The 66620-nt window shown below is 42.1% G+C and overlaps 2 protein-coding genes across 4 annotated transcripts; both read right to left on the reverse strand.

Moving 5' to 3' along the window:
- Window positions 1-12847: 12847 nt before the first annotated feature.
- Window positions 12848-54693, reverse strand: LOC138633524 (protein diaphanous homolog 1). Its single transcript, XM_069719797.1, has 18 exons — window positions 53556-54693; window positions 33420-33446; window positions 31724-31888; window positions 31012-31113; window positions 30118-30248; window positions 28813-28890; window positions 28643-28706; window positions 27753-27892; window positions 27320-27425; window positions 26987-27097; window positions 26618-26736; window positions 24194-24310; window positions 21854-21969; window positions 19168-19232; window positions 17478-17657; window positions 14776-15300; window positions 13077-13191; window positions 12848-12938 (listed from the first exon to the last, which is right to left on the reverse strand). Exons 1-18 carry the CDS (start codon window positions 53652-53654, stop codon window positions 12901-12903), a joined length of 2298 nt encoding a protein of 765 aa, XP_069575898.1. The 5' UTR covers window positions 53655-54693; the 3' UTR covers window positions 12848-12900.
- Window positions 54694-56372: 1679 nt separating this feature from the next.
- On the reverse strand, window positions 56373-59525 carry LOC138633535 (small integral membrane protein 32). Of its 3 annotated transcripts, none has more exons than XM_069719816.1 (2): window positions 59364-59525; window positions 56373-58940 (listed from the first exon to the last, which is right to left on the reverse strand). In XM_069719816.1, the coding sequence occupies exon 2, from the start codon at window positions 58907-58909 to the stop codon at window positions 58568-58570; it is 342 nt and encodes a 113-aa protein (XP_069575917.1). In that variant the 5' UTR covers window positions 58910-58940; window positions 59364-59525; the 3' UTR covers window positions 56373-58567. The 3 variants fall into 3 exon arrangements, with proteins under 3 accessions (XP_069575917.1, XP_069575916.1, XP_069575915.1); XM_069719815.1 differs by having other exon boundaries at window positions 59294-59525; XM_069719814.1 differs by having other exon boundaries at window positions 56373-58943; window positions 59294-59525.
- Between the last annotated feature and the right edge of the window lie 7095 nt (window positions 59526-66620).

Genomic DNA, 66620 nt, shown 5'->3' on the forward strand with positions numbered 1-66620 from the left:
ATAAACTGAAGCGTTATCGCTCAGTTTCAAACTGTCCAGGAACTTTTGTCCACCTCCCTCTCCCCAAACTGTCCTCCACTTCTAGCTTTCAACACTTCTATTAAAAAGAAAAACACATCTTCATTATCTCAGTGAGATAAGATCTTGTGATCTTGTGTGACAGAAAAAGTGGAAGGGTAAGAAAACTAAAGTTGTGGAAAAGAAATCCACACTAGTGGACATGTTTTGTTTTTTTCCCACCTACATATTTGAATGTTTTGGTCTACTGCAGTTATTTGATAATGTTGAGGATCTAAACACAAGCCTGTACCAACATGGAACAACACTTTTCTGTAACATACAATGACCCACTTTTGAAGCATTAGCCTGCTGTAAACAGGCTACTATAATGGTCGGACCATTTGACGTAACTGTAAGTGTGTTATTCATAATTCAAGAGTCGGCTGTTCAGGTCACCTTTATAAAGTTTTTACAATAGAGGAGGTAATTATGAGATGAGATGAGATGAGATGAGAACGACAACTGTTAAACGCCCAGCTGTTAAATATATTAACTTAAATTGATAATTCTTCCCTCCCCCAAAGGTTAGCATTTGCTTTTATCTTCATGCCGTCACTGATGAAATCTTATGATGCAATAAATCAAGAGAAGTAAAATTGAGTACGCGCTGTACATATGTGTAATAATTAATAGACAAGATGATTTGGGCTAAAAGTTAAAAAGAAATAATAATAATTAAATTGGGATCATGGTATAAATCAATGTTTTTTGTGTGCTACTGTGTGTACAGTGTTGTGTTCTCTGTGCTCATTAAACCATACTTGTTACAGAGAGGATTTGCAGGGGGCAGAAAGTGGAAGTAGTTGGATGGATGGATGGATGGATGGATGGATGGATGGATGGATGGATGGATGGATGGGGGGAGGGGGGGTTCACACAGAGGGATAGATTGAGTGCGTTGGGGGGGAATTAGCATGCTTTCGTGCGTTCTACGGCTCAGTAGAGCACCACGGGGCTTGTTGATGCCTCTAAGTGCTATGCAGTATTAAGCAGACAATCTCGAAGGAGACCCCGTGGCATATTGTGTATGTGTGTGTGTGCGATGTATGCTGACTGACCGCTAACTGTGTACAGTTAAGTACAGAGCCCTGAATAACCTATTTGGAAAGAGGGAAGGGAAGCGGAGGGATTCAGCGGAGAGCCAAACACTGTTAGAGGCATTAAAATGCTTGCAGTGACGTCTTTAACCCCACAGAGAGAAACAGAAGAGACAAAGAAAACACGCAGAGTAGCAGAGAAAGATTAAAAGGCAGAGAAAGGTCTCCGTCCATCCCGTCTGTTCTCTCGCACACTGCATACCGACCGAGGAAAAGGGCATGTAGGGCACACATGTTGATCCAGTCACATTTTGTTAAGAGCACCGGTGTCAACTTTCCCGCGGAGAACTCGGAGCAACAATCAACCGGTACATGAGCCAGCAGTAAATATGGCATCAGTGCGGCCGGCCTGAACACCTGGACTCCGGCGCTCTCGTTTCATCTTTTCACTCTCTCAACTCAAACTTAACTCCGTTTCCTCACTTTACCTCATCCTCAATATCCATCTCCTCAATCACTGGAGTCGCTTCATGTCTCTTTGCCTTTTGATCATTTGTCATTCCTTCATTCCCTCCCTCAGTGCTCTCTTCCATCGTATACAGATCACTTCTGCCTCAATTCGTCTTTCTCCGAGGTTCATTCATTCTGCGACTCTCTCCTTCACTCTAGCCTCAATAACGGCATCCGTCTTCTCATCTACCGAGCCAAGATTAGTCTCCATCAATCTGTATTTTGGACAATAATCTCTCCTGCTCGTTTCCAAATAGCACCTGCGCGTTTCAGATGTCACGTCTATCTATTGCAGAATACATTTAAGTAATTTGACTAATAAATATGGCCTAATATTAAACCTTACTATAACAACAAATACTCATTCATTGACTTCTCATAGGAGCCTTGAGTTTAAAATTGCAGGTGTGTACGCGTTCAGTTTTTTCTGGCAAACAAGGCCGTAGCCTTCATGTTTGTTTCCTTCAACCAGCTTCAGTCAAGCAGCATACTTGCCACCATCAATCCAGCTCCCAAAATGTTGCACTTTCACATAGCAGCGGTGAGCTTTTATCTTTCTTAGGTTAGCCAACTACCTCATGAGCCAAAAACCAATGTTTTTACTAAGTTTGAGTCTTGAAAGCTGAAGTGTTGCATCAAGTGCAACCCACGTTTTTCAGAGTCTGGACGAAAGGGAAAACAGGATGTTTGTAGCTGTACAAAGAAAGCTGCGAAGCAATGAACACCCTTAAAACTAAACTTCCAATAGCAGCATTTAATTTCCGATTATTATTTTAAAAATTGTTTGAAAAAAGACACAGTCTTTATACACAGCCAATTATTTTCAAGATCAGTCAATAATTGCGCTTTGTAGTTTGTTGTCCTAATATTATAATTATTTGTTATGTATTTATGGTCTGTTGCTCTTGCAGTGTTACACTATCTTCTTTTATGCTAAAAGCAACACAACAAAAAAAAAAAACATTGAGAAGGGAAAACTTCAGAGCAAAAATCAACATGAAAGTTTGAAAGCACAAATTCTCTGGGTTGTTCAAAAACTTTCAAGAATAGACTTAAAAAAAAACCTTCTTGGAGAGATCGTTAGAAGTCTCTGGCGTACCACTACATTCACCCAAACAGACAGGAGGTGCTGCTGATGCCATGTGCATGCACAACAAGTCCTGCATCGTTCACTATGCTCACTATGTACAATAGAACATTTCTAGCAGTCAAAGCACTTCTAAGTACATACATTGAAAACAAGAGACCGAGACGGAGCCCGTGTAAAATATGTGACCTACATTAGTTATAGGTACTGTATGTGTCGTGCACCGTGGCTCGTTATGGAAGGTGTCATTTTATCTCAACTGAAATGTCATTACTTTTTGCCATGACTGCACATCAAGGCAGGACCTTATCCTCATTGATATTTCATATTCATGCCCCCAAAAAACAGGGACATGCAGATTTTGGGGGTTAGGCAGGGATGGTTTTGTCTCTAAAAATGAAAACAGGCCGAGAAGTGATTGGAGATTTCAAAGGGGTTTCAGGCACTCCACGGACTTTGTTCAAGCGAAGTTAGCATTTCGGGCATTTCAGTTGGAGTCCAACTCCAATTTTGAGGCCCAGTCGAGCTCGAGAGCTCCTCTGAAATGGTACTACTTCAAAGCCCACTCGCTCCGATCAATATTTTAAGTAGTAACTCCATTCGCACAATGACAAATTACTCGACTGCTTTCTTTCTCTCTCTCTGTTTTACTGTTAGTCCCCAATGCCCTGCTACTATCACCCTGATTTGCCAGTCTCAGTTTCACCCTGCAGTTAATCTGCTGGGTGGAGTGATGAGTGCTTGGGGAACTAACGAGAGGAAGATGAAGGAGATGAAGGAAAAGGGGAATGAGAGTAGGGGGGGTTGGAGATGGTTGGAGGGGGAAGGGGGGCATGGAGAGTGAGAGATGGCCATGCATTATTGAGCATACAGAGTGGAGTTTTTAGGGGATAAATGTGAAAGCGTGTTTAGGGACAACCTTTTCCCTTCTCCCTCCTCCGCCTTCTCCCTTCCTTCAATCTTTGCCCTCCCTCCAACTTCCCCTTCCCCACGAGGATCGCCGCATGTCTTATTCAGTGGGGAGGTTAAAAATTCAAAGCTAGGAAGGAGGTGGTGGAGGAGAGAAGGAAAGAGAGTACCTGAAAATGGTCAAAATGAAGGAATGTCTTTAGGGAGTTTTCTCAAGTGCTAATCTAGAGAGCTCCTTGCTTTGATTAGCCGTGCACATGTGTGGCGAGGGGAGGGTGGGTGGGGGTGCCGGTTGTGTTGAGGAGGAGGGTGGAGGGGCGGAAGAAGACGGGGGAGGTAGATGAATAGTGAGGGAGAGGAAGAGGAAGAGGGAGCAGGAGAGGGTGTAGACGTACACTTTCATGCAGTACCTTGTAGTGCAGCACACAGCATGGTAAAAAATTAAGGTACCTCCCGGGCAAAGCAGAACCCACATCTCAGAGAACATGACACATGCAGATACTGAGTAACGGAGCAGGGGCCTTCAGCATGCAAAAACATACACAAACAGGCGGCTACAACACACAGACATAGGAGCATACCAACCGCAACGGACAACAGCATACGCACAACATAACTACATGCACAGAAAGTACGCATGCAAGACAAAGTTCATGGCCCAAACATCTGTGAACAAATACATTTTTGGTCACACACACACACACACATACACAGTCACCTGCTTACTGGTAGCAGATTAAGGTCAGAAAGCGGAGCGTGGCCTATCCCACCGAGCATTGTAAATACCATTGGTGTCTGGTGTAAATGCCACTGGGTTATCCATATTACACACAGCCTCCACAGCGAGAGACCAGGGGCCACGCTGCACCAACAAATGTGGCAATAAAAGCTCACAACACATCCACGGCTTCGCATACAGCCTGGCCAGAATCACAGCACGTGCGCGCGCGCGCACACACACACACACACACACACACACACACACACACATTTGGAAATAGACAGGACAATGTGTACCTAAAGAGAGCCCGTACAAAGTTTGGGTGAAATTGATAGTTTTAATATGTGTGGTTGTGCGAGAGCCCAGAGGATATGGTCTGAGCCATTAACACGATGGTCTAATAGCCGAATAGCACTCTAATTACTCACAAGCTAGCTAACACAGAATCAGTTGCAGCTTAAAGCTACTGTTAAATAATTCTACTGAGATAGGAGATCTGGACTTTTAAGGACACTTTCAAATGCCTTCATTGCTGCCATCTATCTTCCCTTTTTCTCATTTTACAACGTGGTTTATCTTCGCCGCCAAACACGCTTCCATCATTTTCTTGGTCCCGTCCCTCATTCATTGTCTCGTTTCATAAGAGCCCCTTTATCGGGCAGAAATACGACAAGAGAAATGAGGAAATCAGGAGAGAGAAGAGGAAGAGGAGAAGGAGAGGGGAGATGGAGGCTAATGCTTCTATCTTGTCAACTACATCTTTGAAGTTGTTGCTCTTTATCGCTTCGTTTTTTTTTTTGTTTTTTTTATGTATGCTATCAGTGACATCAAAGTGGGCTAAGTCTCCTGTGTGTCTGTGTGTGTGTGTGTGTGTGTGTGTGTGTGTGTGTGTGTGCGTGCGTCACTGCCCTCAGGAATAGGTAGCTAATATTGAAAAAATAAATAAACAGAAAGGGAGTCGCTGCCGTTCAGCAGAGGGGGAAACCACGATCTGTACTTTGACTCTTTTTCGTCTCCTCTCTTTATCGCTCCCTTTTCCGCGTGATGAACACGCTTTCTAATCATGGACCGAGCCGCAGCATGACTTTTCTTCCTCACCAACCCATCAGTACCAAAATTAAAGCACCTCTACCTTCACGTTGACACTTCAGAGGTGCAGGCACGCACACACACACACACACACACACACACACACACACACACACACACACACACACACACACACACACACACACACACACACACACAATGTGTACATATATAAGAAACACGGATGGGGAAGAGGAGGCTGTGACCAAGAGGAGCACAACAGCAGAGGAGGGTAGGCGGAAGGATTGTAGGTGTGCATACATGTACGCCTTCATCCTCACATCTCTGTTCATGTTTTTTTTTTTCCCTCTTGGCCTCGGTGAAAAGAGACAGAACAACAAACACTGAGCATACTTAGCATCTGTAACAAGCTTTCAAGTTTATCAGACAATCCCTCAATTAAACACACACGCTGAAAGATCACAAATGTACTACAAGCGCACGCGCGCACACGCGCACACACGCACACACGCGCACACACACACACACACACACACACACACACACACACACACACACACACACACACACACACACACACACACACACACACACACACACACACACACACACACACACTTTCTCTCAGCCACTGCTCAGCTGTCATATCACTGGGAACATTTAAATGGTAGCAGTAGTGGGATGAGAGACGGGGATGCTGGCAGGCTGGCTAACTGGCCGACTGGCTGGCTGGCTGGGAGAGGGAGCTGAGTGAATCATAGAAGGCCTATTCCGTCTAAAAACAGCATAATCTCCAGAAAAGAGAAAAGGCAGCAAGGAGATTAGGCACACACAGCGGTAATGCTCCGGCATGAGTACACTTAGCTCATTTGCATGTAAAACAGTGGAGAGAGAGAGAGAGAGAGAGATGTAACGAGGGAGGGATGGAGGTAGAAATGGAATGAAGAGAATGAGTGGGACAAAAGCGTGAAAGTGTGTGTGTGCGTGTGTGTGAGCATGCTTACATGTGTATGGATAAGTGTATGCTTCGGTTTGTGCATATACGTGAGCTCTTGCAGTTGGCAGGGAGAGCCAATGTGAGCACGCACAGATGTGTTTGAACCTGATAAGGCCCGATGAATAAGCGGCGTTTTGCGGCTGTTCCGTAACCATAAAGAGATGGTGAATGAGGGAACGCTCGCTATTGCCGAACTGAGAATGCACATGAGGCTTAGAAAGCAACAAAGCCAACCTAATGCACCGCGAGTGTTGAGGGGCTTAAGAGGTATCGTTTGGATTTAAACTTAAGCGCTGGTAAACATAAACACTTAAAATGTACACACAAATACACGACCTATAAACAACAAATCTTCCATTTGCAGGTCATACCTGCCTATTGAAGAGCTATGTTTAATCTACATTTGGATGTTGGTGCTGTTTAGATAATTCCGTCTGAATTTCACACTGAAGCAAGGGGGAGTGTCTGTTGTGGGCACTTCAGGATTGCTTTTCTGCCCTTTGCAGACGACGTTCTGTTCTTTTCATCACATCATGACCTTCAGCATTCACTTAGCGGTTTGCAAAGAGCGAGGCAATTCGGATCCGAGTCAAAACCATCTCAGGCCGTGGTTCCCTGCCAGCAAATGGCAGATTGCTCTCTCCAGGTTGGGAGTGCCCCAACAAAAGTTGTTCCAAATATATTGGAATTTTGTTAATACGTGACGGTAAAATGGTGTGTGAGATCTACAGGAAGATTGCTTCCAAGTCAGTAGTAATGCCGACACTGTACCAGACCACTGTGGTAAAGTGGGAGCCAAGCCAGAAGGAAAAGGTTCCAACCAGTCAATCTAAGTTCCAAGACTCAACTATTGAAGAGTTAGATTGCAAATACACCCTTTGCAGAGATGCTTTGCTTTTCAAGTCAAAGGAAGCCAGTTCAAGTGGGTCAGGATGCCTCCCACCGGATATAAAACTGATACCAGATCCGGGGGTAGACCCAGAACACGCCAGGGAGATGAACATCTAGACCATCCTGCTTAGCTCCATGCCACTTGGACCAGCCTCCTGAGAGGCTGCAGAAACGGGTTGGATGGAGCCGTTTCAATTTATGAGTCTCACAGGCACCACTGTACACAGACCTACAGTTATCCAGTCATGTGACAAATGGTGGCGAAAAGGTAGAGAGAAATTAAGGAACAGAGATATATGTAGACAAAGGGCTACATACAGAAATGGAGTACGAGAGAACAGAAAGATCGTGGAATATTTTTCCCCAGCTCTTCATACAGCATTAGTGACCCTTGCATTAACCTCCTTCTCTCTCTGCAGCCGCAGCCTGAACACTGCATGATTTATTAACAAGGCCGACTACTGTGGGCTACACAAGTACAAACATACACACATAGATATACACATATCCTCATGGAAGCTACAACACATTATTACACACAAGATTTTCAAAGCCAATACTAATTTAGCACAATTGCACAGGCGCGCACAAACACTTATGGCTTAATATAGTGTGCCCATTTCTCATTTAGTCTTCTATTAGTACATATTTTAAACAATCCCAGGAGACTGCAGCTCTGAGTCTACACATCCCTACACATGCTATCTCAAAGTCTCTATAATAATACACAATTATATACAGAAATTAACACACCCTCTGCGAAACACACGCACACACACACACACACACACACACACACACACACACACACACATTTCTTGGCTTTGACCTAGAGATGAACCGACAGAGGGAAAAACAAACAATTAGATGTGAGCTGTGGTTGTTTTGTCAAACTGGAATGGAGGAAAAGAAGATGATGGGAGGTAAAATATAGAGGTATCTGACCACCGGACGTGAGAGCACAATCATCTACCCTCTCACCTGGGGTCATTTTCAACACGAACTCAAATGTCAAATCTGGAGCAGTTACGATGTGGCCATTAGGTACAGAATGAGAAGAGACACTAAACTGCAGTATTGTTTCACATGATATATCGTCTATGAACTGTGCCCTGTGAGTGACCAAATGGTAAATTTACAATGACAATATATCACACTCACACGGCTGACATTTTTGTACCAGCCCAGCAACGAGCCTGTGAAACTATGGTACTAAAATGGCAGGAGTGTGCTCAAGTTATTTCATTGGCATGGAAATTTTTCTTCGGCTCACAATGACCTTGAGCCAGAATACTGGAAGAAAAACAAGTAGCAAATGTTGTGAACTCCGGTTCGCAGAAGACGTAATGATCTAATCAACACTGCACCATAACTCTCCTTGCCTCTTGGTATTTTATTGCTAATATATTACATCTCTCATCTCTTTAAATGATCGGTCTACAACCCTGTTGAGGCCTCAGGCAAGCATGCGCGCAAACACACATACATGGCAGGTATTTCCTTGCTGATTGGTAGCTCATTAGGGTGAAAAGTGAATGGAGTAGACCTAAGAGAAAACTCCAGAAAGACGTACGTGAGCTCACACACACACACACACACACACACACACACACACACACACACACACACACACACACACACACACACACACAGAGAGAGAGAGAGAGAGAGAGAGAGAGAGAGAGAGGGGGAAATTGATTTCTTTAGAACACAAGGAGATCAAAAGCCTTATTATAATTGGTCTGTAAACGTGGCTGAGCTCACCCACCCACTCTCTTGAGCACATGCACCAGCATACAGGCAACCTTGCCCTGACAAAAATGCATTCATCCTCAATTAACGTGTGTGCAATTCATAGGAAGCGGATGCCATACAGGAAGGTACTGTTAGACAAGTGTAGGTGTGCTATGCCGTGATGCACTGTGGATGGCTTCACAAAGGGCCTTCATAGGGTAGGAGGATCTACACTGAAAAAAATGAAATGAGGACACCAGCAGAGCACAGAAACACAGCAACAGCAACTGAGACACACAGAAGAGAGCCCGGTGTAAAGGCTGGAGAATTGGGATATGAAAATTATCCTCCCATTATGAGGATTAATAACTATATATGCTCCTGGCCCTTTTCTCTCCCGAATCAAATTAATCACCACCGCTCCCCCTAGCCCAGCCTTTCCCTCTGCACACTCTTCTTTTATTTCACCCACCTCCTCCTTCCTCTGTCTCTCGCTCTTTCTCTCATTCTTTTGCTAATTGGGCTATCTGAGGTGCCGACTTCAAAAGACACCTGCTATCAAACACCGAGTCGGCAAAAGTGAAAAAAAAAAGGACACTTCCGGAGATATATACCCATGAACATTAAATGAATTCTGGCGTCGTCACTGTCCTCCTACGCTTCCCAAAAAAACTGTGCATGAAATCGACCTCTGTTTGAATTCAGATCATTCGATATTATTCATAATTATTACAAGAATGAGAAAATAAAACAAACACTAAAAAGTAAAAAACAAACATAAGCACTTCAAAGTGAGAAATAAAGAACCAGTCACTTAAGGCAGAACGTGGCGATGAGCTTGCTGCCCAAAAACTTTTACTCTCCATATAGCTCGTATAAAGGAGCAGGCTGTACACTAATAGCCATATTTGATGTCTGTATAAGCCGTTTCAAAACACAACAATGGTCAACAAAATGATGTCTTCTTACACATATTGCTGTGGAATTTGGCAAGTTACATCCTTACACATTTTAGTTTAAAAGACAATCAAATCTTATATTAAGCTATATAGCTGTACCGTGCAATATAACAGCTAGCTATTACTGGAGGTCGGACTCGGTTCAAACACAATCAAAGCCTCAGTTATACAACAAACAGCAGCATGCGGTCGTCACGTATTTCCTTTACAAAAGGCAGTGCTTCAGTAAAACAAAGACACCCCAACACCTACAGTAAAATGTACCTTCATCCACAATATGGTTTATCAACATCACTCATATCGATTCCAGCAGGGAGAATTGCAGGCAAGTCTGAAATAATAGGTCCAAACAACTCTCAGAGGTGGTGCCACATCTAAAAGTCTTGGACTCAATTTATCGACTGACTATAAAATGTATATTTCTCATTTTCCATGTTGTCAGCTTAGTTTTGTATTTCCATCCTGCTAAATAAGATATTCAGCAGCGCATTACTACCGACGGTGGGCTCAGGTGCAATGGCTGTTCGCAGAGCAAGCAAAGTGGTTTGAGATGTGAAAAGTTTTGAGATGAGGAAGGCTAGACAGGAATAAAATCAAGTAAAGTGAAGCTTTTCTCCAATAGTAGTCTGAACATGTTGTATTCTTGATCAGTTAGAAGAAGAAGGTCTTTGTGAGTGTGTCAAGTTAAAAGCAGCTAAAGGAGATCAGATGCTTTCCTACATTTCAAAAAGAAACATGAAACCACTTTTAGGATATGCTCCATAGTACATTTGCAACAGATTAATAATAGATTCACTAATACAAATTGTAGATAATTGATGCCGTAGGAAAAAAAAAAAAATATCCATCTTAACATGACAAAAGTTGTTATCACTTCACCTAATGCAGACAATAAATGTTTCAATTACAATCAGTGAAATTTGTCCGGGAGTGCGAGACCGATTTTTTTAAATTAAAATCTGACATATTCAATAGTTGGAGAGACGGGAGCGAGCTGATCGACGCTGATCTACTGAACGTCACCCTCAAAGAACAAATAGAGATACACACAAACTACAGACTGAAAATGGAAACATTTATATGTAGAAAAAAAACAAAACTAAAATAGATGTTCACATACTGTGTGAGTAAGTGTGTGTGTGTGTGTGTGTGTGTGTGTGTGTGTGTGTGTGTGTGTGTGTGTGTGTGTGCGTGCAAAAGTGTTAAAATGTGTCCACGAGAGCTGTGTGCAGCCAGAGGACGCGTCTCCCACCATCAGCTCTCTGCTCTTGGACCGCGCAGCAGAGGTCACCACCCCTGACCTCGCCCTGAGCACACTACCGGCCTGCACATTTGTTGTCCGTGTGGGTGTGTGTGTGTGTGCGTGTGTGCTTGCAAATGCAGCTGCTGGGGGCTGACGAAGAGGAGGAGGAGGAGGAAGGGTCAGGTTGGGTCAGCGGTTGCTTGGTGTGGTGTCGGTCTGCTTTTGGTGGGTAACAAGGATTGGGCGGCACAGGAGGAGGAAGAATAGGCGACCGAGGAAGAGTGCAGTTCAGCTCCCAGAAGTGAGAAGTGGGGGGAAAAAAAGAAAAAAAAGACAGAGCGGTCAGGAGGAATGTATTCGGCCTTGAGCGGCTTGTTTAAGAGAGAGAAGGAAGGACAAGGGGCGGAGGTTGAATCTGCCAGACCGGAGCTGGTTGCTTATTAGGCATGTGTGCATGTTCTGAGATAGAAACACAAACATGTATCCACAAAACAGAGAGTGTAGATTAATCCGCATGTGCGCACAAAGTATTTGACTGTTTACACAACAGTTCGATAATTTCCAAATTCAACTCCAAAGGATGTTTTATTTCTAACTATTAAATTTCAACAGATTAAATCCCCCCCCCCACACACACACACACACCCCCTTTCATCCACACAGGCAGACCCACAGACAGGTGTGGGGCTATGAAAAGGCCACAGTGTTTTTATACAGAGCACTCGGAAAAGGTTATTAGACATCATCCAGAACAGGCGGCTGTCTCAGCCAATAAAAAGAGAAGGCATGGGTGCACGGGCCAAAGGGAGTGTGTGTGTGTGTGTGTGTGTGTGTGTGTGTGTGTGTGTGTGTGTGTGTGTGTGTGTGTGTGTGTGTGTGTGTGGGGGGGGGGGATGTCAAATTATGAAGTGACAGGCGGACGTCAGGACTTGCCATACAGGTGAATGCAGATGGGACAGCTGCCAACCCTGACATTTAACTGACATCAACAGCTAGCATCAGTCACGTGTGCATGTGCACTCCTGTTTATGTATATGATATGAGTGTGTGTGTATATGTGATGCGTATCGAGACTGAATCTGAAGGTCAGATGGAATTATATACACACCCACACACACTGTCTGTGTGTTCCTGGTGTCCTGGTTATAATTTGAATATGGAGGAGTTAGAGCAGAAGGCTCAGTGACACTGGGACAAGGTGATAGGAGTGGACAGGTGTGCGTGCGTGAGAGTAGACCTGTGTGTCAGCGCTTTGTGCCAGGACAGCAGGTGGCTAGTCAAAGGACATCAGTGACCTTCTCCTTATCCCTCCCTCTACCCACCTCCCTTTGTCAGTCTCCCCCTCTGTCCCCAAGTCCCAATTCATCTCACCCAGTAGTGAGTGCTGAGGCTCGGCACAAGTCATGGGCACATTGAGAAGATGAACACACACACACACACACACACACACACACACACACACACACACACACACACACACACACACACACACACACACACACACACACACACACACACACACACACACACACACACACACACACACACACACACACACACACAGGTGTGGGTGGTTTATTCATGAACTAGTGGGAGATGCTGTTTTGACACAGGGTTTCTGAATAATGTAAATGTGCCGCGTGTCCTCCAAGGAGAGGAAGAGCAGGGTGAGAAAGGCTCGACAAGATATGTGAGAAAAGAACTAAATGGAAGAGTGTGCGAGATTCTTACCTTTAGTGGCTGATGGAAGCAGAACAGGAGGAATAGACATGGAGTGCAGGAGAGAGGGGAGAGGAGTTAAAGAAAAACAATCTTCATTACTGTGAAACACAACATGATAACTGCAGGCAGAAAATAATACACAAGTCGCACACTCACTCTTGGTCTGTGAGGAGAAGGTTAAGGTGAGTTTGGCAAAGAGTTCATTGTTTTCAAATTGCTCCTCTTTTGACTTGATCCAGAAACTGTTCTCAGAGAGGTCCTCGGGTCCAATCTAAGACAGGGAAACATGTCAATATGGACATTAGAGTGAAGACGGGGGAGGAGGGGGGCAAAAAAAGAGAAAGATGAACGGTATCTGTCAGATAGCAGTATCATCAAATTGATTTAATTTCTCAAAAATATCCATCTATGCACCTGGCAAACAATGAGATGAGCAGATAAAGAAGTAAAAAGAACAAAAGGAGGAGGGTGTGATAGTAGAGGCAGAGGAGGAGGATGAAGGAAAAAAGGCACGAGGAGGGAAGCGAGTGGACCAAACAAATACATCTCCTCTAATCGCCGCACACTATCTGTGCCACAAAGAGTCATCAGCTTCAAACACAGAAATATGAAGAAATACAGACGGTTCCCCTCGTTTCCCCCCCCCACTCCTTTTTTCTCCCCCCTTCACCCTTACTCGGGTGCTCTCTCACAAGTCACAATTAACTTTGCGTGTTTTTTTTTTTGGGGGGGGGGGTTCTTCACTTTGTGAATGTTCTTATCAAGGGAGAAGAGAAAGAGAGCGAGTGAGAAAGCAGTGGTGGTAAATTTACAGATATCACGCCTTTCATTATGGACAAAGCCTCAGGGATGGGTGGAAGACAGAAAAGACAGAGAGTAAGGAAAGAAATGTGATACGGGGATGAGCTGAAAGAGCAAGAAAGAAAGCAAGAGAGCATGCAATGAAGGAGGATGAGACCAAGCCAGGAAAAAAAAAGTTAATTTAAATTACAAAAGAATACCGTCCTTTCTAGCAGCAATTTAATTATCTTCCAGTGGTGCAGTTAAAAGAAGAAGGCTTATTAAAAAGCAATTTCTGTGACATCCTCGTCAAACACTCTCACCAGAGAGAGAGAGAGAGAGAGAGAGAGAGAGAGAGAGAGAGAGAGAGAGAGAGAGAGAGAGAGAGAGAGAGAGAGAGAGAGAGGATAAATGCTGATGAAGTCTGCTGAAGCCATTAAACAGTAGCTTTAGGCTAAAGAAAGACAGAGGGCTGTTTTGATGTTTTAACCATCACAGATGAGAGGGAGGAGAAGAACATGAAGCACGTAGTCTTAAGATACGTATGCATGGAAAGTCACTTTAGGTCAGAATCTCCCTGTTGAAGCTCCAGCTCACATTTCTCTCCCACTGTTGCGCACACAATAGCACACCTTGAGCTATTTCAGAAGGTATTGTAAAACACACGGCATGAATTATTTACAATAAAACCTCTGCCCGTTTTCATAAATAAGCAGCTTGTGCGATAATGAGGAGTTGAAATACGGCAAGTTTACATCAGTCGACGACCACCAACTTCCAACATTGACAAGTGTTTGGTATCGAGACAGATGATCACGATCCCGAGCAAACGCAACTTCTTCTTTTCGTCTTGAATTAGTGGGTCTTATTCCACCTGTGGCAGAAAGTAGCCACTTTTTAACCAAAAATGATTTAAGATATGGGTTAATAAACATTCAAGATGAATGTAAATAAGGATAAGCCTTGAAATTTCATTTTTTTTTTGGCAATATATTTATGAAGCTAAATAAGTGACAGTTTTCGAATCACTTTTTCATCACTAAAAGTATATTGAACCATCTGTGTCAGGACTGACCTTACGCCAGTTGGCTCTCTTCAGCTGGACCTCAGGCTTGTACTCCTTTTTAGGTTGGAGCCCGTAAGGTAGCGCAACCGGCGCGGGGGCACCCCAGCCCCCCATGCCAAATGGTGGAGGTGGAGGCATGCCTGGGCCGGGTGGTGGAGGAGGAATACCGGGACCCCCAGGGGGCGGTGGTGGTGGTGGTGGAGGTCCCATGCCAGGTAAGGGTGGAGGCGGAGGTGGTCCTGGCATCCCAGGGAGGGGTGGAGGTGGTGGAGGTCCTGGCATACCAGGTAAAGGAGGTGGGATAGGGGGGGGAGGAATACCGGCCTGACCCGGCAAAGGAGGAGGGGGTGGGGGAACAGGTATGGCTGCGTGGCCTGGTAAAGGTGGGGGTGGAGGCGGAGGGGGCATACCCGCATTCTGGCCTGGGAGGGGAGGGGGCGGCGGTGGGTGGGGTAAACCAGGTGTTGGCACAGGAACAGTAATCGTGACAACTTTAGTTTTGGCCTCTTCCAGATCCTTAGACAGCTTTTCAACCTGCAAGGAAACAAGGGTGACGATATTAGCATGTCTTGACTGTAAACAGTGTATTCTTGAAATTGACAGTTTTGTGTAGCCCCGGCAACTTCCATTTCCATCAGAATACATGCCAACGGGAAAACAAAAGGGTGATCAGAGCCTGGGCAGGATTGAGCTTTAGAGAAATGGGGAGAGAATGGAGGACGAGGTGCGAAGAGAAAACCGCAGCAGGAGAAAATTAAGTCCACAGAGGGACTCGAAACAAAAACTTTTTAAGAGGACGACAAACTTCTAAATAAGAAGTGATGGTGAAATCAATATTCTATTTCAACACTAGAATACTGATTACAGTATTTACATCAGTGAGGCGACACTTCTCGAGAAAACTGTCCAAGACATTCAAATCATCCATCTAAAAAGAGCAGATTTGGGTTTGAGCGGCAATATATACGATATGCAATGTGAAGCGTATCGAGAGGTTCATTTGTGCAGCAAGTCTAAAAAGTGTGCACGTGCGCGAGCGGGAAAGCCGTCTGTGCGCGGTGTGACAAATTGTTTGTGTCGTTTCCTCGGACTTTGAAAAGAAGACAGTAACAGACACAAAGAGCCTCCGAGGCAGGCTTTCTTAGTGAGGCAGCAGATGAAAAATCGGGCACAGCAACACAAGGAGGGACAGTGAGAGATCTCTACATGTGAAGAGATCTTCGATGGGCAGTGCCTCAAACACAGAGAAAGTGAGCCATCTTAGTATGAGAAGCTTCTTTGATGCCTGGCTCGTGATGCTGTTGATCCTTTGGACAACTGTGTGCGTGTGTGTGTGTGTGTGTGTGTGTGTGTGTGTGTGTGTTTGGGCTTTTGCATTGGTGAGAAGATGACTCTGCTGGCATCAGCCACATTGGATGAAGCTCACTTTGGACGTTGTGTAGCTCTAACTGACAGACACGCACAAACACAAACACAGGGGAACATCTTCTTCTAAGAAGCGTACACACACACACACACACACACACACACACACACACACACACACACACACACACACACACACACACACACACACACACACACACACACACACACACACACTGTTCTGGGTCACTTGGTGTGTTTGTGAGTTTGGGTGTCACTGTGAGGCAGAGTCCAGCTGGTGTGGCAGCAGGACACTGACAGCTAAACAATCCTCATCTTTGCCTCCCTACCATATGAGTGTAAACAGACACACAGACATACACACACACACACACGCACGCACGCACGCACGCACGCACGCACGCACGCACGCACGCACGCACGCACGCACACACACACACACACACACACACACACACACACACACACACACACACACTCTGCATGTATATCTTGGCCTTAAAATTATGTTTGTCCCATCGCCATCCTCTCCCTTTCTTCTTCTTTCTTCTCTCTTTAGTCACTCTTTATACCCCATTCCCCCACTTTCCGTGTTTTTATTGAGATTCTTAATCTGGAAAGGATTTGGCTCCTGCTCACAATATCCTTTTAGGGATTTTTTTTTCTCCCCCCCCTCTTTTCATGCCATGCTTGAAATTGGCTAAATCATTTAAGGCTGGGGGGGCTTCTGTGTTTGTGTGGGTGTGCATAGATGTTGGGCAACTTTTTGGTACTTAGACTTACAATATTGTATTTCCCTAAGACTTGAAATGTTGTACTTTTGCAGCTTTCACAGTAGTTGCTGTTTGGGTTGTACTGCGTGTGTTTCCAGGACATTAAACAACAATGATTCAATCATCTGACTCATTCCTTATTGATTCTGTCCTAAAGTTTTGTTCTTTTATATTGACAATGGCATTAAACAATGATGGAAATACCGTATGCAGTGTGCTTGAGCTGCTCCATTTGGCACAAAGATTTCTAAAAGTGTGATACTGGGCTCAACTCAATTTTAACTGGGTGAATTCTTGCATATACTTTTAAAATTAATTCAGATATCTAGGTTATTGAGAGAAGTTCTCACTTTCAGCGTATTGACTCAATACTGAACAGAAAAAAAAGAACAAGCACCAATACGTATATAAACAACTTCTATGTAAAGTTATTTTAATTAAAAAGATAATAGACCCCAACATGTACGTGTGTGTGTGTGTGTGTGTGTGTGTGTGTGTGTGTGTGTGTGTGTGTGTGTGTGTGTGTGTGTGCGTGCGTGCGTGCGTGTATACCTGCTTTTGGAAAGTGCTTAGCTGTTGCTGTAGTCCATGGTTCTCTTTTTCTCGCTCCTGCTTAGAAGACGCCAGCTGTTCCTTCTCTTGGCTCAGGTCCTGCAGCTTCTGTTCGTAGTCACCTTCCAGTTTCTTCATCTCCACCTGCAACTCGTGGCGTGCTGTCAACTCTGCATCGAGCTAACACACGAGTAAAGGGTTATAGTTAGGGACAGATTCAGTCTTCATTATCTTAAAAAGTGCGAGGTAGATTTTTAGTGGCTTTACATTTTTTTGTGTAGTGGTCATTTTCAAGGTATGTTATCTTGAAGACAGTAAACACGTATTCTCAGAATTCAGTGAGAAAGAAAAGGTCCAATTAGTTCCTGGATAAACAAAGACTGTACTATTGTTGTGAACGTGGCATTCTTGATATGTTTGTGTCATACATATTCAGCTATATCCTACTGATTTAGAGTAACATGAAAATAATTTGGGGGCAAGCAAGCATTCCTGTTATAAAATAAAGGCTGTGAAGGGGCAATACTACCACGGGATTAAGGTTGAGGTCTGGTTGAAGGGTAAAATCTTCAAAAGTGAAATCATTTTATAAACAAGTCCTTTAAAGGATAACTGGGGAGAAGTAAACACCAGGGTTCTCCAATGAGATATGGGAGCTAAGTGTGCTTGTAAGCAGAAGCCATTAGGACGCCTTTTGAAGAGGCAGCAGTCTCCATATCTCAAAGACCTGTTGAAGCTATTTCTTGCAGTTTAGTGCTCTCACTTTCATTGAATAATTTACACTGCAAATTAGTGTCAATTATTGAGTCAGAATGCTTCAGTGCTTTTGTTTAAGCTCACTTCTATTTCAAGGCTTTGTCCTATAGAAAAAAAAGAAACATTTTATCCTCAATTTAAATTTTCTTACTTGCATACATTTTCAAGGATTTTTCTACTAGCACACTTGACAAACGGGATAAGAATATTTAAACATTTGAATACATGAACACACAGACACACGTGGCTGTTTAATTTGAAGACAGCAGAGCCGTTACTCTCGCTGTCAGCGTCCTGACAGACTTATCCCTAATTCCTGCCAGAGAGGCTGCCTGCAATTACCCCATCATACGCAACTCGCACTATTGTGTGCGTGTCGTTAATGAAAATGGATCCAAGAGTATTCGTGTAATGGGCTCCCGTGTGGATGTGCATACATTCAATGGATATGATTCCACGTGAGAGACTGTGTGTCTTTATGTGTGAATGAAGGATAGTTCTAGCGCCCTCTTTGCAATTATCCTGTCACTGGGACAGAAAGCATCTGGATAGCAGCACACCACAATCAAGGCATTTACCCCCTTGTGTGAATGTGTGTGTTTCCTGCTAGCCTGCGACAGTATTTGGCTGTCGGGCGGTTGTCAGACGCGTGTATGCTAATTTTCTTAGTCACCCTCTGTTCCTCCCATTTTCTCAATTGTCATTCCGTGTCAGCCAAACGAGGGTCGCACAGACTTTTATTACAGTCCCGATGCGCCTACAAGTGTGAGGGGAAATGTTAGCTTTTATACTGTATGATTTTCTTTTGTCTCTGTGACTGTAATAGCTTGTGCGCTTCTGGGTTGAAGCGTTAATATGTCCGTGTCTGTATCGTCGTGTGCGTGTGCGAAGGCATTTATCATTGTCAGTGTGGATGAATCATTGTGTATTTCACCTTCTTCCCCAGCTCGGTGGCTTTGGCCTCGCTGGTGTCCACCTTGGTCTGGTCCACCATATTGTCTGCAGACAAAAACAGAGGACAGAAGAAAGGAAAAGATAAAGAGGAAGAGAGGTGGTAGATAAGATGAGGGTTGAGACAACACACCTGCACACGTCTGGCTGTGAAGACATTATACCCTTCAGTCTGGCACATGCTGCGTGTGCTCACAATAAATTCACAAACAGACACGGAGCAAGCCTCCCATCTGTCTCCCTGTTTTTCCCTTATCACACTGCTCAAAGTCAAGATTGATGAGGCGATTGCGGAGGCACCCGCATTACAATAGGATGCCATGTGTTGCATGCCGCTTCCACACATCATTCCCTTTTTTTACGTCTCCAATAAATACCCCTTTGTTTGACTAGGTGCATGTGTGATGGAGGTGGGAGTGTACTAATTTTCCCTCCATGCGAGATCAGTCTGATCTTCAGTCTGAAAATCAGTTTTTCAAAGTCTGGAAAAATAAAATAAAAGGCGGTAAAATAGTCTGGGAGTGATAGATTATCAGAGGACGGGGTGGGAAGGACACGGACTGACCAACAGGGTACTTTACAGAATAATTGCAGGGTCTACAGGTGGTTCAGCACTGAAGGGCTTACCAAGCATGTGCAGAAAAAGAGCTAATTAACATGAGGATGAATGCCACAATGTCACTGGATCAAAGGCAGCTAATCATGATGCCCAGGGGGGGGGGGGAATCAAGCAGATAGATAGCAAAGATACAAGGCTGTGAAAAGATGAAATAGAAAATGAAGAAATGATGTGAACTCAAAGAAAAGTGAACCGTACAGACTGTGAAGAGATGATGTGCGAGTCTTTAACAGTGATGAAAATATGGTTGGTGCAAAAAAAAGGAGGAATGCAAGAATCTGCATATCTAGATAAGCAAGTAAGCAAGGCAGACAAAATGTAAAACTGAACTTTTTTGCCAGATGAAAGAACCTCACAATAATATAGCAACCCACATACAGTTTCAGAGTGTGCATTTCTGTATGGTTATTGGATGTGTAATGGAATTGGAGGTGTGGGGGGGGTTGGGGAAGGACTTCTGCCATGGTGGCTAGGCTAAATGGGACAAACTTCGAATAGAGAGCACTAAGGGAGACAGAATGTAGGGGGGAAAAAAACTGAGCTGAATTTCAGAGTTCAAAGAAAAACACTAAATAATGCATGCAGGGCAGAATTGGGCTGCTTTCCACCAATAATAACTCTGGCAGCCTTAAAGGAGGCCAGCCAGCCTGTGTGTGTGTGTGTGTGTGTGTGTGTGTGTGTGTGTGTGTGTGTGTGTGTGTGTGTGTGCGTGTGCGCGCGCGCGTCAGAACGCATTTAGAAGCAGTGCAATTAGAGCCTCTTGCGGTGAGCAACAGAGACCTGCCATAAAGAGCATTGAACTCCGGAGACATGGCCCGCACCTCCGTTCCGCCGTGGTGGTGCAGATATAGTCAGTGATCATTCGGAAACGTCGCTCAAGTCCGTAAATTGACATACACATACCAGCGTGCACTCAAATATGATGGTGTTACGGTGAAAAATCCGCATTTCATGTTTGAGAGTGACAGGAAAAGGATCACATGGATCAGTGGCCATCGTAAAGTCGGCTTTACACCCACGACACCTTTTGAATGTCGGATGGAGGTCTCGGTCCAACCATTACTGGAACCTTCCAGAAACGCACAATCCAACAATCATACCCACTTTACACCGAGAGAAATGATTTAAACTTCTCTCTCTGTCGCTCTTTCATTTGTTACACTGTTTGGCACTTTTCACGGTTACAACCAAGCGAAACACAAAGGATTTCTTCCCAGAGAGACGGTCTGAAAATGAGCGCCGTTATCCCAATAATTAAACTATATTCCATCTCCTCCATTTCTGGGCCAGATTTGTGGTTTGTCTTTGACTGTGGCCGTTTGTATCGGGTATTAACGCTTTTGATTTTTCAACGTGGTCAGGCAGCACTTATTTCAAACTAGTTGTGACGGAGCATAAGCCAGCCCTAATAATTTATTGATCCCCAGAGAAACATCTGTGTCACACCTGTAGCTGGTAAGGATTCCGTGTGTCTCTGTCTCACCGGCGTATAGGAGATGCTTGCAGACATACAGCCTGTGACACTGCTTACATAATAATGTCATGAATACATTCATCACCAGTGCCTGAAAGTTACCATCAAACCAAAATCAATTTCTGGATCTCCGAGTTTGAAAATGCTCTTTCCCTGTTGATAAAATTCATTTTATACAACCAACCTATGATGTTAAAACCTGTAGCACAACGCGGCCCACACTAATGCGCAAAGCCTCTCTGGCGCCACCTTGTGGTGTTTCTGGGACTGTCAATTATAGGTAAACAGAGTGTGTTATGGCCATAAGGCAAGTATACTGCCACTGACAGCAAAACAAACAGTGACATTGATGGGAGTGGAATAAACTGAAAGAGTAATATGGCTGAAAGATTTAACCCAAAGAGTACTGTGCTACAATGTGTGATTTTGTTGTTGTTGTTGTTGTACATGTGCATTTTGTGTTGGTCCTAAATATCTGCGAGGGTGCATGAACTGTACATGTTGGGTGGTGGGCAAGAAGGTACCATGTTCACGAAAAAGGAAAGACCTCATGCGTGTGTTGTGGTCACAACTCACCTATCAAGCTTTCAATGTTGAAGTGGAGGTTACGGCACTTGAAGTCCGGGTCCGCCCCATTCCTGTGAAGTACGACCTGCGCGATACACTCGTCTATCAACTTGTAGTACTGAGGCCTGCGGGAAGGAGGGCGAGATGGATTTACAGACAGATGGATTAGGAGACAAAGAGAAAGAAATGGAGGGAGATGTGGAAAGATGAGATGTGAAAAGGGAGGGTGACCGTGGAGAACTTGTGCATTACTGAGGGCAAAATAAAAAAGAAAGTGTTACGACAGCATACTTCCCATCCTGACATAAAACCTATGGCGTGACAATTAAAGTCAATTTATATGGTTAATGATACCAGTCATAAACCAGTCTATAAGAAATCTAGTAACTTTATGCGAGTTGAGGATCAGACTGACAAAGAGCAACTAGGTTCATCTGCTCAGACAAACGTGTGAACACGCATTTGTCACTGTCTTAGCAGCTGCGATTGGCTGTCTGTGTGAGCATGACAGTTTGGGTTTCTTGTCACAAAGATTGATTGTGTGCAACTGTTTTTGTAAGAGCATGCTGGTTTATGTCCAGTACCCCATGTCTGATCAAGCCAACTTCACACGGACACTCAATTATGGAGGTGTCTTATTCCTTGACCCCATTAGATGCTGCCAGAGACAAAACCTCAATACTTTATTTCTTCTGTCACTCTGCCTTTGTCTAACACGTATTCCCCTCCTTCACTACACTTTAAAAGGGTTTTTTTCCTTCTTTCTCCCCCCTGAAGTTTAGATTTATCCGTGGAGCGAGAGAGACATCTAGTGTCTTTCTGGGAAACTGAATCAAAGAGAAATACATGTATGTTCGGTGACATTCTGAATTCGACACTCAAAAAGATCCCGAACACATTCAATTTAGACATTAAGTATGAATGGAAAAAGGTGGTTGTTAGGACTAAGGCTATGGACGGGTTAAGAAATCAGAAAATATGCATACCGCTGTCATTGCATTTTTATACCACCTGTGTCAAGCCCTTGATAATCTGTGCACATGCACATTATACACAAGATTTAAAGTATCACCATACATTTCATATGTAATCTAATAAATTCCCAAGTCTCCAGCTCAACTTCAGATCGAAACCACCCAAGAATGAAGAAAAGGAGTAGCAGCATGGACAGCAGATTCTTCATTATTGTCTCGCCCTCCGCCTCCCTTCTTTTTGCATCTCTGTAATTACATGGCTGTATTTTCTGCCACACCACAGCTCTCCCTCCCACCCTCACTTCCGGTCTCTCTGTGGAGTCCATTCGAGACCACCTTTGTGTTCAACTGGACCACCTGCATGGGGAAAGCTGAATAGGAGAGAAGGAAGACGGAGGGCGAGCTCCAGAGACTTCAGCTGGGACCATTTGTTTGGGCCAGCCTACCTTTTCCATCTTCACTATTTATTCCCCAAAAGGTGTTAAAAGAATAACACGCATTTCCCTGCCTGTCCGATGCCATCAAGTAAACACGAGACCAACAACACGGCCAACTCGACTCAAACAGGTGCATCTTTGCCAGTTTTCTGTTTATTTTACGCCGTTCAGAAAGAAAAATGATTATTTCTTTTTGCGTTATTCAGTGTGAGCATGGACAAATACGACGCTGAATAACTCTCCACTTGTCCTTAACAATTCTACACTGGTCTCGTCATCCAATCATTTCCCCTCTTTTCTCCTTCATTTGTTTGGGTAAAACTCTAAGGGCTTTGGAAGACATGGGGAGAGACATTAGCATATTTCTGGTGATAAGAGTTGATGGAGCTCATTTCTATTAAAATGGAATTGGACTTATTTGCATGTATTAATTTCACAGCTTTGGAATGGTGCTCCAGAAAACAAACAGCAAATGGAGGAAGGGGGCTGAAAGGAGGGAGATGTGGGTGAAGGGAGATAATTGAAGAAAAGGAGACTTCTTCTTAGGTTCTCTTTTCGTCTTGGTTCCATTGGCATTTTTATTGCATCGTCTGTGCTGCCTGCAGTTTTTGCCCTTTCCAACTAAGAATATTGTGTTTTATTAACCATGATGTGTTACAATGTGTTTCCTCCTATGTCTCATCTGACTTTTGGACCCTGATCTTGTGGTCACAAGTAAAGTATGAAGTGATGTGACAATAAAACTGATTTATTTTTTTCATTTCGACACAACCAGGGTTTTAGAAAAATGAAATCTGATTAGCCTTATTCTACACTATCTATCAATAACAATTTATATATCCCAACAAAGGGCATGTGTGTGTGTGTGTGTGTGTGTGTGTGTGTGTGTGTGTGTGTGTGTGTGTGTGTGTGTGTGTGTGTGTGTGTGTGTACACTACCTGGCCAAATAGTCATTACGGATCAGCAGCAGGTGCTGCATCAGGGACAGGAAATGGCTTTCGGCCTTGGAGTCCTTCACAGTGTTGACTAAGATGTCAAACACTTCCCTCACATCACTGAACCAAAACCAGTCAAGGCCTGATTAACTCATTGTGGAAGTAGTTTAACACAAATATGAAATACTTCATACACAACATCTTCAACTGACAGTCACTCTGAAGATGTTGATAAATAGTTGTTAAGATTCCCTAGCTGCATATTTACTTACACAAGGCTTGGGGCAATACAGACTTGTAGTGATTCAACCTCAACACATATTTAACAGCTACCACATTCAGTTCTATCAGACGGGTTTGTTAACGTTTTCAAAATTCATAGGACCACCGGTGTTCCGGCAGAGTGTTTGTCACTGTATTGGTTACCACAAGGAGACACCTGGTGTCCTGTATCCAAACTGCATGTGAAAAACAGCAGAAATACAGCAGTTTGTATCTGAGCAGTTTAAAAAAAAAAAAAAAGACACTTTCACAGTTAAGGTTGACGTTCTTTTGAACCTGTCCATCCTGCATGCGACATCAAGTCTTAGAGCTGAAAACAATCCGTGATGAAGTGACATCATTAGCATCATCTCTTTGTCTCGAGTTGCCAAAGATACATATTCGAAGTCATTATTAATCACGTTCATTTAGGTTCCATCAACGTTGCCCACTCTTTTCACACAAATATGAATGTGTTCACACTAATACATGAGCTGTAACATGTTCATGTTAAGTTCATATACGAAAGATAGAAATGATCACTTCACTTGTTTGTTTTAGTTGTGCGTCTCTTTCAACAGTCTACTAAGTGTTTTGTTTTTAAAAAGCGAGATCATTTGGAGTTGCAAAAGAGCAAATTTGGATGTTTAGCTGTTGATGTTTTTTTAACAGCACTGCAGGTGAGTGGTTAATATATACGAAATAACATTTTCAACAAAGACAGATATTGAATGCAGAAGAAGTCTACGCAGGGTTACAATGTCCTGAAAGATAATGGGCCTGATTTACTAAAGGTTTGAGCGTGTACAAGCACGTGGAAATTTCACATCACCCGCAAACAAATGTCCAAACTGACCTACTGACGACGTGCCGTCTTTCAAATGTGCAATTTAACACACGTTGTCCATTTTACGTGTTTTCCTGAATGCATATGCAATATTTGGCGTTTGTGAAAGGCACGTATTAATCAGGTCCGCAAATTTGGAGATACGGCTGCTCTTATTGTGGTGAGACGGAGGCGGCGCAGGAAAGCAAAGAATTCGTAGAGAACGTGTTTTTCCACCCGTTTAAACATTTGAGATGTCGGAGGCAAAACATTATTTAGACATCGTTTGTCCGGCGATGACATTTCTGAATTATTGAATGAACTGAACGGTGATTTACAGCCAACAACAAGAAGGAGCCATGAAATACCAGCAATGACAGAACTTGCGACTCAGCATTTTCCTGCCTCTGGGTCGTTGCAGCGTATCTCTGCTTGGATGTCTCGCCCAGTCCCGATATTCAGGTGTGCTGTCACAGGTCCTGAATGTGTCCCGCGGAATTCGCAGGTTCATAAGGTTCCTGAGCACTCGCGAGGCACTGAATGAAACTAATTCACCTGCTCATCACGGCGAGAGCTGGACCTGCTGATCGGTGTTTGTTAGAAGCATCTCCCTCCTATTTTATTGCCGACGTTTTATTATTTAGCCGTTTTTTTCCCCCGCCTTTTTGGTTTTCTCACGGCGTAGACTTCCTTGCTGATAATCTCCCATATCGCGTTTTGTTCTTGTTAATTTTAGATTTCTTAATTTCAACGGGATCAGATTTCCTTTAGGTGTCGGTCTGTTTTCCATGGCTGGAATCACTTTAACACGAGCAAACCCCTCATTTAAAAAACGATTTGCACCTGATGTCAGCGACACAAATACCCACGAAACAGCTGCAAAATAAATGTGCAAACTTTTGGAAAAAACACGCAATTTAGTACCTTGTATTTGAGATCTTAGTAAATCAGGCCCAATGCGTATTAAATATGAAAATAGGAGTTTTAATACCGTCTTGGGAGAAAGTGGCCAGGCTATTTAAAGAGGAAAGGAAAGTTCCAAACTTTAGTTTAGATAGCTGAATATTTTTCATAATCTAGGAATAAATACATGTAATGTTGTATCGAAACAGTCTGAATCATATAAATTATTCATTATGAAAAACATAGCAAGTATAGTTATTTGTTCCTCTTGCTAGGCAAACAAACAAAGTAAAGCATACCTGAAAATTACAAGCATACAAACGTGTGCTCTAAGCAGGTGTCTAAATGTTGTAATGCTGATCCTATTTATTTTGAAGGATAAAAAGTAGGCCCTGACAGTTTCTTCAAAGGATCAATTTTGCCCATTGGAAGGATATTCCATTTCTATGCGGATGTCATCAAGACGTGCTTTGAGGTCCTCAGAGTCATCTTCAGCCTGCTCATCAAACACCGTGAGCTGCACTCTCAACTCGTCATTTTCTATCATTCGCACCTCCTGCAGAGAGAGGGATGGGATGCAGACGGAGAGATGAAAAGGCATGAGGGAGAATGACAGGAGGAGTGTGTGTTCGTCAAACATTTTGAGTTTGGACAGTTGAGAAAAAGTTTTGAACGGTGTGAGTATGTGTCAGCCCATCAAGAATACAGAGGCATCGAGACAAGAGAGACACGAAGAGTTAGGCTGTACAAATGTATGTTGTTGCACAGTCACTTTGAGAAGGAGATCAAATAAGTGTTGTCTGTACCGTCAGCTGGTCTCTAAGTCCCAGTCTTAGCAGTTCGGAGCGAATATGGATTCTGAAGTCTAATTCTTCTCCCCGGCTGATCAAGGCGTTGATTAGCTGCATGCAGCCACCCTGCAAAAAAAAAAAAAAAAAAAAACACATCATACAGTCAACTTCACAATTTAGACCAACTGGAGAGATGAAAACTGTAATCCAAAACACAATATTTGCCAGCTGATCAAGTCTTTTACGCTGCAGACTGCATCGAGTAGAGCTGTTGGTGTCATTTGTCAAACAAAAACCCACATGGGGATTCATAATTGGTAAAGTATGTGTGTGCATCTGAATGTGTACCTTAAGAGCAATGCTGTGCTTGTTCATGCCAGTGAGGAGAGGCTGAAACCTCTCAATGTCCCGTTTCTCTGCCTCCTCTGTGATGGCCTCCAAAACACGCTCATGACTGCAAAATACAGACAGTTATGCACATCGTATGTAAATATTGTAGAGACAAATAGCAATGCATAAATACAAAGTTATGCCATGACAAAAAGATATATGAGTGCATTCTGTTGCTTCATTCAACAGCTTGTATTGAAATGTTAGACACAGGTGAAAGATAAGGCAAACATGATATGACATTGTTCAATTACTGATGTCAATGCTAGGGTTGCTAGTCTTTGCCAATAGAGCAGTTTATGAAAGTCAGTTGGTGTAACACTGAAAATTAAACTTGTGCTCCAGTGTGTTCAACTTAATGACGCGATGTCAACACTTTACAAACGCTTACAGGTTTTCAGGACTTTCCAAAATGGAGATGGCAGAGAGCAGCTTGACAGCGTCCACCATCATATGAGGCACCTTGGGATTGATGGCTTTGACCAGAAGAAGAATTCCCTCATCTGACTCCAACATGGCTTTTAGACCATACTAAAGGGATGAGACAGGAAGGAGGAAGAGAGACAGCAGAACTGAGTAAAGGCAGGGCTTTCATTTTTTTTTTAAATATCTCAACGTGTACTCTAATGGCAACAACTTTGGAAATGATAGACAAATGTTTTAATGACAAGAGAGTACCAATATGATAAATGCTAGCAATTGTAAGAATTAAATCTAAAAATGATTTTGACCAATAATGACTGATCTTTACTTAAATATTTTAAATCACCTTGAAATAAAAATTGTAACTATATTCGTGGTGCATTTATTTATCCGGCATTTGGTTTTTCTGTTGTAAAATTAGCTTTGTCCGTGTTTTATTTTATTAGATGTCATAATGTCCATCATACCTTATGAGATCTTGTTGTTACTTTAAGTTAGAGAGCAAGATAGAATTTTGTGTGTTTTAGGTAGCACATCATTAACATACCATTATGGTGTGCAATTTTTAAATATGATAAGATTCTGGACAGATTTACACCGATTACTTTAGATCACACTCATCAGTACACTCAATTCTCAAAGCGATCTTAAAGGGATCGCTTCAACTGTATTGAAGTGACCCAAGTTAGTCACATTGAATCAATACTGCCCTCTAGTGGAAGATCTGCTACACTCCAACGAAGACAGAAAACAGGCTAATGATAATTGTATAGTTACATGACTTACAACAACATGCAACGACCTCAAAGGAAGGAATAGGTGTTTTAATGTACATTAAGAACCAGTCGAATATCTCACCTTGTTATTCATGAAGGCTTTTAGACAGCGAATGATTTCATGCTGACATTTTCCTCCCGTCCTCCTAGTATTTATTTGGTGGTGAGAGAAGACAGAAAAAGATTACAAACACATTGCTTGAACTGTACAATTGGCTTTTCTGTGGTTTATTTGAAGTGATTTATGTGTACTCGTCTTTCTCTTCCTGCAGTCGTCTGAGCAGATTCAGAAGCAGAGCCAGCCCCTCATCTCCAAAATTCTGTACCCAACTGGAAGTGACAAGATCACACGATTATCAGATTTTACTGCACACCTTTTCCCCATTTGCTTTTTCATTACCCATGACAAATATTTTGTTTCTATCATTTTTATTTTTTTTCTTCACATGACTGCGGTTGCCTGCTTCATGGCAATATTTGTTATCCGCTTGTTTGGCAGCAATCAAAGTGTCACTATTTTTGGACCATTTGTCCATATCACCCATGTACATCTAACTATTGCAACTTTGTGTGACTTTTGTTAGAATTGGCCTTATTTTAATATTTATATTTATGTTTGTATTTTATATTTAATGCTCTATTTTTCAAGACACTACAAGTATATCGTTCAGACAGTTTCACATTTTTGGTTCTTCAGTACTTTCAATTTCGAATACTGCAACAAATACCACGATAAAGTTTCAAATGTAATTTGAGTAGATTTATGTCAACATTAAAAGAACTGTGTGACAAACGGCCTTTTTAACACAGAGTGTCCAAATCACAAAGGTTGAAAAGTAGTTGGGCACTTTGCTATTGAATGTTTTCTTACTGTGTGAACAAAAGAGATCACAAATGGCTCAGATTTGGTTGACAGTTGATACTTAGATTCAAGTGTTATGTGTTAAGATAAAAAGAGAAGAGGGTGACCATGGAAGGGAAAGATGTAATAATGGGATTTAAAAAAAAAAAGAAAAAAAAAAGATATTAAAGATAGTTGGTTTGTCTGGTTCGATGGCTGGGTACATCTCTTTAAAAAGCATTTGTGCACAGGAAAAATAGGAAAAGGGCTGTAGACTAAGAAACGGAAGTCTTTGGGATGAGCAGAAATATATTTGCATGGTGAAGAAAAAGGTCTTTATGACTACAGAAAAAGGCAAGAATACTCTCCAAGGATGTTAGCATGCATGTTTTCATTTCAATGATGAAAAGAATACTTTATGACCAGGGGGGAAGAAAATATTCTTGTGCACCTGTCCAACTACTTCTGAACTCCTAAACTTTGGGCACAATATTTCAAAAGGGGCTTCATCTCCCATATAACTCTTTCTACGTGGATGTAAACCTACACACATTAATGCTGGGAGTCTGGGACTTGTCAATTTAATGTAGTATGCATTGGTATTTTTTTTTTATTCTAATTTAATTTACTGAAGCACAGAGCCTGAAGATTTTTTTTTTTTTTTTTTTTTTAATTATCCAAATGTTTACAGTCTGATGTGGTGATGTGAACATTACCTGACAGGGTTGTTATTGAGTGAAACTCGTAGAGATTCCAGACAGCCCAGCAGCTGTAGGTCTCGGTAGTCAGACTTTAACTCCTGAATGTACATCATGGCTGACTTGGAGCACTCCTTCTGGTCTTGGCCCTAATGAACACAAACAGGCACAGCAGGCACACAAACATAATTACTTTGTTCTCCGCTTACATTCATTTTGTTACGCGTTATAATTGTTGTGTTATTTCCACAAGAAAGCGCAACATGAAGGGCAACAGTGTGGAATAATTAGAAATTTTGATTTGCAGTTAAAGGCTACAGTGTGTAGGATTTTTCTTTTAATAGGGTTATTTTACAGATAAATGAACTGTATTAGCAACCATCTGCGTTTGATTATGTTGGCCCTTTGAGCCACTTGTTCCTCAGCTTAATTATATCTCACCTGCTGCTTTTGAAATAATATTTACCAACAACTAGAAGGATAGCTAATGGTGAAATATTCCTTCCGATTCTACATTACAAGAGTGAATACATCTGTATAATGTAAAATGTTTAAATATACAAAACAATGTAGGCTTGACTTGCATAAGAAAAGGTAATCCTTGAACACAGACAGTCAAGGAAATAACTTGAGTGCACATTTGTCAAAACAATTACTTTAAGATAAAAGCGTTGCTGTATGCTCTGATCACTTTTTTTTTTATTTGGCATTGAAAACTCTTCAGTCTCGCTCCATTCAATTTGTTTTTAAAGAGAATCGGATGAAAATGCCCAAAGACGCATGTAAATGTAAGTTCAAATACTTCATAACTTGTACTGATTCTGTCCAAAACTGAAAAATAATGACTTGCGTATAGCCGTCTAACATCCAATTCAGCAGCCCGCATTAGCGATGTCTATTTCAGATACTGACAGCTTTAGATGTGTGGAGGTACTGGGAGACCATCTCTCGTTTGATCATAATGTCTTTCTGTCTCAGAGGCCGCTGCTTCTCTTCATTGAGGTTCATATCCACCTGGAGAAAGACAGGAGGAAGGAAAGAGGAATGGAAGAGACAGAGGGTCAAACAAAGCATTCCGAGACGAGGGGATTAAATAACTGTACACGCAAGTAACAAACAGAAAATGTATCGAAAAACTGAATCCATGTTGCACTAACAAGTTCGAAGAGTTACATTAAAAGAGGTACCCAGAAATACTCAAACTAAAACCTTAAAAGGTTTGAGCGGCAGGGGGTTTGTTGTGCCGAGACACTGAAAACAATCACTGGATGACACATTACTTACAATCACTTTCAATTTACTTGCACTTTTGTCTTAAAATATGTGTCCTTTGTTCCGTAGGAGTCCTTGACATTGTTTGTTAAAACTTCTTTTTAAGCAAACAGACAGAATAAACAATTATTGTTTCAACAGACGTGACGACATGCTTTCAAAATCGAGTTGGCGGTATTAGCGTAATTCCACATGAAGGGTCTTTAATCAGTGAGCGATTGAGTACTTTTGAGTAGAATATGCCGAGAACAAGTTTCTCCGGCTGTTTGGGCGCGATAATGTGATTCTGTGCGATTTCCCGAAAGTCCCTTTCGCACACAATGCATCCACACACTTTCACTGTCATTCTTACCAGCATCTGTTCGAAGAGTTCCAGGACGTATTCATCAGAATGATCATGCAGCATGGCACCCTGTGCACTGATCTCATAGTTGGCAGCTGAAGAGTGTCGGTGACTTGGCACTTGGCCGGGCTTCTCCTTGTCTTTTTTCGACCGCATGCTCGTGAATCGCTCCAACTGGATTAGGGACAACACATGACACAGGTAGAGGGAAAGAGGTAAGACAATAACCCTACAAGGCGTAACCTCCACTGTCTTATAATACCGATGTTTATGTGGTTTTTGTGTCATGAGTAATGTTGGATACCCAAGAGCTTTTTTTTCCCTCTTTCGTTTGGGAATATGACATTAGCCACTTTCAGACATGCACCCCTTTATGAAGAATTTGATTGTGATTTCAGGTGTTGGGTCTCAAGTCTGAAGACGCTCTCTGGTCACTGTACAATCTTACTGGGTCGAATAACAGACAGTCAAACTTCGAAATCAGTTTAATTAACTGTGGAACACTATTTAAGACATTGACAAGATTCTTTTCAGTTGAAATCAGAAGATCAGAACTTTCCCTCTAACGGTGTCTCCACGTATCTCCAAGTTGTGCCAACTACATGAATGAACATTCAGCATGCTTAACATTAAAGAACTTGAGCAAACGGGAATGAAACGGTCCCTTTTATAACATCCTGTCATTTAGTGCTCGTGTTCGGTCAGATATTATAAAACAGGCAGCTGATTATGCAACCAAATAACACGTTAAATGTTCACGATCATCATTAAGGCTACAATGGGTTATGAAATCTATCAATGATGCAGTGTGCGAGACAAATCTTAACTTTTAACTCTGGCCACTCCCAACAATGTACCAAATATCATACCAGCACACAGCTTTCTCTAAATGTGGTATTATGACTGAATTAAAGCACAAGGAACATTAACTTTCACGTACGTGTGTGTGTGTGTGTGTGTGTGTGTGTGTGTGTGTGTGTGTGTGTGTGTGTGTGTGTGTGTGTGTGTGTGTGTGTGTGTGTGTGTGTGTGTGTGTGTGTGTAGGACACAAAAACATAACAGCTTGACAAAGTGGAAAGGTTTCATATCCCATGTCTGAAAAGGTCTATTGTCTACAAAAGCAGAAACCTTTCAACAATGTCAAGATGATGTTCAGGGATTAGAAGCGTCAAAGGTTTTTGGCGACAAACATTTCCACACAAAGTCAACATGCAGTAAACACTGCTGGAGGCACAACAAAAGACTCAGCTTTAACAAACTATGGGGGATTTCTTTCCTTTGGGTTTTAATGAGTTTGTGTGGGAAACCGCCAAAGTTTGCACTGAGTGTTTATATAAATATTACAGGAAAAACAGTGAAGGACATCAACTTTAGCGGACATGTAACCTTGGCACATATTGATCCTCCGTGAGTCATAAATGATAATCTGGCATTCCCCTGTTGCAAGCACATGAAGGCATCACTGGTCTATGTGCCAAGGATTTCATGCTGTCAGTGTGCATCTCGAAAACATGCACATCCAACGCGAGTCGAGCACAGGACAAAACACGGATGCCAGACAACACGTGTGTTATGGTGGATTAGGCTCAGTACAGACGGTGACATGACATTAAATGCACGACGTGAGTTGGTTTTATCTAAAACCACAATGACAGATGGAAGAGTCAAGCACACGGTTGATGGTGACAAGCCGTAACAAACCTACCTCGTCAGGAATCAGCCGTTTGAGTTTCTGTAGATGATGAACGGATGAAGGGGAGGAAAATGGCAAGGAAGGGTAAGGAAAAAAACAAAAAACAAAACAAAAAAACAGATGGCAGTGAAAAGAAGTGACAAGGAGGGAGAGAAAAATAAAAGAATCCATTAGACAGAAATCGTTCATGACAGGAAACGGATCCAGGAAATTATCTCTGGGGTTCATGAGTGATTCACAACAGGAGAGAAGGAAACACCACATAAATTACAATGGAAACTTAATTGAATTCTTCATTCATGACTAATACATCTACATTAGGACAAATACATTCTCTGTTGAGATAAGTGGAACATCTGGAAGGCTGTAATTTCAGGTGCTCAGCAGTCAACTATCATCAGCTGGCAAAGGTGAGACACAGCGATATCAGTGAAATTGTGCAGAGGAGAAAAGTCACTTTTTATAAACAAAAACAAATACTAGCATGTCTGTGCCACTAGATGTCAGGCTACAACCAATAATGGCTCTGTAGGAAAACCAATGGAGTGAATTACACCACTGGACAAAAACCAGACAAACTGCACATCCTGACAAAGTCCATGCAGACCACTTGACCTCAATCTATCTCTAATAGAATTAGAATCAACATCACAAAGGAAAATGGACACATCAAGAAATACCAAATACCAAAAATGACTTTTTTCAAGAAACGTAATCAAAATTAAAGTAAGACGACATCAACAAACCGTTTTCTTTTATTTTGACAGAAAACTGCAAAAGAAGCCATAAACCTCCAAGTGCTACTACCTCAACAACCTACAAGACAAGAAGGAGGATCAATCTGGACCCCTTGTTTTGGCGTCAGATAGCAGCTGAGCTCAGGGATTGGACTGAGCTGCAGAGGTCTGAGAGGCAAAAGGTCACAAGGTCAAACACAGAAAGAATCCTGGAAGTCTTGTCATTTAAGAAACGCACACAAAGAGAGAAACGCAGTGGTATTGATGGATTTGATCTCTAACCTGTTATTAGTTATTCCCTTAGTACAGAGGAGCTCTGGTCTTTCTATGTTTGGCTCAACTTTAACACAACAGCTACACTTGACTTTTCACCAGCCGAACGGTATTCAGCAATCTGGGTTGCTAAATGTTCGTAAATGTAATCATTTTAGGATTTAAGGGGCACGTTAATGCAGGAAAACGACACGGCTAGACTTAAACACATCGTCATACCAATAACCCGGTGAAACATCTGCTGGCATCTTTTCAGTCTGCTGCGATTGGAGGTTTAAGGGTTTAATGGTATTGTGGATAAAACGGCGACTGCGTAAGCTCTGTGCAACACATGCCAGCCGGAATACTTCTAATACGATGAACCATCGAAGAAGACATCGTCTCAGTGTGTGTCTTGACAGTACAAGGAGGAGAGAGAGTCAGGTAGGGGGGAAAAAAAACAACCACATTCTCCTCCTTGCAGCATTTAAACATAATCTCCATGCAGATTCAGACGGGGGGGAGGGGGGAGGATCCAGAACTAAAGCATTGGGGGTGCTTTTAGTGACAGATATGCAGCCTTATGAAGTTGTGGAGGATGCAGGATTTCAGCATATGACGAAAGTACATAAGCCGCGCTACGATATCGTCTCCTGCAGAAAACTTCAGCAGTGCAGTAATTCCCAAACTTTATGAACATGCATGACAAGGAAATTGTCCGACAGAGCCTTCATAACTCTGCCTACAGACGAATGGACCTCCAGGGTATTTTTTGTTTGCACTAGGATTTGACGACGCAAAGGTTTCTGCTCCTTATGCTCTTTGCCGTAATCTATAAAACAGTTGGTAACTTTTTTTTTGCCATGTACATGAAAAGCAATATATTGCAAATGCCCCGCCCCCGCACTTTACCAGGAACTAACCAAAAATCCTGACATGAACCAAACTGTACATTTTGGGACCCACTCCATCCCTAATATGCTTCCATTTTTTTCCCAACTAGGGAAAAAAAAGTGAACGCATGAAAAAGGCAGAACAGGTTGTTCCTGCATTGCTGCATCTTCATCTCGTGACAGCTAGTGTGTTACGAGAGATGTAACAGATATTCCAAAATATGCTAGACCAAGACTGAGTAGATTAAATCAACATGTTTTTAATGTGATATGAATAAAGACAGAGTAGACATTCATGTCTGAGCAAAGACCAGAAAACTACACGCATGCAAACAAATGTTCTGGTGCTACTTGGACCACACAACGGAAATACATAGCTGACATTAGGCGCAGTGGATTGTGGGTAATTGCATCGTAAACAGATCAGCTGTCAGGAAGAAAGCTGTAGAAATACATTGGGGTAGGAAGTGACAAGAACGCTTTTGAGCTTAAAGTTCCGCTACACAAACCACAAGTACAGTTAAGAATACACAAAGTCATGGACAAACTCAGCAACGGCATTTGAGCCAGGATTGCCGCTGGGGGGTGAAATGGGCTCTAAAGGAACCACTTCAGAACCACTCGATCAAGCACATGATCCAAGTACTATTTGGTTAATTGACATGGCTGTAGCACAGGCTTTACTATAAGCTTGGTTTGACCAATGTTTGTGACTTTTATTTTTTGGAAGACAAAGCATTTTAAAATTAACTCTGTAATGATGATAGTTCAGAATTATGTGGAAATGCAGTTTTATAACAGCCCACCTTCTTCTACTGCTACCACTGCACCCGAGCCCTCAGGAACCCTACGGAAAAGACTGGAATCTATTTGTTTGTCAGCGCAGTGAACGGTCTTCCAGATTTCAACATGACGTCGAACAAAACTTGTTCGAACAAACGTGCCGTTGACTTACTCCAAGTTTATAATTCCAATCTGTTTGTAATCGTTAACTTAAATGAAAGTTTTGCATGACATGATATGATCATTTAAAAATCCATTTAAAGTTCATACATGTTGTGAATTGTTTGGTCAACATAAATAATATGGTTCACGTTGCTTTGAGTGACACTTTATGTAAGAAATGTTGAAGGACACCGTTTACATTGTTAAGCTGTAAATGTGAGACGCTTGATGGAGAAAAGTTACTTTTACCGTGAAAAGCGAGAAACAGGAAATGCTTTCACTTTGAAGTGCCAGCTCTAATTTTGACCAAACACCAAACTTGCAAATCTACTCCATTAGAATTCAGAAGCAGCACAGGCTGCCAGTTAAATGAGCTGATTCATCCAATCATCCACAATGAGCTCATTAGATGAAGTGGTACATGTGTCAGGCTCAAGTCTTACTGCAGTCTGGCTGAACATGACACGACCAAAACTTCGCCAAGCAACTTTTTTTCTTCTTTTTTTTCCCACACCGACCTCGTTATAACAGGGTTGGACATAACCAATGAGCCGATGACCCGGGGCCAGTAAAACTTTACGCAGGGCCAGTTGGCTGGCCGTTCACTGGCCCAGTTCGGGCGAGTACCGACCAATCAGAATCTACAGTGTGAGCACGTTGAGAATGATGTTGTTTAAAATGCATCTTGATTTAGTGAAATACATGTGAGGAAGTTGAGGTGCCCTCCTCAACACGCACACACACACACCAAGTGGGTGTGCGGACACGTTCTTCTGAACACGTTATCCTATTTCTGAGCCCCCCTGAATGCGGTATAATTTGACTAATGTAAATCCCGACGCAGTTCAGAGTTCACGCCTGTGGAGAGATGCGCGGTTTAAAAAAAAAAAAAAAAAACAGAGAGGGAGCTGGTCGGGACTTTGATGTGTTTAAACGGCAGCAGCCGGCTGCTGAGCTGTCTGTGGGAGCTAAGGCAGAGTAAACGAACTTGTGTTGGTGACTGTAAATTAAGTGCGGAAAGTTTTGTTGGCAGTGATGTCGAAACGCAGAGACTTCGCCCTTTGGGTGGTATTGACGATTTGTTGCACCGTTATTTATCTGCAGCGTGCAGGCTATCTTAGCCGCTAGCTTACCTATAAGCTAGCGGACTAAGTAGGCGAAGTAAACACTTCAAATGTGTTACTGGGGCGTCCTAAAAAAAAATCTTTGGTGCTCCCAAATGAACATGTTTGGCCACACACCCATCCGAGTTGCACATGCTGAAGTAACTGGGAGAAGACATGACGCCTCTCTGTGCGCAACCACCGAACTGGTCGGTAAACCTGTGAGGCGTTTAGGGAACATCAGTAAATTGCAGCGTCTACCGCGATTCTGAATGTTAGGAGTTCAGGCAACATCCATGAACTGTGGTGTCTACTAATGTGCTGCGTGAGCCATTTAGGGGAAATCTGAAAATTGTAGGTATAGAAATAACCTGGGTGAGACTCTGGCCCTCTAAGCTACACGTGTATCTGTACACACATCAGTCACTGGTCACTCCACCCACGACCACAAAGTTATTGTGAACTCGTGGGAAACGCTGATTTCTTCCAGTGTTTTCTCAGTTCTTGACACAAGAGTTTATTATTATGGTCATCTATATGCACTGAAATGTTATGATCATAAGTTCTGTTCTTATAATCATATACAGTACAACCAAATCCAAAAGGAGCATATACCTTATTATTTAGTCTATTGTGTACAAGAAATCACCAAAATGATGGGAAAAGTGATATTTTCATTTTTTTTGCAGTCGGGCATGTGAAAATATATGACGGGCCAGTAAAGCTCTGACTTAATGGCTAAGGGGGCCAGTGGGGAAATTATTTTTTACGTTGAACTCTGTATAACAAGGACACTTCACAGAAAAACAAGATCAATCAAAACAGGGGATGCTGTATTACATTTATTCAAGACAAAATGATGTCAGTTAAGAGGTTTTACCGTTTCCATTTGCCCGAGTCAGTGAGTCATGTTCAGTCAACAGTATAAAAAGCTGACTGGCTATCACTGCAAGCCACCCGTGTACATTTTCCAACTTGCCAGCGATAGTTCAACGCCCACCCTGGTGTTTCCTTTGACAAGTAAGCATTTAACAAAACGCGTCAGGAAAAAAATAGTGGAGCTGAAACAGCAGCAGTTGTGGAACAGTCGCATGTGACTTTCCAATGTACTGTACTCACACTTTCCCATAAGATATTATCCCATGTCACATAAGAAGGAAGTTTCTGAATCAAAAACTAAATGCGTCGGGGGGAAAAAACAATGCGGTCAGGTAAAAGGCTCTGTGTGTGTGTGTGTGTGTGTGTGTGTGTGTGTGTGTGTGTGTGTGTGTGTGTGTGTGTGTGTGTGTGTGTGTGTGTGTGTGTGTGTGTGTGACCAGAGAAACAAATCAGCAGATGTATTTGGCTTATGTCAGCAACACAATGAGACAGTTACACACTGCAGCCAATGTTTCTCTGTGCATGTGCAAACCTGCACCTATAAATATCTAAGTAGCAGGTCCGGCAGGTGGTGAGGAACATTATGTAAATCAGAGCAAGAATGAAAACTAAGTAAACGCAGAAGGACAGAAAGCAGTGAAGTACTCGCACTTCTGTCAGACGATCCCCCTTCAAATTGAGACAAGATTGACGGTAGGGCTGCGTGATATGGAATAAAACATTGTTCTGACAGATATTACAACTGCAATAAGGATCTGCTATGTCTTATATTTGCCTCGTGGCTGTCTTTAAAAAATTAGGTGAATAACTTTGCGTTATTTGTATAATTCATAGACTACAAAATTCATAAATGCATCACTTTTTCTTTTTTTTTTCATAGTTCAACAGTTTCAGCTCGTCTCAGACTATCCAGCATACAAATGACTCAAACACCAATACCAGTGTGTCCACGGACATCTGAATGTACAGGGGATCTAGGAAGTGTTCAGACTCCTTCACTTTCTGCACACCGCACTGCCTCGTTCATGTGACTTTAAAATGGATGGACTTACCAGTTTCCCATCAATCTACATTCAATAACTCACAATGACAAAATGAAAACAGGAATCTTTTTTTTTTGCAATTTACTTATTCAAGGGGTCATAATTAGCATTGGGTAGCAACGGCTCACGAGCTAGTAACACCAGTCGGTGCATTTCCTGTTGCACTTTTATTGTGAAGGTCTAAAACCGGAAGTAGGTAGTAAGAAGCGGTACGAAACGAAAAGTCACCAAAGAGACGGGAAAAGTGATCAAAACAAGGAAGGCGGTTACGGTTTTGTTAGTTTAGCACCTGGCCGACATGGGCTCAAGGTCAGTACCTGTTCGAGCTCATTCTGTGGAAAATATTGTTTTAGGTTGCTACGGTTTTTCTGTTTTTGTGTCATTAGTGAAAGAGCTCAAGCTAACAAACTGCTCATTTCCACTCGAATGCACCGCCGCGTGGTTACATGCAGCATGTCAGCGGGAAGGATATGGTCATGGTGCTAAGCGGTGTTCAGTAACGTTTGTTTTTTATGGTTTTCTTCATAGCTCGATGCAATTCATGGATTCAAGTCCAGTTCAATAAAGATTTATGAACCCATCAGTTAAAGACGCCAGACCATCATTCAGCCGGGGGATGCTACAGTTGGTGCTCTAAACTGCTTTCTTGCATCCGTTGCGTTTCCCGTTTTAAATCATCCAAACTACCCGTGCTCAAATCCTCTCGTTCCTCCGACCAGCAGCCTTTGCGCGAGTCTCGTACGAGGCTCTTTGTCTCCAAATTGTTCTCCCTGTACCAACTATTTGCAAGTCAGTAGATTTCATACACTAAAAATGTTCAATAAAAATACCCTCGGTATTAATTACTGCGTGTGAAATTGCATATCGTTTCTCCTGTACGTTGTATGTTTTGAAGACACAGTAATAGCTGGATTGTATATATGAAAACGTCTAACAACTCAACACGAAGATAAAAAAAGAAAAAGAAAAAAAGATGGTTGCGGAGATGTGTGTGGCGTGTCATCTCGCTCACCACGCCGGGTTAGTATTGCTTACAGTGTTGCCATGGCTACATACTTGAGCGTACAGGGGGAAGTAGTACTTAGGCAGGCACACCCAGAGGCAGCTGACATTTCCGTCACATTCGGCCAAAGCAGGAAATTACCAACAACCCTGGTGTATTGCACACTCACAAAGCTCACGAAGCTGTTTGAAGGTAAAAAGCTCCACTCTTACTCTTTCCTTTTCCCGAAACTGAAAAGCCTTGAAAGCTTTACGCATGTTTCACCTCTGACATCCTGGAAAAAAAACAAAAACAAAAAAAAAACTTGGTTTTGATCTGGTCACAACTGCTTTTGTGATCCTTTAACCCTGCTTACTGACAACATGCCGTTCATTTACACCTTCCAAAGCTACTGGTGACAAACAGAAACGCAAACAATGACAAAGAGAGCCAAAAGCTGGGACAAAAATAATGTCCCCAAAACTTCACCTCTTTACCAAGCCTGTGAAGATGTCCACTGCTCCTTGCTGAATTGGACATCCTCCAATTCTTCAACATCTGAATTTTGCACTTTTAAATGCTCCGACACGCCTGACTGACCCGCAGACTCGAGGTGCATTCGAGTCCACCGACTGTCTACGTATTGGGAGACATTGTGATTGTATGTCAGCTCAAGTGGGGCATGTTTGCTGCACGACTGCTTCTCATCTTTTGCCTACTGTTGTTAGTGGAGACACAAAGCTCCCCCCCCAACCCACTTCCCAGCGGGCAAAATGAAATGAATGCGATTATTATTCAACGCTAATAGTTTTGAGCGACGTTTTAACATCAACCGCATGAGAGACGGTCCCGACTGTACCATTCCTTAGGTCTGCTGTGGGGACATTAACTAGACATACATTTGCCAGATCAACCGGTTATGCAGTACGTAGCTTCAGCAGCCATTGCTTTGAGGGAGACAACAGACACGAGTGTTGAAAAGGCCAGGCTCACGTGGACTATTCCGCCACACCCCCCCTCAGAGTGGTACGTTCCATCACTCCCATGTGAACCTGCAGACCCTGCAGGGCAGTTCTCCTCTAAGCCAGGTTAGAAGTTAGTCATTAAATTGTGTTACTGCGTTTGACAGGTTCATGTGTGCGTCCATTGATCTGTAAGTAATACTGCAGTGCTCCCTGATGTTCATTCTTGACTCTTTACTCTATTTTAATGCAAAGTCTTTGATTTTTCTGATGGATATTTTTAAATGCCCCAGAAGTGATTCCTGTCCTGGTCACAAAATGTTACAGAAAATGAAAAGGACTTTTACTTCCAGGACCTCGGACAATCAAGCAATATCAGATGATTCGGAGTAGAGTCCAAACAAACATTTCTGGTGTGCTCAGACAGCACGTCTAAAGACTGTTGTTTTTTTTAGACGTGCTATCTGAGCACACTGGGGGCGGATCAATCATTCAGAGATGAAGAGGCTGCAGGTAAACGACTCCACCGTAAAAGCACTGTCAAAGAAAAAGTCCTGTTTAAAATATTGCTGCTGCAGTTTGCTACTCGAGAATGTTATTTTATATACAGTACATGTTATGTTGTTTTTTTTCTCTTAAAAAACTCCAAAGAACCAATCGGATTGTCTTTGAATAAAGACTGTTTTGTTTAATATAACTTGGTGGTGATTTCCCCCTTTTTATATGCATGTTTAAAATTGTTCCAATAGAAACAACTAATGAATATAAACAAGAATCATCATATTGGTGTTATTCTAATACATCAAAAAGTTAAATTAAGCATTTCTGAAGTGCCTCAGAGAATATTTCGCGAAAACTATTGTGATATTATATTTGGGCCATATCACCCAGCCTTGCTGTGGATTGAGTGTTTATGGGGTAGCGAAACCAAGTACACAGCCAAACATGTTCATATGAACAAGTACAACAACAAAGACAAAACACCACACACCAACAACAATACAAAGCAGTCCTTAGTAAATAATGGGAGGAGGGTAGATTTAACAACTCGCATTGACACAAAGGCTAAACCTATAATTTGGAGAGGAAAAAGATTTCAGAGATGGGTTTTACAGAAAAACTAAGATATTTAAATGGAAGAAGATCTGAGTCACAAACACTAATAGCACACAATTCAATTATGCCTTCATAATGCAGTGAGTGGGGGGATGGGGGCAGGCGGTCTACGTTAATATGGGTCAGGAAAAAACAAAAGGAGGACTAAAATAATAGTCAACCCCCAAGTACATATAATTTGGAAAAGCATGTCACAAGCAATGTCTCACGGTAGCTGCAGCAACACAGTTTAACAGCACAGCTTCTTCCACCTTGTCAAGATTATTATTTAGCTTGGTTGGGGTTACTGTTTAAATAATGGCACAAGTCCAATATGTAACAGCCATGAGATGCTCGAGCCCTAATTAAGTTTTCCGCTAATTCACTGTCAGTTGTGTCACCTTGTCTGACGCTGTAATGCCTCCAAACAAGCTGCACTTTACCTTCGCAAGCTGATTTGTTTTAAGACTGCACGCTTCACTGACCTTAGCTTACTTTGCATTTCTCAGTCATTTCAATAGAGATGAGAAAGAAAAAAAAAAAGAAGAAGAAGAAAGAAAAAAAAACACAATGGTGGTTGGGCGTTAGGCCTGTTGGAGTCATTTAAATAACGGTTGCACCCAGAGTGCCATGCCGCACGCTCAAACTCTTCCTCCCACACACATTGTCTGCTAATACTGTAAGCAAGAAGCATTCATCAGCATGCATCACAATACTGTCTGTCAAACACAAGTTTCCACAAAAAGTACAAATCTCACTTTCATCTTCATCAGAGAACTGCTAACTGTCTCACACACACACACACACACACACACACATATATATATATATATATATATATATAAAATCATCCAAACAGGACACTTGGGGGTCTCATAATAGACAAAATAATGAAATGTTATTGTTAGTTGTTGGGAGTGTTGCTGCAGTGCTTTTGCTGTTGTTGTGGGGTGTTTTTTCAAACTTTTAGCAGCATAGATACACAATGGATGACCCTTACAGTTGCTTGGACAAAATCCAAAACTTCATGACACATTTTCCAGCCCTCCTGGTGTCCCAGACCTCCGACCGTAACTACAAGTTACCACGCTTTGTTGTGTTGAGCCATTAAAATGTCTGTATTCCATCAAATATAAAGATCACAGTGGAAAGCAATACAAATAACTTCAGGTTAGTTTCCTACACTCCTTACCAAAAATCCAGAGTGTTTGTGTGTCTCCAGCAGCAAAATTACATCCGCACCCTTGCATTTCTAAAATCCTTGCATCATTCCTTGGAACAGGTATAAAGCGCTCTCCTCCACATGTTTGAGAACACTAGCGCTGATAACTTGCATTTTATTTGCAATTTTAATTGTGATATGAACATACATGAATTGCAATGAATACAATTTATTTTTCTTTTTATTTATGCATTGACACTCTTTATGCAAACAATTAACCAGATGGAGCCCTGGATACAAGGCCCATGCCATTAATGTTCTAGTTTAATTGGTTGGATGTTCATGTGCAATTTATTTAAAAAAAAAAAAAAAAAACATGTATGAAATAATTCATTTCATTTCTGTATTCTGTATTCAAGGTCTGTACTTTATGTTTGCAGTTTGCCTCTTTAAACAGAAAGTCATAGGAACTTTATGGCTAATAAGTACATTTCAAGAATTATACAACAATGTTATGGCAGATTTTCATCTGCTGTGCAGGCCTAAACAGCATCTGGGCCCATGATTTTTGCAGTTGTGTAGATACACAGGGCTGTCTTGAGATTAGCTGTAATCGCTCAAGGGAAGACTGGGGAGAGTCACAGAGGAGGACTGACACCTTAATCCGAATTAAACCCCACCCATACACAGCATAGGTAACGCACAAGTTTGAGAGCATTCACATCTGTGAGGATCAGTGGACTGGTCTATCTGTCCAAGTCTATGCTGGCTCATCAGAAGACAAAGTCAGATGAGTCAACGCACGTGCTCTGGGAACTCCCTTCAAACCGCCTTCTTTTGCTGATTAGCTGTTTTGATTGGGAAAGATTTACAGAATAACAGCATCACCCGACATGACCTTATCTATTTATGACAACAAGACCAACACAATGGGGTAAAATGACACGAACGCACACGTTGCCTTAAACACTTTAAGAATAATACCAAAGTATAATAAACTACTATCTCTTGTCGGCTTTTCATCCACACTGACTGAAGAAGTTGAATGAGAGCTGGCTGTGCAGCCCTCTGCCACATGCTGAGCTCAACAGCCTCAGAAGAAACCCTGCTACACCGCAGGGGGAAGCAAAGCAAATAATCTCTGATGCAGAGTAAGCGACAGCCAGGTGAGAACCGACGATGATGATCCGGATTTCCGCCGAAATGGCGGCAGAGTTGTTTACTGCTCCACCACATAACAGAACCTCAAACAAATCAAAGGAATAGCTGATCGTCGCAATCTCTGGATTCCCAATTCTCTATACATCTTTGATGAGCTATCAAAACATTGCAGATATTGCGATATTGTTGGCGTTTCTGGTGAGTAGCTGTAGTTGCGCATACTACAGCAAACACGTCACAAAACTGTCCGGTGAACGCCTCTGAATCACGACAAAGCTATTCAACAATCCAACAAACAATTCTGAAGATTACACTGGCAGCTTAAGAAGCAACAGATCTCAGCCAGCTCAGTCGGCCCGATTATGAGCTCAAAATTTCAGACGGACGGACGGACAGACACACACGCATAAATTAGTGATTGACTGACTAGTTTACTAATCATAAAACTACAGACAGAAATGTAAGAAGATCAAAAGCACCTGACCATGTGCAAACAGCAACATGTTTTATAAAGCTTATTAATACGGGAAATCTGCAAAACACCCCGACTCACATATGGGAAAACATGTGATAGCAACAGAAGTGCGTTGGGTTTAAAAAAAAAACTTCTTTTTTTTTTTTTTTTTTTTTTTAAAGTAATAAAAGGCATTACGAATTGATCAAGATACAATGATGAATTCACAGATCAAAACTCTTCCTTGCGCTGCTCCAGCAGTTCTGTCTTTCAAAAGCCCCAAAGAATAGAGCTATTTAGAGATGGTGCAGTAAACCAAAGAATTTGTGTCCACGTTACAATTTGAATAAAACACTTTAACTTTGTCATTTCTTCTACCTGGTGCAACATGGAACACTTTCAAATCTTTAAACAATTGAAAAATGTGGCAGACCACAGACGTAACAGATTTACCTGATTTTAAATGTGTTAACCAGAAGAACGAACACACGCACGCACACGCACGCACGCACACACACACAAGTCAAGACACAGGACCTCAAAGTTGTAAATATCAAACCCGTTTCATGTATACTTGTATTGTTCCCAAGTTGTCCACCTCCCATCTATACAATGTTTCAAACTAGTTCCTTTGACAAGAAAACCCTGCTGAACCTTTTGACATCACAGGCCTCTAAAGCGTCCAGGCCTTTAAGAGCGAGTCAACATATTTACTAGCCCACTGGTACCTTCTCCCACAATTGATGGAAGGGAGGAATGAGAGCTAAGGGTGAGCAACGATGTGTACGAACAACGGAAGCATCCTGTTTGCTATTTTTGCACAACTTCCTGTCACGGCCCTCAGAATTTGAGAAATAATTCAACAGGGTGGAAACACTGATGTATTTCGGTGTGCGTGAGAGACCACGCAGCCACACGTGCACACAACTAGCAGAAATATGGAGCGAAATTAGTGTGAAGGTCATTTCATATTTTCATTAATAGCCACGACAGATCAGCCACACCTCTCCAACTCGGTCATTAATTCCCATAAATGCAAAGACGCAGCAGTTAATATTAAGTCCAATACACGAGAAAGAACTAGACTGAGCGGACAAGCACATTTATCCATTTTGACTGAATACTCTTTCGGGCGACGGCAGATTAAAATGACGGCGGTGAATATTCGATAGCTGCGAACAGCATGTACAGAGGCTTTTTGTTGAAACAGCTTCTCTGACTAAAAAGGGAAATAAGTACGAGAAAGAATGACATTCAGAATAACTGAACACTCTTGACTGACAGGCTTTTTGTTTGTTTGTTTGTTTCCATTACACAAGAAAACACATTAAGCTAACACAAACAGGACACTTGTTACACAAACGCTGTAAGCTGCACCATCACCGCGGTGTCCACAACATCAAGACGTTCAGGTCACAGTAATATAAAAAGAGAGACGCCCTAAACTCTCATTTGTGATGCAGGAACGACAGAATGTTTGATAGTTTCACTACTTTTGCTGCTCAATCGTAAAAAATTTTTTTTTTAAAAAAGCTTTCAAAATAGTTGCTAGAGATTTTTTTTTTATTTTTTTTTAAATGATCAAACAATTCACTTATTGTCTAAGCAAGACATTTTGCATAGCAAATTACTTCTGTAACATTTTCACACTTTTTGGAACTTTAGTTACAGCTTTTCGAATAAGATACCACACGGAAATGTCACTGTGTCGGGCTGATGTGTAGAATAAGCAGCTCTTGGTCTCAATGAGGCACTTAGTCACAGTTGCTCCATCGGGACAGTCCAATGTAGGAAACGGGGGACTGATCAAGTCACTTTCAAGTATTTTAAATACAGGTATATTTATTAAAGTGTTTAATTACGGCCTTGTTCCTAGTAAATGACCCGTTTGTGTTTGAAGTGCTAAAAGGACAACGACAAGACGGTTTTAAAGGCTAAATCTATTTGCATGCAGCAGCTGACCGAGAGCGACTGGAGTGCCGCCAAAAGGATTGCAGGTGGATTTCTCTGGAATTTCTGTTCTGGGACAACGCGGGCATAAACTGACTCATTTGAGACAGGGTTTGTGTGAATCACAGAGCATCCAATCAGAAGACTCGCACCAAACTGAACTTCCTATAAAAAAGGTACCGTTTTGGGCTGAATACACAAACTTTAACACCCCTGTTATGCATTGTCTTTTGATGTACTGATATCAGAAGAAACAACCTCAGAGATAATTGGTGAAGTCAGAGATAAAAAAAATAAAAAAAAAAAAATTAAATTAAATTAAAAAACAAACAAACACGTGAATCAAGAACATCCCAGGTAAAGGTGAGATTCCTTTCTCAAGCCTGGTATTTCGGTGGTGCAGTGGTTCTGCATTCCACTGCGAGCCTGCCCCAACAAACTGCTTTCAGTCAGAACAGGCTTCATAGAAAACAGCTGATATACGCAGTACACAACAAACACAATAAACGAGAGTCTCCCATGCATCAGTCGTCATTCTGCTCACTGGTGGCCTGGTTATTCCTGTCTTTATTACATATAATTATTGGAGTTTGGACAGCCTATTAAGTCTAACGTGAGGGTGAATGACAAGTTGAAGCCTATTTAAATTAAAGCTGACGGCAATCAATTCCTAAACATCAAAGAAGCACTGCTGTGCAAAAGAAAAATCAATTCCACATTCTTTCCGTTTCTGCTCCGTCTTCGGTCAAATGAATCGTTACCGTGGAAGTCTCAAGTTAGTTGAGAGCAATCTTCTTTTCTTTTTTTTAAATATGTCTAATAATGATGCCTTTGCAGGTGGCGCAGGCGTTATATTATTCTCGCTCAATTGTTATTATTGTGGTGTTATTATTAACACCGCAAAATATGTTTTGTGAAAAGTAAACCACAGTGTTGCTCACTTGTTGAATGGAGAAGAAGTCGATGTTTCCAGGAATAAATTGGTCACACACTGTATTTAAAGTGTTTCACGCAACATTGGTATTTAGCTACATAAATAAAACATCAAGAATTTAACCGAGAGATCAGTACCAACGTTCTGTACAAAGTCTCTAACAGTTAATCATACTTCTCATAAAGTACATTTTTTAGGGTAGATTTACTTTTGAATCACAATCCCCGACCCCTTTATGTTGAAACGTAACCTCACGTTGCACCTCTGCTCCTTTCGCATTAGGAGTTTTATCTTTGACAACCAAATAAACGGAGCTGGCAATGAAATAACGGACTTGGGGTGTTATCACAGATGCAAGTTTCTAGTACGCGAGGTGCTGCAGGAATTCTCTGCCGTGTCCTTCAGCACCCGTTTACCCTTCGACTGTAACTTTTTAGAATCAACTCGGTCATTTCAGCTTTACGCCACCTGTAACTTCTAATTATCGCTGACTACCGACTCCCCCCCACTCACACACACACACACACACACACACACACACACACACACACACACACACACACACACACACACACACACCACCAATGCACATTTCCTGCCTTCCTTAATCTCCTTATCTGCATTTCTGTTTTCCCCCCTCTTCCTCTCATTGCCTCTCAGTTTGGTCTCCCTCACTCTGCCTCCCCCAGTCCCTGCTCACTGATGGCTCACTTGCTTTCCCCGTTCAGCCTTGCCCTCTAAAATGCTGGTGTTCACTCTGAACCAAGAGGCCCCTGCCACTCGTAGTCCATTAACCGCTCCAGTTTCACGCTGGCACTCAGTCAACCTATTCTTCAGCTCACAGTATGCTCGTCTTTCCCTGAGACGTACAGAACAGGAAACCATGTGTCTGGTGTGTCTGGTGGGTGTGTGTGTGTGTGTGTGTGTGTGTGTGTGTGTGTGTGTGTGTGTGTGTGTGTGTGTGTGTGTGTCTACATGTTGGGGGGAATAGATGAGACGCATAGAAAAAGACAGGCTTAAAAAAAAAAAAAAAGAAAAAGAGATGGCTGTGCACCAAAGCAAATTTGTAACTACTTTCCTCGACTCAGACAACTTGAGTCGGATTCAAGTGTGACCGAGGAGCTGTGACTCGCCCGGCTTAATTTGTGCCGTTATCGTAAATGAAGCATTCGCTGAGGTGGTTCCCCCAGGATGTAGGTGCACTGCTGCACAATGGCAGCACGAGAATTTATGCTCGAAGAAAAATGCACTAAACTGTATGCTATAAATATAATTTAGAACAGATGAACTTGCGTTGAACACTTAAACTCAGTGAGGACAATTTGGGCACCCAGATAGAAAACCACATTCATGCCTGACAGACACAAAGGAGAGCAAGTTCATTACTTTATAGTGTTTTTGAATTATCTTCTTTTGCGTGACAATGCTTGAGCGTATTGTGGTGATCCTCAGAATGTGCAACACAAGTGTATACTCTAGTTAAGGGGTGGAACAAATAATCATTATGACAATATATCACGAACAAGACGCTGAACGTGAATATTTCTGTGTAGCTCAAAGTGATTTTCAGTGAGGGTTCATAATCCAACATCATCTGATTCTTAATTTTCTTCTTTATTTGCATGCATTTTCTAGTTTTAAGCCTCTATTCATTTGATCTTAGTTACTGATATGAAAGAAGAAATCACTGCCATTGACATTTATTGACGTGACAGGAAGTGATCCAACTGGCGGGTTGAGATGAAACGCGCGAGTATGTAAGCATATTTTCCAACTCCGTGCATATTCAACGAGAGAGAAAAAAATATGATCTGTAGAGACACTCTGGCGTCATCTACAACAGGTTGGTTTTCTTCTAGTTCAAGTAAAAAATGATCGGCATGTGTATGTTTGTTGTGATGTCACAGAAGACATTCCAAGTTCGATATGATGATTTTCACAATCATCAGAATAGACAAATCAAATCGGGGTGCAATTTTAAAGTCTTTCTCCTGTTGATCAAAGGTTTTTCAAAGAAAAGAAAAAAAAATCCCTTAATGGCTTAAATGTCACTCTGCAGCTCTGACATCATTCAATGCACGTGATATTAACCTCACCTCCGTCTACACCCACCCCTCCACTACTCGCCTGCAGCTCAATGATATGTGAAGTCCCATCCTGCAGCTTGAAAAGGTTGGTTCTTTAGGTATGTGAAGTAAGAAACTCTGGCCGTCTGAATCCGTGTTTTGGAGACTGTCTGACTGCCACTGAAGTTTCAAAGTGACAATGCTCAGCCTGTTTATTTCACTCAGGATGTGTCTTGAAATATACAAAAAAAAAACACCATCGGGTTAACAAGCTGATTTTCATTGGAGAGGGTCTTTCGGTAGTGCAAGTCATCCTCTGACAAAAAGGGAAAGGAATGTTCTCGAACTCAAAATGCAACCCATGATAATCTCAAAACGAAAAGACGAAATGAAATGGCAATAACTAGTAAATAACCAAACAATCTCTGATAGAAATGCAAGAATGTCTCATAAGCCCCAGACGCCAAGGTACACAACTCACTCCTAATATTGGTTAGCTGTCTCTGTGATAACATTCTCTATCAGGGCTGGGAAAAAAAGACAATTTCTACTTGAGAGAAGTCAGCAAACCTGCCACCTAAAAAAAAAAAAAAAAGTATTTAAAAAAATCTTGATAGCCTGCCAACAACAATGTGACCCAGACACAAAATCTGGGATCTAACATTCACCTTGTATCCCAAACAACTGTCCAAGGCAGTGATGCCTGGCTAATCCACACTGTGCCTGCCTGCTTGGTTGAGCCTGCATGTTTATGTCAACTGCATTCATGGATGCTGATCCCTTTCTGTCTGTCTGTGCCCGAGGAACACGGATAGTAGCTCTTTGAGGTTCACAGCTAAAATGACCCGCTTCTGGTTTCAAACAAAAATACATGGGCTTTGTTCAGCTGCAGATGTACCTGCAGGCACTCCACACACACACACACACACACACACACACACACACATACCGACACCACATGTTCTGGCTTAAAGACATGCTTAAACATGCATGTTTCTGTAGGGTTGAGCTATAGTAGACATTACAGGGACTGGTTTGGAGAGTAGGAGACTTCCGATGCACTCGATCGTGATGGGATGGAATAGACAGTTATTTGGGTGAAATGAAGTAGAAAAATGACCATCTGTCACAAATCCGGCTCGCTATCAACAGCCATAGTACAAACCAAGCTGAAGTCAAACAATCCACTGGTTAAAACAAAATCATCCGTTCCCATCTTTGATTCCTCCAAAAAACTGTGATCATGTGATAATGACTAATACTGGGTAAGTCTTAGACAGCACAACAAGAGTCATTCACACAAAGATGACTTTTGATTAGAACACCCAATAACCAGCTGAAGGGAGATGACACACTCGTCACACATAACCTATCAACCTATCATGTTACTGCGACTGACATGCCTAAGAGGAGGTCAAAGAGGAAGGTGACCAAGTCGCTGATAAGTCAATGTCACAGACAAGATAGTTGAGAGAGATGATGTCACACTGTAGATCAAGTACACAACACATCACTCTTCAAACCTTTACTTTGGTCTGAACTGCACTAATTAACTCCACTGAAAGTTGCATTTTCTTCTCCTCAGCTTTCAAGCGAAGCTACAAAGCAACAAACTTGTCATCATACCTGTAATTTACTCTCATACCTCTGAAGCTGCTGTGATACGTCAGTAGAGCTTGACATGATTCCCTATAGGATTCACAATTCAGGTCAAAGTACTAGTAAGTGTCATCATACCAGGAAGTAGCTGGATCTCTTAACTTTAAACTCCACATAAACCCTTAAATTGTGTACTGATGAAATGCATCAGGTCATCACACAAGTCATCCATTTGTTGAAGCACATACATCAAGTTATGAGTGTTGTTTTCTTCTCTACAAAGAGGATTGTTTATATTTGAATCACTATGTGAAACAAAAAGACTTATTTGTACAGAACTATTTTAAATAATTGAGCTAACTTTCTAGGCTGAGGTGCGGCTTGAATTTTCTCATGGTGACTTAATCAAAGTGTCATGAAAATTCTGCCAAAATGGCTTCAGATTTCGGAGTCGGTGATGCACTGACGTCAGGAACTTTCCTCATTGTAAAGTGGGAAATCTCTTGGGAAGTGGGAAGGCTCTTACATTTTCAGGCTGACTCGTGCTCAAAAAGTGACTCATGCGTGTGCCGTTATCGCTGGATGATTGCACAATGGGTTTCTGTCTAGGATGCATGTTTACTTATTGCCCTACCTAACCCTGGGTGTACCTTAACAAAGCTCAAATATGAAGACATGAATTACTATTTAACCTTCTTTAAATTCAGCCAGTTGTCATCCCTGAATTTTTTTTTCAGTCTTCCATATACACAAAACCATACATTTACAGTTCAGTATGGACAACCTTGTCACTACACCACTGCCTGTGTGAACAACCTTGTATGCCAGTGTAAACTGTACTAATATGCCAGTCCTTTAACAAAGTCGAAATACAGCCTCTAATATTTGGCATATGTGATATTGTGCTCATGTCCAAGTGCTACTGTTTGCATGAAAAAGTTCACACAAGGCCTGAACAACATGTTCTTTATTTAACTGTGTTGTAAGAAACCGTTCGTGTTCACTGCTGCTTCACTTTGGCAGGATATTAAACGTCTAGTGGTTTAAATGACGCGGTGCTGAGTTAGAGCAATAAAAGGTCTGAAAGCTTTGAGAATAATTGTGTGCATGTGTGTGTGTGTGTGTGTGTGTGTGTGTGTGTGTGTGTGTGTTAGAATTGTTTATTGGGTCTGTACGTCCTCTATGGTTACCGTTTGTCACCGTGTACAATATCAGTTTTCACCAGTTGCTAGACATGGCCGAGGAGGTCAAGTTACACAACAGTTTGCTCTGGCTCATGACAGACATCACCACCGGTGACTCTTGCTGCTCTGTTGCCACCCAGACACACTGAATCATGGGTATGCGGACACGGGCAAGTAGAAACCTCATGATGTCACTTTGATTAAGTCACCTTGAGAAAATTCAAGCCACACCTCAGTACAGAAAGTTAGTTCAATTATTTAAAATAGTTCTGTACAAATAAGTCTTTTTTTTTGTTTCACATAGTGATTCAAATATAAACAATCCTCTTTGTAGAGAAGAAAACAACACTCATAACTTGATGTATGTGCTTCCACAAATGGATGACTTGTGTGATGACCTGATGCATTTCATCAGCACATGATTTAAGGGTTAATGTGGAGTTTAAAGTTAAGAGATCCAGCTACTTCCTGGTATGATGACACTTACTAGTACTTTGACCTGAATTGTGAATCCTATAGGGAATCATGTCAAGCTCTACTGACGTATCACAGCAGCTTTAGAGGCATTAGAGGTAAATTACAGGTATGATGACAAGTTTGTTGCTTTGTAGCTTCGCTTGAAAGCTGAGAAGAAGAAGAAAATGCAACTTTCAGTGGAGTTGGTTAGTGCCACCACTTTTTCGGCCAAACTTCACTGATTGTTAGATCACAACAGGTAAAAGCGAGCTGAGCCAATGAGATACTCACAAACTTCTTTTTCCCATCTCCATCCTCGTAGTTCTTCTTCGATTTCTTGTCCTTCTTGGTACCAGCAGCTGAAGCGGAGCTCCCGGTGTGTTGATCCATATTTATAAATCAATCCGCTCCCTCGAATTGGGTGTCAAAATAAACACGTGGAGGGGGGTAATCTCGGAGCTACTGTTTCTTAACTTGCTGAAAAAGCCAACAGTTAATTCCCTGTGGCCTGGGCTGGAGCCATGAAGAACTAGCCACGATTAGCACAGGGGTTTTTTTGTTTTGTTTTTTTGCTAATGATTTGGTAGCGAGCCAGCTCCGCTGACCGACCCTCCCCCCCCTCCCTCGCCGAGCCGCCCCGTCTGGATCACCGAAGGAGGGAAATTCAAAGCGCAGCCCCGAAGTCCTGAAGTACGAGGAGCACAAAAACAACCTGTCGCGTCGGTAAAACGCAAACGGGGGACGACGTCACTCTTAACGCGCTTCACGTAAACCTCAAGTTGTGAGTTTTAACTCACGAAAACACGCGGGTCTAAAAAAATTTTTAAAAAAACAAACAAACAAACAAAAAACGGAGCTAACGCTAGCTGTATAGCTGGGCTAGCTTCTCGGCTACAGTAAGTGAAGTCAACGCGGAAAAAAAAAAAAAAAAAAAAACACTCCTCTTTCTTTTTTTTTTTCTACTTCCACGAAGTTGTTTCGGCGACCGCAACGCAGCCGACGAGTCGGTGTTTTTACGGATGACCCGGGTCAACGCTGTGTCCCATATCTGTTTCCATGATTCCTAGAAGTTGAATTAACTTGTTAACCCCTGGATGGATGACAGCGAAGCGACGACGTCTTTTAGTCTTCCGGCTCTTCTGACAGTCCGCGCGCTGTTGCTCGTCGAAAGAGGGGGGAGGGGGGGTTAGGGAGGGAGGGGGGGGGGGCGGAGCCTGCGCGCTCTTTCACCTGAGAGGGTTTCTTCAGCTCAAACCTCGATCTGCACACACGGCTGAGCGGGTCCAGAGAAGGTCCAGAGACCCTCAAGAGCTCAGTGACGGCGTCATACCAGTGACACCCGTACAAATTGTCGTACAAAGTTTAGACTTAGGAAAAGGTTCATTTGGCGTCCCGATTTTAAGATTTTTGCGTGTAGAGCTACACGTGGAATGACGCAACTGTGCGTCATACGTGGTTTGTTTGTATATAACATAATATATATAGATATATAATGTACTGTATATACTGTGCATTTTATATTTATATTTTTTGACTGCTATTTTATTGCTTTTCTATTATTATATTCTATTCTATTCGATTATTTTATTCTATTATTTCTATTATTATCTTATTGCTTCTGTATGCTGCTGTAGCGGAAAAAAAAATTTCCCCTCGGGGATTAATAAAGTAAATACCTACCTACCTACCTACCTACCGTACCTCTGACATGATCTAAAAATCACCAAAGGAAGGAAGAAATATGTGGAAAGAAAAAAAAAAAAAAAAGAGAAGGTCAATTCACGTGTCAGATGAGCAGTGTTAGAATGACACACCTCGTTTATCTGAACAAACACAACGTTTGACCTGTAGGCAGTAAACAGCTTTTACAATTCAGCGCTAAATCAGTGCTTCTAGGGGCAAATCTTTAGAAAAGATAACGTATTGTCTGCAGGCTATTGAAAGACATCTGTAGTAAGTTTATGATATCCCCTGCAGCCTTTGTATGAAGGTATTTTTGTGTCTTTATAATGCAAGTGGGAAAAAAAACAGTTTTAATATCAAATGTCTTGCACTGCAATAAAAAAAAAATCAAGTTTGTAAGTAAAAATATATAAACTGAGAATAAAGTTATTGCATTGCAAAAAAAAAAAAAAAAATTGCTCTTGCAGTTTTGTTAGTTTTTGGTCCAATAATTAAGAATTTTTCTTATGAAACGAGACGTTTTGGCTGCAAATTGAAAACCTTTGCTCTCAAGTCAAAAACCTACGAGTTGAGTTGGATGTTAGTGGGCGGGACATACGCCGGAGACGGGAGTTTCTATTGGTAGGATTGACTTCAGCCACACAGCACGAACACCCCCCCCCCTCCCGCTGCTTCTGTAAAACACCCGCCAGGAGAGGACTTTGTTGTTATTTTTTAACTACATGGAGGTATGTTTGTGTGATATTACTCTTTTTCTATTGAAACGCTTTTAACTGTGGCAGCACAGCTTTCACTTTGGTTATATTTCATGCTGCCAACGCCATCAGCAACGCTGATCCGTTCAGCGGGACACAGCATGGTTACGCTGCTCGTATTTTCACCGGGACGTATCGTTTCCTACGCCGCTTGGATGAAGATGGATGAAGATGAAGTTAGGAAACGTTGGTGCCGGTGGAAAACTCAAAGGATCTTCACCGCTTGTGGGAAAACTACGGTTGTAATCTTGTTAACTTTTAACTACGGTGGAAATAGGGGCAGCCTACCACCATATGCACCGATATGCATATAAGCAAAGTGAAAGCCGTGCTGTCACGTTTTAAAGCATTTTAACTTGAAAAGAGTGATGTAACGTTTGGCAGACCTGTAACGTAGCTCAACACAGTCCTCTGCTGTCGGAGGCAGCGAGTTGCGCGTCTGCAGCCGTGCTGTGTGGCTGAAGTCAATCCTACCAATAGAAACTCCCGTCTCCGGCGTATGTCCCGCCCACGAACATCCAACTCGACTCGCAGGTTTCTCACTTGAAATCAAAGGTTTTTGACTGGAGAGCAGAGGCTTTTCAATCTGCAGCCAAAATGTGTAGTTTCGTAAGCAAAATTCTTCATTCTGTGACCAAAACTAATAAAACTGTGAGAGCACATTTGTTTGCAACGCAAATAATTTAATTCTCAGTTTATATATGTTTACTTACAAACTTGATTTGTAATTGCAGTGCGAGAAATGTCCTTGCATAATAAAGACACGGAAATACAATACCTTTGCCACTGTTTCTCATTTTACATTAGTCTTCCTTCGGTGACAAAAATTTCGATACGACTCCTAACTCTCTCGAAATTGGTGTACAAATGATCAAAAAAGGAACAAAAACAAACTTTGCGTGGTCTTATGCGGTTGTACACACCTTGGCATGTAACCTCTTTGCAGGCAACTCTGTTATCTGTCAAATCTAAAGAGGAATTTGACTGATGAAGCGTTCCTTTCCTTTTTCAAGAAACCAGACCAGTGTTGCTGCTTCATTTCCAGTCTGTGTTTTGTGCAGATGTTTTGTTTCGCGTTTTATTTTGTAGGTAAATGTGACGTTTCAACGTGCATGTTTGGCTTGGGCCCTTTTCTATTTTGGACTATGACCGAATTGTGACTACAAATACCAAGACTCACGGCTCCACCAAGCGGTTAATGTATGAAAAAAAAGGCAGGCGCTGCGGTGTGACCAGAGCTGATACGGCATGTCAAGCGAAGTTAATGCACCATTAGGAAGCAATTGTGATGTGGCCTACTTTATATTGGTCACATCTTAATGTCTTTGATACACGAATGCAACCGGGCGGCTGTTAGAAAAAGAAATACAAGGAAAATGCTGTACTTTACTGACTTAAGGAGGCGAATTCTGTATTCTTCTGAATATAATTGAGCCATTCTTAGCAGCATTTATTTGGTCATCCATAATACGTTCAACACTCAGTAAATGTGGCTCTATCTATCACCTGTAAAGTCTGATTTCAGCATTTCGAAAATACAGAATATAGGTTCATTTTGATTATGCACCACAGACAAAAAAAAAAAAAATCACCATGTTTATCTCATTTCAGTGGAATTTAACATCACAGATGAAGCATTCAGGAGATTTTTTTTTTTAAACTTAATTTCCCAGCTGACTTTAGGTGTCCAATTCTTGAAATGCAGTGTTTATCTTCGTCTCAGACCTATACACCCCTTGTGAGCACACATTACACACACACACAGGCACAGGATTACAGAGATAGGCTCATTCTATCTGTCTTGGTATGTGAAAGATGTTTTCCAACAACAAGATTGGAGAGGATTTACACATCAACAGTGCCGCTGAAACAGACAACAAACAATTAGGTTTATCGCGCAGGACTAGTCATACTTCAGTCTTAATATTCTCCCGGATATTGGCGCCATAACTTATGGAAGAGAGGTTAATTAAAAGTGAAAGTGCACGATAAGACTTGCAGCCTTATGGCACTCGTAAAAGCGCCCCTGTAGGGACGTATGAAATGATGAACAGTTGACCCTTCACATCAGCAGCTGCTGTGTCATTCTTCATTTACAGTTGCACAGACGAAAAACGGCACTTTAAAGTAGGCTACATTTGAATATCTTTATGCGGCGATATAGGCTTACAATCTGCCATTTAATCACTTCACATTTGACAAAAGGTTGGAAATCGTGTGCTGATTGTTTCATTTCACAAGACAAGACAGTTAAGTTACAGTTTTACAAAATATTTTATGTACAGACTACTGTTGAATCTTTCTATGTGGACGTACTTAGTCATGAAAGGAAAAAAAAAAAAAAGATTCACCTTGAAGGGGCCAGGGTCAAACACTTTGAATTTGGATTCAGACCGCAGGCGTCAGGTCTAATTTGTAGGCAATGAGTTAATACAAGCTTCAGAGCATATTGTAAAGGGATCGTTTTGTTTTCCTCTTTGTGGAGAGCACAAGAGAGTAGCGGGGGATGATGGATTTCAGCCATTATTTACCTAAAAGTACAAGCCAATGGGTCACTAATTTGATCAGGAATTATGCAGTTATCCCCCCACACACACACACACACCCTCTTGAGGATCCACAACACTCTTTATCTTTTTAGGGGCTGTGCACCTTAAAGTGAAAAATGTGGGCACCATAAAGTCCTTAACTGATCAGATTCCATGTTATTTAGGCCTTCAATATGTCCAGAGCAACTGATAAAGGCAATAAATGTATGTGTCCAATGTGCAGCAGTAGTTTAGGAGCAACCCTCGACTTAACCCCTCCACAGGAGTCTCACTGAAGACCAAGAATCCCACAGGGCTGTCCTGCAGGGGTTCTTGCTTACTTGTAGGAGGTCCGAGCCTCTCTCAGCGACCTGTCATATGGCATGGAGGCGAAGAAAGAGTTCCGGAGCTGGCAGTTGATGAAGAACACAATGAGCAACACCAACAAGAAAAGCAGTAGGCACATGACGATGTAGGTGATTAGGTCCGGTTTTTGGAGCTCGCCCTCCCGCAGCCCTCCTCCCCCTCTCCCCGTGGTGGGTCTCAAAAGGGCGGCCACGCTCACCGAGCCGCCGTGGGAGGCGTTCAGGGAGGAGGGGGAGTGTGTGGTGGCCTGGGCCATGAGCACCAGGTCGAAGTCTGGAGCGTCGGTGGAGTTGAGGAGAATCTGCCTCAGCATGGCGCTCCTCGGGCTCACCGGCTGCGTCGGTCTGCTTGAGAATGAAAACACAGTTTGTTCAGGCTATTTCTGACGCACCACTAACAATAAAAAAAAAAAATAATAATAAAAAAATACACTGGGGGCAATCAAGGGGACAACACTGCGGGGACATCTTTTTAAGAAAATAATAACGTTATCCATTCAAAATACCTAACTGTCTGACAAGGTCACTGATAGGCTACATAATCTGTCTCCAACAGATCAAGTGACGCCATAAGTGATTATAAAAACACCACAAAGTAAGCTGGAGTCACCGTTAAGTAGATTACAAACAGAAGATTTCTTTAAATACCATTTTACATAATTTGTCTTTAATTAGAATCCAACAGCAACGTTACTTACTTTGCTGTGAGCTGCGAAGAGTCCCGCAGGTGAGCTAGAAAAGACAAAATCTCGGCTCCGCATTCCTCACCGTCTCTGGCTGTGGCTGCTCCAGCGCCGCCGAGGACGCACCGTGAAGAAGTGGCGGGTCGATAGCTTTAAGTCTACACCCACAGTTCATATGCCGCTGGCAGGGAAACTGACACAGGATCTCACATCAAACAGAACTAGTCAAATCCACGTGTGAGCGCAGAGAGAGCAATACATCGCCAGTTTCCACTTGTTGGTTTTTTAAATCCAAATCGTCCTGCCACGCGTGTGGCTACGCACAGACTGCGTTTTCATAGGCTAACTCTATCGATATCCAAAATGACATTAGGGTCTGGCAGAGGTGCTGAAGTTCAACGACGATCGCTGGTGCGCACTCATGTCCTCTTGTGCGTCGTGGTGCGCCGGAGCTCTAACAAGATTGCCTTGTGCGTAGAGCGCGCAGAGGAATTTTGAGCAATCCCGTTGACCTACCATTTAATTGTGTCTTCTAATCCAGTAAAGGATCGATACATGTCGTATTGATACTACTGACGGTCTGTCCTTACGGGTTTATCGATCCAGTGACACTGAAATTAGATGGAAGGAGGGATTAATGGAAGACAAAACGCAGCAGCACACCGGGTCATGAACAGCTTCTTTTTCTTGGGCTGTATGTGTGACACACAGTAAGAGAAGAGAAGAGAGAGACAGAGAGACAGAGAGAGAGAGAGAGAGAATTGCAGAGGATGGCGCTGGAGGCACGTCACCGGACAGAGGGATGTGTTTCTTAAAAAGAGTCACAAAAGAAAGTCTCTCTCTCTCTCTCTCTCTCTGTCTGTCTGTCTGTCTGTCTATCTATTTACAGACTCCCTCATATTATTTTCAGAGTGATGAGCGAAAGCTGAGTGTGTGCCACTTCTGGGCCAGTGTGGGGAATGTCTCACACTGGAGTGATAAGAGAGCAGGACAATGTGTGAGAGTGGTTAGCATGTCTATGAACTCATAGGGGTGATCAAGTTGTAGAATAGTCCATTGTTTTAGTCAAGAGTTCTTGACTCATCTGAAGTGAGGAAACAAGACAATTTATTTCAGGTTTTCACCAAATCTGTTTTTTTTCTCAACTCTGATCTGTGTGTTTGGAGCATCAGTGTGTTTGCTTTCTGTGAAGCACATGTGACATCGGTGCTCGACACTGAAAAGAAGGTGTTAAAGACAGAGATTGGAGGACAGTTTGCTCTGACATGATGTTTCGGGCATGAGTGTGCACACAAAGGGCAAGCCCCTGAAAGTTATGCCGATCTGTTTCATATTCATCTGCACCTGTTCTGTCACAACAGAATGGCTGGCAGACATAGAGAGAGCAAGGACAGAGGGGCGCGCGCACACACACACACACACACACACACACACACACACACACACACACACACACACACACACACACACACACACACACACACACACACACACACACACACATACACTGCTGCAAACCAACCCCAAACTAGAAATAAGCTTTGATGCCACATTGACACAAACATTTTACAATCACTAGTTTCAGGCCAACTAGTCTACAAATAACAGACAAATAACCAGCAGTGCCCCACATCAACTTCATATTCAGCTATAAAGAGGATTACAGTGGACCAGAGTTTGGTGGAAATGTGTGTGTCACATGGGAAATCTAAATACAGCCCAAAGCCTTGTTAACATTCTGTTTGTGGAGGGACAGCAATAATTGTGACGCTTAAGGAGATTACTGTTTATTATTGCTTTTTGGATGTGGCGTTCTGCTTCTTTGCTGCGCTACAGGCTGCTATCCTCATCCCCATCACACGCAACCCTGCACACAAATACACACAGCACATAGGCATAAAGGAAATCTGACCCATTTTTTGTCAGAATCTGTGTGAGTGCCTTCGAGAGCTGATCAGTATTTCATTTGCAAATCTGCAATGTTTGTAACTGACCTAACTCACCCTTCACAATCGGGTCATGTTGTTTAGTTGAAAGAAGAAAAAGGCAGAGACTGAAGGGTTGTGATATATCACGTTGAGTGAGGCCTTGTTCTGTGCTTAACTGGAACAATTATCAGCTTTTGGTCATTAGCTGTAACCCATGAAAGAGCAATTTTTATTCGGACTGGTGAATTGTAATTCTCCACCATCTCAAACTTCATTAAGGCTCTCGACCCATTGGAGGCTGCTTCTCCCTCATTGATTCACATCCAGCATCTTTTCACAAAGATCAGTGGCCTTTATTTCTCTGTGTTTGTTCATGTGTTATCCCTAGATGTCATATACACACACACACACACACACACACACACACACACACACACACACACACACACACACACACACACACACACACACACACACACACACACACACACACACACACACACACACACACACACACACACACACACACACACAGAAAAATGCAACATATAGGCTCGATGCATCACCTTTTGTACACTGTGTCTTTGCCTCTCGAAATTCTGAATGTGTCTTTTCCATTTCTCTGATGTGTGGTCTGTTTCTCCTTCTTCTCTTTGTCTCCTTTCTCCTCCCTCCTCCCTCTTTCTCTTTCTCTACAACCCTTTCTACATCTCTTTCTGTTTCTTAATCCTTTTAATCCATTAAAAAAAAGGGCAATACAAAAAAAGACAACTCGTCCATGAAACACTCCGAAACCAGAATGGAGATAAACAAGAAAACTACAAGTTTGAGGATTTTTCTAAGTTGAATAATGTTGATGTATATGAAGGAGAAAAATGTGCTTCAAAGAAGCTTAATGTTCCCGTTGATTGGACATAACCAAAAATAAATGGCAAGCCATGCAAGGCAACACAGGTTATGGAGTGTATGTATAGCCTATACACCCACCAGCCAATCTCTCTTTCTCTCATTTACACACACATATGAAACACACAATGATACACACTCCTCTGCACTGCCAGCTAACTTGAAAGCTGGCCCTGCACATGGGTTCTTATTTTATTCCTCTTTTATTTCATTATTTCCACTGGAAATGCTCAACATGTATAAAAACAGTCTGCTACTTTTTTTTTTTCCATCATTAAGTTTCAGTCAGCTCAAATTATGCCATGTCAGGTGACGGCAAAGTCAAGAGCACTAACAAATGAGGCGGTAATTTATAGTCGCAGCAGTGCTTTACTCAGCTGTTCCTGCTAATTCCTTTGAGACAAAACTGCCTGAGTCCACTGAGTTTTGTCTATTTTGGCTTCATGAAAGAATAATAATGTTTTGTTGCTTTCCTCAGTATGAGCTCTGCAGTGCAGTGGACTCATTCACTGCACAGCCAGGAGTCCAACAGCCACCCAGATATACTGTCTATGGCAGGTGCGTCAAACATATGGCCCGTGGGCCGTATCCGACCCGCCAGGGGGTCCAGCTCGGCCCGCCGGATGACTTTGCTAAGTGTGAAAATTACAGAAAGACATAAATTGCATTTCTATGAGAATATGGAGGTTTATGAGTACAAACGTTTCGTAATTTTTTTTTTTTAATCGATCCAGTAATTGCTTCAAAAACAGCGTAAATGTGACGTCTGCTCCGGAGGCAGAAGCGCTCGTTGCCACAGGCAGCAGCGCTCGCTGCGAGGGAATCTGCAGAGGAGAGCACCAGGCGGATAAACAGCGGGCTGATTTCTGAGTTTTTGCTCTTTATGTTTCTAGTTTATTGTAGAAAGACCTTAAAGTAGGGTTTATCATCCAAAAACCTTCACTAATGATTTAAACATAGAGAAATATTGTCATTATGTATGCGTTATTATGCTATGATTTTACTGGTCTGGCCCACTTGAGAACAAAGTGAGCAGTATGTGGCCCCTTGACTAAAATGAGTTTGACACCCCTGCTCTATGGAGTCTACCCATCTCTGCTTTTTGCTGCTTTAGTAGCAGATTGACTCTTAAAAACAATGCTGCCAAAGCCCTGGAATCATTAATGATCAATATGTCTAAACAATAAAGCCAACGTCTTTTGTGTGCTGAGACACACACACACACACACACACACACACACACACACACACACACACACACACACACACACACACACACACACACACACACACACACACACACACACACACACACACACACACACACACACACACACGCACAGACGTGCACACGCGCACACACATAGATACATGTGGCATCTGGTAACAGTGATACTTGCAGACAGACTCTCAAGGTCGAAATGCACAAAAGCCAGACTGAGACAAATTGCAAGGACATTGATGTGGCTGTTCCTGCATATGCACACTCAAACACATGTGTAAGAGGCATCTGGCATGTATAAAGCCATGAATATGCACATGCACTGCTACACACTTACATAAACATAGAGAAACAGACAGAGGAAAAAAAAAAAAAAAAAAAATCCAGTCCACAACACAGACAATTTGATCACTAATGGCTACACATGCTGTTAGGATTCTTTTATCTCTCGTCAATACACTTCCATTATCAGCCCGACTCATTTCCAACAAGAATCTTAGACAAACAAGAAAAAGGATGTCTCCCCTCTCTCATTTTCTGTAATTGTGTTCATTTTCTTTGAACCATCTTTTCTTTAACCTCTGTGGGGAAAAATAGGATGTCTCCCTGCCAGCGCATCAAATGCCCCCATTGGCAGAAATCAGACGCGGCACAATTAGTCACTTGATTATCTCGCCAAAACACCAAACGCTGCTTCTCATCTGGGAGAGGAATAAAAGCAGAGGCATTTAGTTTCTCTCACAGCAAAAATGACAAAAACTCACGATGAGTAGCAGCTGTCATTACGTCAAAAACGCACTCGCACACCAGAAAAGCATTTTTGGAATTGTACGTAAAGTAAATAACATTAATTCAATCCTTTTTAGGATGTGGATGAACAGTATGTTGTCACAAAAAAAAAAATGTAAAGAAACTGTTACAAAATCTACAGTGACATTGCCGTAATGTCATAAAAGATCATTTTAAACTGATTTTGCCACTGTTTACTGTTTACATAATTTAAAATATTAGTGTTTATGCTATAAAGTGTAGAGTCAAATACTCATTTTACTTTACACAATGTAGACTCAAGATCTCAGTACAGATCAAGTGGCCTGTACTCACAAAGCAGACTCAGCCTTTTAAGGCCACCGGGGTGTTTCAAAGAGCGATCTTAAAGACAGCAAACAAACAACAAGCGAGGAGAAAAAGATGCTGAGGCTCAGCTATCTTCTTTGCTTCCTTCTTTTTCATCTGCATTTCAAATGTGAATACTTCAGGGGTGAGGTTGTGTGCAGGATCAGTGAGGAAGTGTTTGAGGAGAGAATGGAGGGAGCGCCCCAGGTAAGTGGGTGCTCTTCTGAATGTAGGGAGGGGGAGGGGGGGTCCTCAGAGAGTCAGAATACAAATAAATGGACAGAGAGGGTGGTGAGGGGGAAGTCGGGAGGTGGTGTGCAGTAAGAGAGTGGAGCAGGGGGAGGGCGAGGAGGAGGTGGAGGGGAAAAAAAAACAAATCATGTGGGAAATAACAGAACCATTGTTCCTTACAGGACATAATCTCTGATCCCACCATGTGTGTGTGTGTGTGTGTGTGTGTGTGTGTGTGTGTGTGTGTGTGTGTGTGTGTGTGTGTGTGTGTGTGTGTGTGTGTGTGTGTGTGTGGCTCAGTGTGGATGTGGAGAGACAGAAAAACAAACAGAGAATGCTAATTACTTAACAACATCATGTTTGGGCCACTGAGGTCACAGCCCACCTGTGATTCAGACAAAACCAGCGGCAGACGCCAAACACACACACGAATCGAGCCAGGAGGACACATGAAGACACACCGACTGGAGACAAAGAGAAAGTGACAGAGAGTAAATGAGAAGCTAGGACAGACAAACAAACAGCAGATAAAAAAAATAAAAATAAAAAAATAAAAAAAAAATAAAAAAAACAACCTGGAGGAACATATAAAAAATAGGAATGAAGGAACTGTAAGTACCTTTCCAACAAAAAGAAAAAGGGAAAGAGAGAAACAAAGTGAATCAGAAGATGAATGCAACAGCTATGGCTAACCCATAAAAGGGAAACTATGCTGCAGGTGCATAAATAAACTGAGGGGAAATGCTGCTGTATATTACGGGCAGCACCGCGATTGTTATAAACATAACTTCCTCTCTGTGGCTCACTCACTCTCTTTTCTTACTCCCACGTTGCTCTTACAGGGAATGAGAGACGGTTTGCAGACCAGGGAGTGCTGCAGAAGTTCCAGTATAGCATCCCATATCTGTTGTTCACTGTTGTCAGCAATAACGAGGAAAAAAGACGTAGGACATTTATGGCGGGGGACACTGAGGACGACAGTGGCGAGAGCTCCGTGGCAATGAACCGACTGACGACGGTAACCGCGGCAAAGAACCGTATACGTTCACTGTGGGATGCTCTGCATTTACACAAGTGTGATGGATTGCAGAGTTGTTGTTTTTTCCCCCCTCTGTCTGAGGACATGAGAAATATTCAGATATCTGTTGTGGTTATAGAACATTTTGGAAAACTGACAGTTTTATGCAAAATGTCCAGCTCCTGATATATTGTTGAAGACTTGCTGGCGGTAGTTAGTGAGGATGAATAAAGTTCAGACATTAAGATGCAGCATCGTCTCCATTGATGACGTCAGGATCAATCGCTACTTAATTAGTGCGTTAAGACAATTTTTCACATTTCAACACAAGAAAAAACAACTCCTTGCGTATCGTTTGACTTTTCTTTTTTCATTTGAATTTAGTTGTAGATTTCTGGCTTTGACTCGGTGGTGGCACATGTGGAAACACAGGAAAGAATTCCAATAAAAAAATGTATCGCGTGGTAGAATTCAGAAGCAGAATAAAACGTCTTCCTTGCTCCCAGTGCATTTAAAGCAATTCTGTCAATGGTCACAACAGGAGCTGGACTTAGTTGGCCCAAATCATGCTGGTGTATTCGCAAAGAAACTCATGTAAATTGAATTGCGTCTTAGATGAGGTCAAACAGCAGGTTCGAGATGTCATCAAGCTTCCTGATAATCAGTCGCTGTGATTTGCTCGCCGAACCGCTACAAACCACATCTGCACAAAATCAGTGTTGCGTACCGACTCAAATTGAATGAATACAAACGATCCTGCGGCATTACAATACATTACATTACAATTATTCTTATCTATCTATCTCAGCATTTCATCTTTTTAAAACATTTAAACAATTTTTTTTTATTGCATTTCACTGTCTTCATTCTTATTCTTGTTTTGTCTTCACTTAGTTTCTTAATCTAGTTGTATCCCTTACA

The sequence above is a fragment of the Brachyistius frenatus genome, unplaced genomic scaffold, assembly GCF_029030835.1.
Source record: "Brachyistius frenatus isolate BFR_SWC_R1_liver_20210118 unplaced genomic scaffold, ASM2903083v1 Contig_225, whole genome shotgun sequence".
In the NCBI taxonomy this organism is placed as follows: Eukaryota; Metazoa; Chordata; class Actinopteri; family Embiotocidae; genus Brachyistius; species Brachyistius frenatus.

Excerpts from the sequence above, each read along its gene's own strand:
- LOC138633524 (XM_069719797.1), bottom strand. The coding sequence starts at position 53,654 with ATGGATCAACACACCGGGAGCTCCGCTTCAGCTGCTGGTACCAAGAAG. Across the intron at positions 27,098-27,319 it reads AGCACAGCATTGCTCTTAAG|GGTGGCTGCATGCAGCTAAT; the intron begins GTACACATTCAG and ends TTTTTTTTGCAG. Across the intron at positions 21,970-24,193 it reads CGTAATGACTATTTGGCCAG|GCCTCAGTACTACAAGTTGA; the intron begins GTAGTGTACACA and ends TCCTTCCCGCAG.
- LOC138633535 (XM_069719816.1), bottom strand. The coding sequence starts at position 58,909 with ATGCTGAGGCAGATTCTCCTCAACTCCACCGACGCTCCAGACTTCGAC.